The 72,089-nt window shown below is 34.4% G+C and overlaps 1 protein-coding gene and 1 long non-coding RNA gene across 2 annotated transcripts; both read right to left on the bottom strand.

Moving 5' to 3' along the window:
- Window positions 1-32,675: 32,675 nt before the first annotated feature.
- Window positions 32,676-37,026, bottom strand: LOC130649258 (uncharacterized). Its single transcript, XR_008983027.1, has 3 exons — window positions 35,920-37,026; window positions 33,719-33,779; window positions 32,676-33,640 (listed from the first exon to the last, which is right to left on the bottom strand). It is a non-coding gene; the product is annotated as an uncharacterized LOC130649258 (long non-coding RNA).
- Window positions 37,027-38,188: 1,162 nt separating this feature from the next.
- Window positions 38,189-42,024, bottom strand: LOC130629802 (uncharacterized). Its single transcript, XM_057443160.1, has 2 exons — window positions 41,352-42,024; window positions 38,189-41,298 (listed from the first exon to the last, which is right to left on the bottom strand). The coding sequence occupies exons 1-2, from the start codon at window positions 42,022-42,024 to the stop codon at window positions 38,189-38,191; spliced, it is 3,783 nt and encodes a 1,260-aa protein (XP_057299143.1).
- Window positions 42,025-72,089: the final 30,065 nt, after the last annotated feature.

The raw sequence follows: 72,089 nt of genomic DNA, 5'->3' as shown, positions 1-72,089 counted from the left end.
CGCCCAACCAGAGGATTTAACTATCAAATTATTGAAGATCTTTCTAAGAAAACAGCATTATTTTCAGCACCTGAGAGATTTGTCACCATACTATTTGACGAGATGAAGATACAGGAAGATTTGGTGTGGGATAAGTACACAGGTGAACTAATTGGTTTTGTGGACCTAGGTGATATTAATACAAACTTTGCAACACTCAAAAATGTAAAAGAATTAGCATCCCACGTCCTCGTTTTTCTTGTTAAAAGCATCGTAAACCCATTGTCATTCAGTTTTGCGACATTTGCTACCACCGGTATTACCTCATTTCAGCTCATGCCTATTTTTTGGAAAGCAGTTTCTTATTTAGAGCAAATAAATTTAAAAGTTATTGCTGCTACAGCTGATGGTGCTTCTCCAAACCGTCGTTTTTTTAGAATGCACAAGTTATTATGTGGAGAGTCAGAAAAAAATGTAGTGTATCGTTCCATCAACCTATATGCTACAGATAAACGTTTTATATATTTTTTTGCTGATGTACCCCATCTCATTAAAACAGCTCGCAATTGTCTGTCCAACTCTGGTTCTGGTAGAGCAACACGGTACATGTGGAACAGTGGGTTTTTTGTACTTTGGAGTCACATATCTCAGTTATATCATGAAGATCTTGAAAGTGGCTTAAAGTTAGTGCACAAGTTGACAAATGATCACATAAATTTGACACCTTATTCTAAAATGAGAGTCCGTTTGGCTGCACAAGTACTAAGTGAAACAGTTGGAAATGTAATTAATGAGTTTGGTCCACCTGAAGCAGCTGGCACTGCACAATTTTGCATCATGATGGATAAGTTTTTTGACTGCCTTAATGTTAAAAACACTGTTGACCATGAATTGAAGAGAAAACCATTTTTAAGACCATATGAATCTATCGATGATATCCGTTTCACCTGGCTGGACGATTTTCTCTCTTATTTCCAATTATGGAAGGAATCGATTAAAGAACGCAATGATAACTGTACATTCCTTTAAAGAAGTCTGTAAATTCTTACTTGAACATGGCGTACGTTCATTACACTGGCTATCAATATTTTTGGTCACATTCTTTAGTCCCCTTTATACTGGGGACTGGAGGGTTCTAGCAGAAAACAAAATTTTGTAGGTACACATGGTATTTACTTCACCTGGAACTTTTTTCAACTCTACAAATTGAAAAATATTTGGAAAAAAACTTGCAATCAGTGATTTATAAGTCACTGAGAATATTTGGCGTTATCGACAAAACCTGTGAATAACTGTCGTTCCTAATTTCTTAACAATAATAAAGTTTAAATAAACAATGTAAATAAATATATCAGGCACGTAGAATAAAACATATAAGTTAAAGCCAAAACATGTTTTTTGAAAATTTGTGGCTATAAAAATAGCCTTTTTGACAGTTTTTTTAGTCCATGTCTAGGACTTGGCAAACATTTAATGTCCCAGTTCTTTAGTAATATCTGTTTTCTTTAGTTCAACTCTCAAAGCACGTTTTTTTGAATTCTGTTTAGTAGCCTTGTGTTTTTCACGAATATCTTTAGCATATGAAAAGGTGCGAACTTTAGTAAACAATGTTAACATATGCTCCGACAAGTTTAAACTAACTTCTTCATCAATTTGTGGCTCCACTTCATAACAGGCACTCTTAAAATTAGATAAAATTGAAGGGTTTTCTAGCATCTTGTGGACTATGTTGTGACATACCAATTTGGTTTGGAAATTAATAGTTGACAACCGAAATATTTGTTCACATTTAACGAAAACTGCTTGCATTTTTTTGTTTACTCTCCACAAACCTCCACGATCACGAATATTAATATATGTCTGAGAATCATCGCTATCAACCTTACATGCTTGCAGCAGTGCAATAAATTGTGTGCGATTTGTTAAAGTAGCCTTTGAAAATCGAAACCTAGAATGTAGCTTGTGAAGAATATATCCACCAAGATAATCTAAACTTTTGAGCTCTTTTTCTGAAATTTCTGCCACCTGTAGGTCTTTGGGTGTATCTTTACCAATGCCTGATAAATGGGTCAACATATGATTTGCCACTTCTGCAAGTAAAATATTGCTAAATCGTGTTTCTTCAAATTTTGATGGTAGGATATTTTCCTTCAACATGCCATAAAAATACATGTAAAAATCTTCAGCATCCCCAGAATATTTTTCAATCATTGGTCTGAACTTGTTCCATAGTTCAATAGCATCATCAGTTGAAAATAAAAAATTTTCTTTCGAGAACAAGCATCTAATATTTTCAGGCAAACACAAATCTTTAAAGCATGAATCAGCACATTTATTTACAATTAATTTTAAAGTTAAGGGGTGAAATTTCTTCAAACATTGTTCTTCCTTTGACAGCTGTGGTATGGAAATACTAGAGTCACAAGAATTTGTTGTGATAGTTGCTGATGTATGTTTAACATTGCAATGCCTAGTAAGACCACGTTGTGATTTACAAATTATTTCACAATGTTGACAACGATAAACAGCTTTATTTTTTTCGTTATCCATTACTTCAGTAACTACAGCGTTCACATCTGCATTAAAAATTGCATCATCGTCAAGAAAACCACCATCAAGTAACTGAAACAAGTCATCAAGTTCGTCACCAGCTAAGTAATCTTCCTGTACTGAAGCCGCCATGTTTAACTTTCGTGCAATATCGGAGGGTCGTCCTACCTAAGTTAAGGATACATTGCGTAAACAATGTCGGTGGTCGTTGCCTCTAGACATCTTTTTTTCTTATGACTATGGTATATTGATGACTTAAAATCTGTCATCAATTCAAACTACCACCATCTATATGCAGATGATACAATAAATATTTCGTCCCATAAAAAACTTGGATACCTTTGTCTCCCAGGTCGAGTTAGAACTTTCGCAAGTCGACCTCTGGCTAAATAATAACAAAATGACTATTAATACGGACAAAACTGAAACACTCTTTTTCAGGAACCACAGCCTGTTAAAAGTTGAGAACAAAACTATCAACTATATGGGTATTCCTTTTGAAGAGGAGCGAAAAAGTTAAATATCTTGGGGTAACATTTGATCAAAAATGCAATGGGAAGAGCACATTAATGACATAAATAGAAAAATACTAATTAAATATTCTAAAATTAGAACCATTTCATCCTGTTTAACACCTCACACAAAAAAACTTTTAATTAATGCACTTGTCATGCCATATTTCAACTACTGCTCCTCCGCATGGGCTTGTGCGACCCAAGGTAGATTGACTTGAAAAACAAAATGAAATGTTTGAAAAAATGAAAAATGAAAAAATGAAAAAATGAAAAACAATTAAAATGTGTCCGTACCTTTATTGGGAAAGAGAGAGAATATTCAATGAATAATTTACCTATCAAAAACGATGCCATATTAGTTTTCAAAAAACGTCATTTTGATCGTTCAATTAAAGGTAGCATGTAACGTTCAAATGACATTCTAAGTGAACGTTCAAATAACGTTTCGTTTGCACATTCAATAACCACTTTTTTCAAGACGTTCAAATAACGTTTCAGTGATTCTAGAAACGTTTAAACAACGTCAATAAGTGAATTTCGCAGGAAAGGAAGTTAAAAAAACACAATAAAATAAAAATTTATTAAAATTAAAATCGGTGAAATACGAACGATTTTAATTATTATAGAACACATTATAAAAAATATATAGTTAACCTACATATATTTGTTATGTTGTTATAAATAAAATCTGTTAAAAAATCTTGATTATGCTGTCATCCACGTCGGAATCTTTGATTACATAAAGGGTTTTTTGAAGCCTCAAGTAAATTCATAGGGTAATTAATAAAAGCCTTTTTTAAGCATTTACCCATATAATCAACGAAAGAGAGGACTTTGATTGAGGCTTGGTGTTTCAGTATTAAGTGAAATTTAGAAGCAAACCCTTTTTTTGTAAGATCTAATTTTTTTATTTAGTTGCTAAGCGTAATATTCAAGGTTTTAAACAAAATAATGGCTGTAAAAAAACGTGTATATAAAACAATAACGAAAAGAAATCAGAACTGCAAAAAATATAAAAAGTTCTCCTTTGAGGTTTTTATCACGTGTTGCTCTTTCGCCCAACTCCGTCTGTTTGAGTGTAAAAGTTCTTGTTAAACAGATACCATGTTTTGCTTAGAGCAAGTTCGACCAAACGCAGAAAATCCGGCACCGGAATCTTCGTCTTTTCACCGAATGCAGCATCGTTTTCGAATCAGATATATTTTAGTTGAGAGAAAGATTGAATTTAACAAGCATTAAGGTTTCGCGAATAGCATGTTTATTTTGAGCTTAACCTTCAACAACTAGAAAGAAAGAGAGATTTTTGGTAGTTTCCAGGTTAAAAAACTTCCCCTTAATTTCATCTGCGCCATTAAATCGAAGCTCATCAATCTACAATAAAACAATTCCGTACTTTAAAAAATTTAATAACGTTTAACTACGTTACACTTGACAATATGAAATGTGCTGACCTTTTGCAAGTATTTTTAGCGCAAGCTTTTGTATTTTTGCCACCAATTTGACTTAGCTGTTTAAAACAAAAAAAGTTTTTTGAAGTATTTTTAAGTCAGATTTTCTCACTAATTGCCTTCTTTTTTCCTCTCCTCATCAATCTCTGAAATTCTGCTAGTCGTTCTGTAGGCTCTACGATTACGTTCTTGATTTCAACTAGTATTTGCGCCGTCCGTTAACATATGGATCACACAGTATTGAAATTCTTAAATCTAATTAATATAAGATAAAAGAAACATATAAGATAAAAAAAATTTGACAAGGAAAAATGTACTTACTGTTGTGAGTTGGTACATTGACATGCGAAAAGAAAGAGAAACAAGGAAAATTATTTCAGCATTTGGACAGTGGTAGTAATGTTAACCACGAGGATGATGCTGTTAAACAAATTTGTGCAGAAATTCGACGTGGTGACATTGATTTTTTCTATGGTCATCCAAAAGCGCGGTTATCCAGTGCAGGAAGAGCTTTATCAAAATCTCAAATTTATCAAGAGAATGTGATAGCCTGTGTAATTGACGAAGCACATTGCATTGAATTGTGGTAAGTGACACAGCAGCTTTATTTACTTAGCTGATATATATTTATAGTAAATTCCTAACAAATATAACTGAAAATCAAATTACATAGCTATAATATATATATCAACATATAGTTACAACCACTTTATAAATTTAGGTCCAGGATAACAAAAATGTAAATAACTGAATACCTACTGCTCTGGCAATGGACGTTGATGTCCCTGATATAAGAAAAATTGTACATATTGGACCACCATCAAGTTTAGAAAGTTACATTCAAGAAATCAGTAAAGCAGGTCGCAATGTTACACCGGCTTAAGCGGTATTGTATTACAACAAGTTTGATATCAATAGAAATAATACGTTTATTAATCAAGCAGTCAAAGACTACTGTGAAGAGTTGGGCTGTCTCAGAAAGTTTTTGTTAACATACTTTTGTTTAAAATGTGAAAAGCAAAGGGCTTACTACAAAAATTGTGATCCTGTGCAACAAATGCCTATTCACACACCTTCTTTGGGTTTACATGTCAGATGCTGATATTGAATCTGTAGGGAAAGAACTATCCTTAATTCAGGTTGGAAAAGTTGAAGATTCTGAATTGCTACCATTTGTGTTTGTATTTAAGCAGGATGTTATTAATAACCTTGCAAAAAGGTTTTACCTTATAACTAGGGAAAGGAATTGTTACACAATTTTGATGTGTGGGATGATGTTTACTCATCCAAAATCTTTGAAATAGTTAGAAAGTATTTAAATCAAGGTGTCTTCCAGAATTTAAAAAACTATGAAACCAGACTAAAAACCTTAAGTACCATTATCCTTTTGTGAAAAAGTCAGACATCCTGTGTATAAATTAGTCAGACATCTTGTATGTAAATATTTAAATACAAGTTTATATTACTTTTAATAGTTGTGTTGATTTATTTCTGTTAGAACTCTTTGTAGTATATATATATTAACACAATAAAAAACAAATCAAAATGTAACTTTCACTGATACAAACTTACTTCGTGTTTGTGTTCATCAAGCCACTTGTGAAATTCATTGATATTCAAATATCGTAAAGGATTACTTTTTATATCTGAAAAACTTGCATTTGATCTACCAGGAATACAACTAAATGGCTTAATTTTACATAGCTCTTTTATGATTTCCAAATCATCATCAGTGGATGATGTGACTGTGTGATGAACTGACCGTGCATGTTTTGAAAAATGTGTGTCAACATTCTCTATGATTTGTTTAATCCCACTTGTTGCTTTACATAATCTGCTGATGGAGTTGATGGTTTTATTTGGTCCCATTCTTCGAACAATATTTTTGCTGACTTTATTTGTAATTTCTTGTGCCAAGTCTTCTTCCATGTTGTTACCTTCTCCACCTTTCCAGTTGACAAAGTAACTCCGTTTGAACTGTCTTGGTGTACGCAGACTTTCTGATTGAGCAATTGCTACAAACATTTTAAGAGCATATTTGCTATATCGATTTAATGATTTAAATATTGAGAGGAGTTAATAAGATTGCAGTATCTTTCATCTGTAAAATTAAAACTGTTAGGAATATAAAGCACAATCCATAGTTCCTGACATTATCGTCAACACACTCTGGACCACCTCTTTGGGTCACATATCGGTTCACAAAGGAATCAAGAACATTATCTAAATACATCTTCTTTTTTTCTAGTCATTTATGGACTAAATTAACAGGAAATGGCTGTGTTTTTCGCTTTTCGTCCAACTTTTTATGCATTGCTGCTGTAATAACATATACCTTTCCTATACTCAAAAAAAATTCCTCGCATCCTTGATATGAATCTATTACCTTTTCTGGAGTGACGTTTTTACGATCAAGTTTCTCTCTGAAGTACTTTAGGGTACCGTTTTGAACAGCTGAATCTGCCTTGTATAAAAGTTGGTAACTATACTACAACAAAGACGCTTTCGTGTGCCACATTACCACCTTGAAAGGAGAGCAGTGTTCCAAACGATCAACAGGTGTATGTGACCCAGCAAGCAGATGTTTTGCTTCGGCAAAGCGTACCCTGGTCAACTGATCACCGGAAAAGGGAATCTTCATTTCTTTCATTAAGTCATCATGCGTAAAGTTGTTGTGAGAATATGGTTAACCGGGAGGTACAGGTTCATTTGGAATACATGGATCATCTTTATTTGGTTTGTTGGTCAGTAATCCAGCATGGTGGTATATGTCAATTATCCATGACTATAATTGTTTCATTGGCATCTATATGATCGGCATACAGATGATGTTAGATTTTTGTGACATTTCATTTGAAAACTTGTGTTGAATGTGATCTGGCAAGCACTTGTTTAAAAAAGAAAGTTTTGGAAAATATTCTGTTAATATTCTTCCAATTATGATCTTCGATGTTGTGATGTATTGTTTCCATGATTGAATAGTTAATGAGAAGGCAGTATTAGAAAGCAAGCTGATGTCACATTTAGGATTCTCATTTTCAAGGTGGTTGAAACATAACCGGTTTTTTATTAAATTTGAAGCAAAAAGGTGCATGTCTTCATTTTAATTATTGAAACGTATGTGACTTTTTAAGATTCGTATATCCCAATTGTCACTAGTACCTCGAAATGATTTTCCATTCGTTATTCGTGATACAGCTGTGTCAAGAAAGTGACCTGACATTAGCATTAAAATTCTGTTGCGATTATCAGGATGAAGACATATACCCAATTTGTTGATGCGGATTTGTAGCTGCAAGAGAAAATTTAATGAAATTAGATTTTTATGCTTCAGTGTCTAAAACAAAAATTACAAATGTAAGCAAATGTTTACAGCAAAAAGAAAAAGGAAAAATACATCATCATCCTTTCTTTAAGTTTATGCACAAAATAATTGTCAGCATTCGCATATATTCACTAATTAAAAACATACCTCTTTACTGCCTCCTCCTTCGATGAACATGACACTGTTAAGCTTCTGCATAAGAGTAAGTTTATGCCATATAGTATTCATAAGGATGGCATAAATAAAGTTGTACTTTAACTGTAAATGTTTTGGTGTTGTTTTTGGATCACAAGTCTGACCACAGGCTGTATTAAAAATGTCAACTAGAAATGTATGCTTCTCAACTAATTCAAGCCAGAGTTTTTCATGAGAAAATTCAGCCAGTCCAGGATATGTGTTGTCTAGTAATACTGATTGATTTGGTTTTTTTTACAGATGTTTTCAAATGAATTTTGTAATTCTTTTTTATCATTTTTTTTGAATTCACTGTTAACTAAGGTTTTTAAAGCCACTTCTGCAATTATGGATGGTTCTCTTGTGTTAGCAGCATTTATAATTTTAGAATGTTCATCTTTTGACAGAAATTTGTGTGTAAAATTATCCTTTTCATTATTCGACTGAATGTGAACTATAGGTTTGGGCATTTGGATATCGGACTGATAACAGCATAAACTGTCAAAAGGTAATCTTTTTCTTGAATCAGCTGTGAAATTTTGTGGACTAGCATTCTTTTGTGAAGATGGTGATAAATGCATTCTTTTTATAATTTTGACGTAACTTGATTTGGGATTCCTGACAAGCTCTCCTGTAAATCCACATTTTTTCAACAAAGTTTACACATGTGCGACTTTAGGCCAAGTATCTGAGTCGTTCACCTCAATTTCACATGTTGTGTTAACTTTTTTTGCTAAATTTTTCCCCTCTCCAGATTTATGAGAAATATGAGTTAGTCGACTCTTTGAAACTGAATTTGAGCACAGCCGACAAGAAGAATACAAGTCTGTTTTGTGGTAAATCTTTTTTGGTGTTGACAGCATGTCAGAAAAATTATTAGTATAAACATACACATATTTTATAAGAAAAAAATTTATAAGAAAATGAGCCTCAAAAAAAAAAATAAGAAAATTTGTTGGTTATTTCTTAAGAATGTGCATGATAGAGCTACTACTTTGATTGAACGTAAATAATATTACCTTGATACACATTCTTCTGTGCTTCTCTTAAATTGTTGTTTACTTTCATGTTCCATTGGAAATATATAATACACATAGCTAGCCTTTTTAGACTTTGAAATATTAACCAGCTTTTTAACTAATCATATTTGAAAATCAATCAGTTGCCGCCAGGGCTTCTTTCTTGAGCGCCGTCAGCCATAAAAAAGTGAAAAAAGAGCCCTGGGAACGAGGTTCTGTTACGAGCGAACATCGCGTTACAGTAGGGTTCATTGATTATTTAAAACTAACCAAATAATTAGATCGTCAGTTGATTTGTACCGTCATCAGAGTTTTTGGCCCCGTCCAAGCACGGACTAATCAATAACTCCGTGTCATAGTGGGCCATACCTTGGTTTATGTATTATCATCAGTTAGTAAAAACAATTTATTTTTTTATCTCACCTTTGTTACATTCGCTTAGCTTAAGCAAACCCTAAGGATCGTTTTGATTCATGATGAGATATGTGACTAGCTACAGTTTAGAACTTTCTACGACATCTATTCGAGTGAAACGAGGTCGGTTAGAAGTCATGTACTGTTGTATATATTGACTATTATTCGTAGTTTTCAAAAAGCACAATGAGAGTATATACAACGATATATGTTACAATCAATTTAGAAGGTTACTTGCAAATTTGTACTTAGGGTTCTTTTCATAAATAAATTGCAGTTACGCCCAATTTGAGAGTTGCACAACGTCAAAGGTACACATCCGTTACATTTTGTTAAAGAGCAGTGCCAAAGAGCGTTTGCAGTGTCTTATAGTCTGACATTTTTAGGTACAATGCAAGTGCACATTGTTGCTATGGTAATGTGAATTTTAATCGGTTTGAAAAGTAGGTTAAGGTGTCAAATGTCGAAGTTGACTTAGGCATACAATTACGTGCGTCTATGCTGTTGCGTTGCCGCGGGAGAAATCAAAATTGAAGGTAGCGAGCGAAAAAACAGCAACTAAAAAATGCCTTAAAAACCGTTAGAGAATCGTTGCTTTTAGCTTATGACGATAATATGATCACTGATGATGAAGTTGTGCTCATCAAAAAATCCAGAAATACCCTATTGGATGTATGATAGATATAATCTTGAACTACTATGTGATGATGAGTGTAGAATTGAATTTCGTTTTTTGAAGAATGGTATTTACAGGCTTAATGATGCTTTACAAATACCAGATAATATTTGCTGTTCTAATGGCACCGTATGCACATCGATAGAAATACTATGCATCCTACTAAAACGGTTTGCTTATCCCTGCAGATACCTTGACATGGTCCCTCGTTTTGGTAGATCTATACCTGAACTGTGCATCATTTTGCAACATATGAAAAATTTTACTTTATACTACTTTATACTATACTTTATACTAAATTCTTTCAACCAAGTTTGGCAAGGGTGCACCACTTGAAAGCTGTTGGGGCTTTAACACGCCCCTAAGTTTCAATCAGTAGTAACACGAAATGGGCATACAGCTAATATGTTTGGTCCTATAGCGGGAAAACGTCATGGCAGTGGCATGCTGGCAGATTCAGGGCTTAACCTCCTTCAACGACATAGCTATGACAGTAATGGAAATCCACTGTGCATCTATGGAGACCCTGCATATCCCCTCCGGGTTCACCTGCAATCTTGTTTTAAAGTGTTTTTGCACAGGTGTGATGTAAAATAAATTTTTACCACTTATACCTAAATATCTTATGGAAATAAAGTTTTAAAATTCTCGAATTACGTAAGGGCGCCAAGCGCCCGCAAAGTAATTCCGATTTTATAAATAAAATCGGAGAAAGATCTAATACTGCGTTTTCCAACCTTGCCTCGCTTAACAGAGTAGAGCCCAGTCCGACCGATGTGCTTTATTTTGGGATAATTTCGTTTTAAACAATGCCCAATAATATATTTTACCAAGGAAAATGTTAGATAAAACTACAATTTTTAAAGGAGAATGCTATATTATAAGCTTTAAAGTTCTTACAAATGAAATTAATAAAGGTCTATCAAAATAAATGAAATTCTATCTTCTTCCGCTGGCGTAGTACGAGCCTAAACGGAAGGAACATACATATACTAGATACATTGGACTAAACGAAAAAATACAAGGTAGTGGGAGGGTGGGCAGTATTAGATCTTTCTCCGATTTTATTTATAAAATCGGAATTACTTTGCGGGCGCTTCGCGCCCTTACGTAATTCCAGAATTTTATTTCATAAAATCTCCGGCGATCTAATACTGCGTTTCCCAACCTTGCCTCGCTTAACAGAGTAGAGCCCATTCCTCTCCTCCTCTTCTCACTTTGTTCGCTACACGAACGGTCAGAGCTTTTCGTGAATTAAAATAAAAACATTTTAATCCACGAATATCCTACCAAAAATCCAATAAATCTTTGTAATATGGAACAACAAGATAATATTGTCAATGAAGAGTCTAATGTCACCGAGAGTTTTGAATTAGAAGAACAAAATAATGAAACTGCTGGAGACTCTAATAAGCCAGCATGTGAGCCAGCCGGAGAAAACTCGTTTTACGAGCCAGCTATGAGAGAGGAGGAGGATGTAACTCCAAGGCGAAAGGTAAGGTCTTCCAAAAAGAAGTCCAAAAAAGGGAGGAAAAGAAAAAGATCTCCATCCTCCTCCTCGGCTTCTTCTTCAGATAGCTCTTCAGATGAATCAGGAGAGGAAAACAAAATGGTAAAACGATTTAAGATAGTTCCCAAAACAGAGGAACACAAGTGGAAACTCCCAACTGGGATGGCAGATTATGCCAACCAGCATTTTCAGAATTATATATAGTTGTCTATGCTAATTTGATAAACATTCACAGATGTACCTAGTATCACTTATCTGCATTATATTCTGCATAAATAATTAAGCAATAATATTCAGAATCCTGAAAGGAGCAGATTTAACTAATATTATATTTCATTATTTTGCAGGTTACGCATACAAATTGGACAATGTGTCCAATGGCTCCCGCACTGTGCTATTTTGTCGTTACGAATAAATGTATGTATATACATTCATTTTATTAATTATTTATTTATTCATTTTGCGTGACAGACAGACGTTTACAGGTATAATATAGATGGGTTATTGGCTTGAAACTTTTATGAGGTGTTTTTGGACTAGTCTTAAGAACAAAGAATATATTGCAAACTATTTTTTACAGGTCTGGTACCAAGCAAAACAACTTCCGACATGGAAATAAATGTATGTACCAATAATTTTATATATGATGGAGTTTTTCCACAACCAAAGTTGACAAAAGTGATTCATAACTTTTGCTGCTCAAAGCAAGACTACATAAACTTCTAACATGTGCTTTAACATCGTTGTAAAATCGACTTAGAACAGATAGTCACGACATTCGACATTCCTGTTAAATTTCTGTACTTTCTATTAGTTATTGTTTTTATGGCTTTTCTTTTGCAATATTTAGGAATGAGTGTTAAGCCGTTGTTACTCCTAATTTCAAAAACTTTCTCTTTATCATAAGTCTTTGCGACCTCACTTTCATCCTCTATTAAATCTATAGTCTCATCTTCTGTTTCTTCATTATTAGTATTAAATAATTTTTTTGAATTTTTATATGTTTTTTCAACTATGTTTAGTGAAATCTGAACCTAGTTAGTAAAATCAATCAAATCCCTCAATTCATTTAAATCCTTTAAATCATTTAAATTTGGCTTGGTATGGACCATTCCTGAATCATAGAAAACATGCATCTGTACAGTATGATGTTTGGCTCAACTAATTAAAAATATATACAAAACCATAACTTAGTACACTGTTCCTAAATAATATCAAACATATAAGAAGGAATTTTTGTTTGCGTAAAGAGTGCTAATAAACCTATTTAATTTGTCAGCCATAGTGAGCAATAAAGATTGTCTATTCTGGTACAGGCCATGGATTTGTTTTGTTTTTTCTACAGTAAAATTAGATGAAGGCCTATTTCATGGGGGCAAGAAGGTGCAACCGGAGAGCACCTTTTTTTATATCGCCAGTTGATCCTCGCCCCGCAGGCACAGTTTTAAATGGCCTAACCAATGTTGTATTTGGCTTGCCCATTAATGACCATATATTTATAAGTGGAGATTAATTTTTGAGAGACTTTTGCCAGTGTTCATCTTGTATTCCACCCATTTGGCATAACTCAGTCAGAGGGAGAAAAACGTATGACAACATACAGTGAAGCAGCAGGATCGTATCTCTTCTTTTTCAAAGATATTTGGTAAATATAGATCAATGTTTGTCATGGCACATTCGTGTGACCATTTGCCTTAATCAAAATGATAATATTTAAAATGGATTTTTATTTTTAATAATATAATATAATATAATAATGGTATATTTCGGGCATATCCATATATTACAATGGCTCTTCATCCCTAATTAAAAACAGCTATTTATAATAAAAATTAAAGAAAATTTTAAAAAGCGTAATATATTTTTCAGTATAAACATTAATCAACTAAAACTATTTTTAATGCATTTAGCATTGATGCCACTTTTGACAATCGCCTTGGCAAATATGTCAATGAATCTCCATATGAAAACTGTGTTATGCGTTCAGTTCAAATTGAAGGGCAATTACACCTATGCTTGTTTGCATTGACCAACCTCTCATCAGGGATTGAGCTAAGATATTCATATGGTGTACCTGGTTTACCTTGGAGAAAGGTAATTAGTTTACCTTACATCAAAATTAAAATACATGCTTATCTATTGACAAGAGTTTATTTTATTTATTTCAGGATCGTAAAAGAAAATTTGCCATGAATTTGAGCATGATTCAGTCAATAAGTTACAGCAAATGTGTATGGACAGTTGACCTTGTAAAATTTTGTTTTTATTTGACCTTGTTGGTTATTTAAAATACTTTTATTTTTTTAAGAATAAAGACGAGTCCATTTCTAATAAAGATACTATCCAAAAAGGTGAAGAGTGTTATTATTAAGTGTAGTGTAATTTGAAAGTGGAAAAGAGAATAAAATATTCATATTAACATTCTTTTTGTTTCCTCATGTGTAAAACACTGCACATTCCGTATATGAAGTATTGTAGTGATAAAATCCATACTTTAGATCAAATTGATTTTCAATTAAAAGAAAGAATGACGTGTCGTGATGGTGTAGTGCACGTCGATATTGAGCCTGGTGTTGATACTTCTGAAGTAAGAATAGACTGTGAGAATCTTTAAATTCTGAAAGTCTAAACTTTACATTTAAGGTAACTCTCCATATTCTTTGTATCTTTCTAGGAAAAAGACTGGTTGCAGAAAAATCCCAATCTTTTTTATGCAAACAAAACTGCATTGGTAAAAATCTGACCTACTTTTAATTTTTGCATGGTGACACATTTAAACAGACATTCAACAAGGTTTAATGAGACATTCAGAATTATTTAGTTGAGATTTTGATACTCAGTGACCTGCAGCTAGGTTGAGTATAAACAAAGCAAGACTTTAAATAATTCAATGTCCCACACCAGGTCAAATATGTTTTGCATCGTCTTAGAGTATTCAAATTTTTAATTAAAATTAGTTCATATTTTTGGAAAGAAACTTTACTTTCTTCTATAAAATTATTTGTAAAAAGAAAAGCATTCAAAGTATTATTATTTGCCTTTGTCTTCATATTGTTTTTTCAAAAGTAAAAAACAGCTTCTAAATTCAATAGTTAAGTATAATATATTCAAGGGGGGTTGTTGCATTTTGTTTCGTATGCTGTCTGGCTTATATTATTAATAATAACAACAAAACAATAAAATTTGCATGCAGCGTACAAGACCTACTACCAAATAACTATGGGAATTTAATATTTAAATACCGCAGATTATTTGATAAGCATTTTACGTTACAGATGTATGATAATCATAGTAATATCTCTCTACACCATTATTAGAATTACACTGAGTTGGAGATGAAAGATGAAAAGTTGTCTTGGGTGTCTTTCCAGTGAGTTTTTTTTTGGTTATTAAGCTTGTACTGTCATCTAATTGTTCTCTTAATTTTAATTTCATTATTTTTGTTTTGTTTCAGAAATTTAAAAGATGTTCCTGAAGATGTAGTAGTGAAAATGATACGCCATGTAGGAAAAAAAATTTTGGATATTTTTTCTGGAAAGGTAATTAAAAATAAATGATTTTCATTACAGAATTAACAATCTAGAAATTCGTTTTTCAAAATTACTTAAGATAAATTGTTATGTGTATAATATTGTTTCTGTAAATTATATAATCTCATAATTTATTGTGTTCGTAGTTTTTTAGGAAAACCCTAATTGTCTTTAAAATGTAAGCTTTTACAACAACTAAAATTTGTAAACAGTCTTTGTTTTACTTATGTACCTAGGTTTACTGTGAGAGACATGAAGCATATAATTTAAAGGGAAGAAAAAGAGGTGCACATTACTCCATGTTTATATTTTATTGAATAAGTATAGATGGATATTCATAATTTTTATTTTTTTTCAGCTTGCCTTGCAATGGAGGTATCCTTTGGTAATTTCACAGATTACTTATTACACAAATTTACACAGATTACACAAATTACTTTTGCACAGTGCATTCCAAAGTAAGTGCTTTTTTTTCAGCAAATTACACTCCTCATTGGATTTTTATTCCAATAATTACTTCACAGGACACGTGACTTTTTATGTAGCAGACCAATGTAGCAGCGTCTCAGTCATCTGTCGTTGCATCCAGCAATATTGCCCGACGAAAAATGTTTTCAGAAGAAGAAATCGAGGAAATTCGTCAGCGATGTGGCCACATAATCAAAAGTGGGCCAAAGACGGATGATCTCATTAAAATGTCCTTAGATGGCTCTATGCTTGTACAGTTAAGAACGAGGATTAATTACGAAGCGTCCAAAAGAAAAAGCATTTGCCAGATGTAACATTTCGAACGTTTATCGTGTTTATTTTCGTTACGAAATATTCGTGTGCCGTTACGCGGCACACTAGTTCCAGTTTTAGCGTTATAACACGTGCAACAACTGTCACCCTTCTCACAAGTCGATTAACCATTATAGCTGTAACAAGTTAAAGAGAAAGTTCACCCGAACACCCCCTAAAAAGTTGTAAAAGATGATAAGGTGATTGCCTTACTTTAAGCGTAGAAATATGCCGTTTCTATATGGTTTCTTTTCGGAAAATAGGTAAATGAAACCAACCTCATTTGGCTATGAGGTATCGGAGAGTTTTTATCCTGGAAAAATCTCTAAGTAAAGCTTGCACTTAAATCACTAGAAAAAAGGCGAATGCCTTCTGATTGCTTGTTGTTTATTTTATATTATGTACATACCGTATTTCCTCTAATAAGCGCCGCGGCGCTTATTTAATTTTTGTGATTTTAGGTGCGGCGCTTATTAGAGGGCGGCGCTTAATAGAGGGCGGCGCTTATTTCGAAATTTCAGATTTCAAGTTTCTGAAGTTTTTGCCTATTCTTCAAATTCAATCCGTTGGTTGAATGCTATCCTTAGTAAAAGTTTTTTTGATAGATTTGGGGTTCTATAGAGGGGTAAGTAACGTACGAGAAAGAAATAACGGGTGAATTATCGTGTCTTTTCCTGTTCTCTTTCTATCAAATATAACAAAGATAATTTCAAACATCAATTTCTTCGTCGCTTTCTTGATCAGAGTCAATCAAATGAAACGGCCCGCATGCATCCTCAACATCCGAATCTGTTATGTTCTCAAAAGGATTTATTTGACTCTCTTCCTCTTGCAAGATATTCAGGGATTCTCTTAGCCGTGATGCCCCATCAGGACAAGCTCCCTCCTTTTTAAAACAGTGGATCTTGTCATCTTCACTACCATCGACTGGAAGGCTTAAACCGCATGTTTTAAAAGATTTCACGATGAGCTCACTTGACAGCTTTTTCCAACCTTCTAAGATCCACTCGATTACTTTCCTTCGCGGAGGTGGCTTCATATTACCTGCTTTTGTATATTCGTGGATCCCTTCACTAAGCCATGTATCGTAAGCTTCGGTAACATGAGCTTTGAATGGCTTATTCCACGAAACATCGGGGGCTTGAATATACGGAGTACAACCACCGGGGACGATAACTGAATCAACATTGAAACTTTTCAAACGTTGCTTGATTGTTTGCATCATGTGGCATTCAAAGGAATCCCAAGCTAACAATCGCTTTTGAAAAGAAAATTTACCAATAACTGTTTTAATGTATTCTAATGTCAATTCCTCATTCATCCAAGCATTTGAAGATGAAGCGATAATACATTTAGATTTGTATTCTTCGTTTAGAGCATTACATTCCCGCTTTGCACCCCCAAAAGAGGTCAATAAAGAAGTTGTCGAAATAGATTCAGACGATCTGGGAGAAAAGGATGATGAGTTTTTAGTCGGACATTTACCCATTGAACTATCCAAACTAACGAAACAATTTTTGAAATCTGATAAAAACAACACGATGATCGCAAAAGTAACGGGAAAAAGGAAACGAGAGCTTGGCTTGGTCGTCCCTGCCAAGTTTCTTTGCTGTTCAACCAACAGTAAAATTGCAAACATTCTTTATGAGGAACTTAATAAGAAGAAATGTAAATTTAGCTATTTAGAACTTAATGTAAATGAATATTGCAATAAGAAGACTATAGAGTTCGAATAAAAGCATTGAAATCTCATTTTCTCTTGATTTTCTAATAAGCGCCGCATTTGAGGGTGCGGCGCTTATTAGAGGGCGGCGCTTATTTCGAAATTCGAATTTTAGGTGCGGCGCTTATTAGAGGGCGGCGCTTATTGGAGGAAATACGGTATGCTTTTTGATGACGTAAAAAAGTCTAGGAAAGACTGATATTACGGTGTAAGATTGATATTACTATCTTTAATTTCAAAAGCAGGATAAATTTAAACCAATTTTGTTTTTAATACCTCTCGATCGAAATATTTGAGAACAGAGAACTTTTGTATATGTTTCGTTTTTAATATCCCCAAAACTTCTTATAACGAAGACATAAAAGATGAGCGTTTAAAAAGTTGTGAAACAAAATCAAAAAAAATGTGTCACAAATTGCTACTTATTATCAAAGATTTCTAATTTCTAGGGTTAATTAAATAAGTAATGATTAGCAGGATCCTGAGGACTAGTAACTTAATTCAATTGAATGCAAAGTGGAAGCTGTTGGTTAAGATTGATCGATTTGACCAAATTCGTTTAATTGGAACTCCACCAAAGTTTTGCGCTCTTATCTTATTTTTTCTTCCAGATATAAATACTCTCAAGATACAAAAGTTTAACTTTATGGTTGAAGTTTCCTGGTGGTTAAATTTCCATCCAAGTCGAGTCTGCATAGGGATAACTCACAAATCAAGAAGTGTACTGTAAACGTCATTCCGACGTTAGGGAGGGAGGGGTCAATCCTTTGACGTTTAAATATTACATGCGGCGAGACATGACATTTTAAGAATAGAAAGTTTTAAACTCATTGGTTGTCTTCATGCCTCACAGGAGTGCATGTCAAATCGATTTTAATTTCAGAGATTACCGTTACTCAAATATGACATTTTTTGATTTTGAGGTTTGGGGCAGGAAGGAAGGGGTTAAAATCTAAATGTCAAAATAACGTTAAGCGTACCCTTTTCGATTTGTTATTCATTCCTTATAAGATGCTTATGAAATAATCGGTTCTTGACAATATAGTTTCGAGAATTTCTTTCTGAAAATTAGGCCTATAAAACTTCTTGGAAAAATCCTTTATATGATAAAATATCCACGGATTTTTAGTAACATTTTATATCTGTTGTATGACAAAAAACTTTAAATACAAACTATGTGAGATCAAGTGTGTTTTCAACTACTTTTGGTCGCCAATTCTTTCAATTAACTATCCCCTGACCGAAAGAAATTTTGTCGGAAATTTGATTTCGCGGATATGGAAAACTTTTCAACAGCAACGTAAGCCATAAACTCGGGTGGAGGTTGCTCGTAGTAATTTACTGACATAAATAGTATGAATAATCAAGTTTTTGAAAATTAAATTTGGTAGGCGGTGTAAAATCATAGTCATAAGAAAAAAAGATAGTCTGGACAGTAACAATAGGCCATTGTTCTATCGTTTTGTGGCCGTTTCTAAACTCGGGCCCATTCTCTCGAATGCATCAAAATCTAAAATGGCGGTTTTCTAGCATGTTCGTTAGGGAAATCGAAAGTTTTGTTTGCTAACATTGGTTTTATTTTGGAAATTTACTTCGAAATTGTTATTTGATATGTTGAAAGTTGTTATGCCGGGTGCTAATTGTTCTATTTACGGCTGTTCAGTCTCACGTCGACCAGAGTATAAGGGTTTATCGTTGTTCAAAGGGCCAGCTGGAAAAAGCGATTTCGACAAGAATTGGAGGGATAAACTAATCTCAATTATTACTAAAGATCGCGTGATCGATAATTCACTTCGTGGTCAAATTGAAAAGTGTAATTTACATATTTGTCAACGTCATTTCAAGGAGGATGAGTACTACAAACATTGGAAAGCTGTTGGTATTTTAGAGGACAATGTTGGTATGAAAGTTGTCGGAGTGACTAGTGATGGTGCCTCGCCAAACCGTACTATGTATCGAATGCATCAACACATGGAACGAGTTGAAGATTTTAATCCTGACATTGATGTTACATACCGTACACTGAACATAATGGCAGAAGAGAAACGTTTTATTTATTTTATATCTGACCCGCCGCACTTGATTAAGACATCCCGGAACTGTTTACTTAATTCGTTATTCGGCCGTGCTACTCGCAGTATGTGGAATGACGGTCATTATTTGACATGGAATCATATCTCAAAGCTTTTTCATGATGATTTAGATTGTGGGTTACACTTGGTACCAAAAATTACAAATGAACACATTTCTTTGACACCCTCTTCAGTCATGAATGTGCGACTTGCAGCTCAAGTGTTGAGCGAATCTGTATTTCAAGCTTTACAGACATACGGTCCACCGGATGCAATTAGTACGGCTACATATTGCAGGATGTTGGACAAATTTTTTGACTGTATGAATGTCAGAAATTCTGTGGAATGTGTCAGAAAACAAAAACCATTTCTAAAACCATATGAAAACCTTGATGATGAACGTTTCACGTGGTTGATTGATACCTTCTTAAAATACTTCACCGACTGGAAAATTTCTATCGCTGACCGAAATGATGCTCAGTATACCGATAATGCTAGAGCGAATATGTTTATTTCTTGGCAAACCTATGAGGGACTTTAATTGACCGTTTACTCCAGTATTGAGCTCATAAAATACTTGTTATCTCAAAATGTACCTTATGTATTTACCGAAAGATTTTGTCAAGATCCACTTGAAAATTATTTTGGCCAGCAACGGTCAATTGGACACCGTAAAGATAATCCTTCACTTAGGGATTTTGGTTACAACGACAATACAATTCGTACATCAAAATTATTTCGACCGATAGCTGGTAACTGCCGCAATGATGACCCTATACTCGCTACAATAGATGTTGAGACTGTTCCATGCCGTAAAAGAAACAAAAAGAACTAACTTGTACACAACGAACTAATTAAACGGCTATTTTTATAGCCACACATTTGAAAAAACATATTTTTGGTATTAATCTTGCTCATGAAGTTGCTGCAATGTGAACTATTTTTGCAAGGTACGTATTTTTTCAAAAAATTTTATTTGCCTTTATTTTAATTAGTTTGTATAAGAGGTTCAATGACCTTTGTCCAGTGATACAGATGATTTTTTTATCTCGGTTCGAAGTGATCTGGTCTTTTTTTTTTTCGAGGCAATTTTATGTAGTTCAATTTTATCTTTCACCAAAGAAAACGTTCGCACACGGATGTAAAGTGTTATCAAGTGATCCAACAAATTCAACGCTATTTCTTTTTCAACTTTTTCAGCAGAAATATTTCTCAATTTATTGAAATTACACAAAATGTATGAATTTTCCATAAGTTTTGATACCATTTTTTTGCTGTCTATTTGTCTACCAAAATTAGCTGTTGATTCGCGAAATGATGTTTCGACTTCGGTAAATATTGCATGAACTTCTGGGGTAACACTCGATAGACCGCCTCTATCCTTAGCTTTTATTAGGACATCACTTTCGCAACTTTCATCGGCCGATTGCCTGCCAACTATAAGTATGTTCAAACATTGAACACCCAACATACTGTGTAGCTTTTGAACGTCTCAATCGCCTGTACATTGTGGAAAAGACATAACCACTCAAATATTTTATGATATTGATTTCCTTGGCACTGTAACATGGTTTCGGAAATTCAACGGTGTTTTCGTTCACAATAGAACCTGTGATATGAGCCAAGACATGATTTGCTACCTCACAACCAAGTAGAACTGAACATTTCCGTGATAATTTCTGAAAGATGACTTCATCTGCTGATATACATTTGTATAATTTTGGATAAAATTTCTCAGCATTTCCCTTGAATTGACCAACTACATCACGAACATAAGCATATGATGCATTTGCCTCATCAAGTGTCACTGTGTAGCCATCAAATTCTTCACGTGTTTTCTCAGAGTAACATTCATCCTTTGCTAGCTTCAATGCACTAGCGTTTACATATTTCTTGAAGTATAGAGGATGTAGCAACTCTTTAGGGGTCTTTTTCACATTTTGTGATGTCGAAGCAATGGCAGAATCAGTATTTGTGGGTGCGTGTTTTACATTACGATGTCTGGTTAAACCACGTTGACTTTTGCATACTTTTTCGCACTCAGAACACTGAAATCCCGCGGCAGGAACCTCATCATTGATTTAATCAACTATTCCCTCGAACTCTCCAGTAAAATCTGTATTATTTTCGAGAATATTCTCCTCAACTATCAACAAAATAGCATCCAAATCTTCATCTCCAAAGTAATCTTCGGCTGCGGCAGCCATCTTGCTGATTTTAGTGTATTGGCGCCTTTGCTAATTCAAAATGGCTTTATCCTTATTTTTCTGCTTTGCTCTTTTTGTTAATATAGACCATAGATATTAAATAAATTTTGCTCGCTTTAAGAGGCTTGATGATAACACAAAATATGTCTTCTGCTTGCACCTGCCATATTGTTAACACTTATATGACTGCATTTTTTGTCTGTTGTCGGCAAATATATACTACTACCACTTGTCGCAATGAACACTTTTTAACCTTAAAGGTTCCACGTGTGTCAAATTACTTCTATAAACAATGATTAATCAAGTTTTCAACTTATTTTCAGGCTTTTTTTAAATACAGTTGTTTTGCATCAAAATGTCCCTATCGAAAATGTATGCATATGCACATTTGAGACATAAAGAAATTCAAATTACCTTTGCTATATAGCATTGCAAATCCTAAAAAATAGCCAAAAGCACAATTTTACCTCCCTCGTGGCGTTATAATGCAGTTCGGGCGTTAAAGGGCGTAAAAATGTCGAGAATTAAAATCAATAATATACAAAGATCATTTAGTGGTAAAGTCATCAAAATTGTAACCATTGTTACCAAAATTAGAAAGATATAGGTTTTTCACTGCCGTTGCTTTTGCAACAAAAAGCTTAGTTGACTGTTGGTGTCATTTATTGTCAACCTCATGTGAGTTAAAACTCTACGGCAAGTTTAAAGTCAATCGTGCTGGACAATAAAAAATTACGGACAAAAATCCAGGGGTGGGGATATGTTTTGAATCGTTGATCTTTTAAAGCATTATGGACAATCACGAAATAATGATGATGGAGATAAACACGATGATTTTCGACTTGTGTCTAGATATTTCGCTGGCTCTTGCCTGCCTCGTGCAAGGAAAAGACATCTTTGACAAAAAAACCATCCGTCTCTAAACGTCGGACTTCTGTTATTGATTATTATAACTTAAATCTGCTAAAAACATGTTTAGCATTCTTTTTTTTTTTGCAAATATCCGAAACTTGAGTGATATTAAGTGCAGCAAATCTGCCTCATTTGTAAAACTTTGTTAAAGTCCTACAAGTCTTTAAGCTATTTGGCAAAGTTAAAGTACACATGGGGAAAAAGGGTTCAACGGATAATATTTGCAAAAATTAACTTTTGTAGATTTTTTTAACATTTCCGATTTTTTTTGGAATTCGTGCATATAACAGAACGGGCAGATTTGCTGCAATGTTGCTTTTTTACAAGCTCTTGATTAAACTCTAAATTCTCAGTGTGCACTTGGATACACTAAAAGAGAATTTTCATATCGATTCTATAATGTCTGACGCATACCTATGCCAAAAATTAGAGTGAACAAATTATTTTTTCGGGCCATATAAACGCTCTAAATACGCATTGAAATCGGCCCACTTTTGATACACCTACCTGACATTAGTTAACAACATGTTCACTTGACATTTTTTTTAAATTAATGTTTTTATGGGATAGTGAGGCGATGATATTAAAAAATAATTTAACCATCAAAAATGATTGAAAAATATCTCTTTAACCGTGAAAAATAGAAAAATAACCCTGATTGTCAAAGTGCAACCCTTTTGTCGGGCAGAAATGCTGCCTCTAAGGTACATTAATGTTAAAATTACTCAAACGGCACCGGTGAATCCAGATTTCGAATATTAAATTTTAAAGTATGAAGTCTGAATTTTCATATTCAATCACTACTTTTTGTCCATGACGTAATTATGTGATTTCTGGCCAAGTTTTTATAAGTTGCAACATAACTGCCCTTCCATGCATATGCTAATAATAATAACAATAATAATAATAATAATTCAAATTTTCAAAAACACCCATTGGGGGCGTGCTGTAGCTATTTCGCCCTTTTACCACGGTAAATTCCATGAGTTAAAACCACATTTTACATTTGGGGCTGCTGATGGAGGCTTACATTATAGAAAAGAGCTTTACATTGAAATTATGGGATCAGGTAAAAGATTTAAATTTGGGAGAGCTAGAAAAAGACGCTATTACGAGAGAAAAAATGTTTCTGGGACAGATTCAAGTGCACAAACACATGAGGAATTGAATCACAATCCAGATAAGAATACACAACAGCCTGAAGATGCTAAAAATGCAGCAAACGCTTCAGCGTCTACAAATAAGATTAATTGGTCTTCTCTTATCATTAACCAAGAAGAAGGTACACATTCTAACTATGAATGCAACATACTGATCGACACAGACCTTCTGCTTGGGTTACTTTACTTTGTAGCTATATGCCCAAGCTGCATTCTGCGATCAACATTCAGCATGATGTACAAAAGAAGGAAGGACTTTCGCATGCTCTGTGTCTGAAATGTAATAAATGTGATTGGGAAATGAACTTTCAAACTTCTTGTGAAGTATTACAAGAAGATGGAGAGAGAGGTAGGAGGTCATATGAAATCAACTATCGAGCCATTGTGGTCATATTGCCTTGAAAACATTGTGCACGATAATGAATATGCCACAACCAATGAACTCAGATTCTTTTGAATCCATGAATGAAGAATTACATAGTTCTTATGTTGCCACAGCCAGGAACCTAATGGTTAAAGCTGAAAATGAAATCAGAAAAGACATACTGAAATACAATTGTCAATATAGAAGAAAGTACGGATGGATCTTGGCAGCGTCGAGGTTACGCATCCTTAAATGGAGTCGTGACAGAGATATCACACGTGTCGACGTTGACATTCTCTATGCAGTGTTTGGGAGAAGAGAAAGCAATCTGAGGGGTAAAACTTCTTTCTAGAAAGGGACTCTTGACTGATAAAGTCATAAATAAATTGCAAAATTATTACGGTATGGCAATACGCCAAATTACAGACAGCAGCTATAAGTCGACGCTATTGTGACGACAAAGTGTTTCAAAAAAGGAGACTTTTTACTCGAATATGCTGACCAATTGTTCACAGCAAAAGAGGAAAAAAAAGACATTCTGTGTAAACAACAAGGCTATGGATGTTGTTTGTTTTACTTTACCTATAATAGTAAACATTTATGATAGGCTTAATTTTACAGTTTTAATTAAGCTAAACAAAATAAGTAACAATCATGAAAATGAAATGCCACCTTGTCAAAAATGAACATATGAGCGCTCATTAAACCAACAGGAACTTTAAAATGCATCAATGAAAATAAATAGTTTCCAGTATCCTAAACTGTACTGTTAGCCAAGAAAGAATGGACCTATTATATTGTAATGATTTGCAACTGCTTTATTTGTGTTTTTTTAGCAAAATAAAGAAAAATGGAAAACACCATTGATTAAAAACTTGGTAAGTGTATTATTATTATATTCATCGCATTCATGAATAAACAAATAATCGCAAATTTTATCTTTTTAGTCGCGCTTCAAGCTGATCTTATTACTCACAGAATTGCGCATCCCGGTTCAACAAGTTACAGGTCTTTTTGGTCGTTGGATCAAACCGGGGGGAGTGGAATGGACGGGTTATGATCCAACGAAAACGTCACCTGATTCAAAATTGAGTAAGATATTACTTTTCCAAAATTTTAAATTTTCGTGTTTGGGTTTAAACTTCAGTATAATTTACTTTATGTAACTTATTGGATTAACCTTTCTATTATTTTTATTTTAGTGAACGTCTGGAATCAATTTTTGGAGTTTCGGCTCCGCCATAGTGGCCCAATTAACGAGGAGTCGTTAGGCAGTTGGGTGCACAACGGAGGAAAGAAGTTTCCCAGTAGTAGAGGTTCCAGTGGTCGTGGTAGCCAAAGGGTTAGTGGAGGTCGTGAAGGTCGCGTTAGACCTTATCAATGTGTTGTTGTTTTACGTTAAATAAAATAATTTTATTTATTACCTTCATCCCTTTACATTCTCTTAATTTGTCTACATGATGTGAAGGGGACAGTTTTGTGACCTTGCCTTGTGCCTATTCTTGCCGTGCCTTATCGCTCTCCTTGGCTTCCCAGTCCTCTCTGTTAAACTAGTACTAATAAACGGGAAATTACAAAAACAATTGAAAATTTCCTTGGCTGTTAATGTTAAGATTTGACCACATTGACACTCCTTTTAATTTACGGTTTGCCCTAGACAATCGTATGAGAAAACTGGATACCATTCTAGTTTAACTTACCATTTTGTAGTATTCTCTGATAAATTGTGTCGCAACCCGCATGGAATATTGCGTCGAGAACAAATTTCCAAGTAAACATTATCCGTATTTTGTGTAAAAAGAGTTGGACACATTTTGGTTATACATATACATACATATCGGAATAGATAAGTAGGAAAAACTACTAATTTTCCGTGGTGAGAATACTGACCGGGCTTTTTGATTGGTTAATGCCATTGTTTTTTGCTCACTTGGTCACTATCGAGATATCCTTTGTTTTGAGCGCAAATAGCCTCACTCACTTAAACAAACATAATTGATTCCTAAATTATTTTCATTCTTCTGCAGAAAAATATTTTAGCATATTTTTTTAGCATAATGTTTATAATTTTGATTCTAAATGCCTGTCAAAAATTTGTGACATCGAAAGTTGCTAATGATCGCTAAAAAGGTTTAAACTGTTTTAACTCCTTTGTGGATCTTAGCGAACAACTCATTTATGTTGCGCAATTTTAGGTAAACAACCTTATGCGCATGCTCACATCCCAATCGCTAAAGTCAGGGCGACCAAAAATCGCTCAAAGGAGATCAATCTTTAGGGATTTGCTCTGATATTTGTTGGCTGTTAGAGCTTACCTCCCACTTGTTCAGCATCTAGGAGATAGACGATGTCATAATTTTGCATAACCAGTCCAAAATCGTGATGGAAAACAAATACGGATTTTTTTTGAGAAAATGAAAAGATTCATATATAAATTGAAGTTGACACCCTTTAATAAAGCCTCATTGATTAGGCTAGAGTGCTCATAAAAACCAATTATAATAAATTTCCTGGCTGTTAAGGGTAAAATGTGACCACATTTGTTTGGGTTTGATCGGGACATTCATATTAGAAAACTGTATTTTGACGTTTTTGAAAAGCACAGTAAACTAGACTTTACTGTAAACTTCTACTTATAAGATTCAACTTTATGCAAAATTATGCATCAATTTATGCCAGCTTGGTCTAATGGCTATAACACTCTTACAAATGAGAGATTCAGGAATCAAATCCTGGACAGGGCTAGGAAAAACATGATTATCTTGCACCTACAACAACCAGGTAATCATGAGCATATGATATAGTCATATTGAGGGAAACAGGTAGGTCTCTGTCCTAAACATAAAGGAACTTCTCTTAGACAGTCTCATTCTTACAGGAAATTAGTATCAGTGACTGCAAAAGAAATTGATAGTGAAAAGGATACGAGCAGAGCTCTGCAACTGCAGATGCAAGGAAGTTGGACCAGATGGGACAACTATATTAAGAACGACCTCTCCTTGAAGTCTCTGCTTGCCATGGAACCAAACCTGTTGTCGTTCTGTTTAAGCTTAACCTACGATGTTCTTCCTTCTTCAAGTAATTAAAGGCGTTGGCGTATATGTATCGAATCCTTCTGTTTCTTGTGTGGAAAACAAGTGTGCACTACAGCTCACATTTTAGGGGCCTGTAAAACTGCTCTAACGCAGGGTAGATTCAGGATTCGTCACGACTCTGTCTTGCGCGAACTTTCACAGTCGATCACCACATTTTCCAAATCTATTTCCTCTCCCGTAAAGCACCTAAATAATATAAAATTTGTTAAAGCAGGCAGTCACCCCTCTAGCTAAAAATCAAAAGCGGTAAGCCTTTTGCATCTTGCCACTGACTGGTTATTTCTTTTATATTTAAATGGTGAACTTATTTTTCCTGGTCATGTTGCTATAACAGGAAACGTGTTATTTTAATTGAACTTACTTGCCCTTGTAAGGAAAACATGGAAACCTGGCACTCCAGAAGGCCCTATAAATACATCCCTTTGACAAATATTATCGAGCATAATGGATGGCAAGTAAATCTGCTCGCAATTAAAGTGAGTGCAAGTGGATGTTGCTCTCGGTCGGTTGCATTTTGTTTAAAAAGGTTTGGTATCACAAACAAAGAAGCTTTTCAAGCCATTCGCAAATTAGGCGACGTTTGTATGAAAGCATCCTTTGGCAATTGGCTAGCCAGGAACTTTTTTACGTAGAACCAAGGCAGCTGCAATCTTGCGTCAGGCTCCACATCTTTGCCCCCCTTCTATTGATAAGGGTTACAAGCCCGCAGCAACGACAACAGCATAACCAACAAAGGCCAACATCGGCTAAAGGTCAATTACACCCGGACCCAGAACCGCCTACCAACAGAACTCCAGAAAACCAACTCATGCTGACTTCATTAATATAGGGAATACATGCTATGCTAATTCTATCCTGCAAACATTATCTGTTACTCCTGCACTTTGTTCGCAAAGTGCACCAGAGTCCTTTTTTGTTCCCCCCTGGCCAAGTCCGTCTTGCAGACTATGTCTCTGTTGTCTAAATCCACCTCAGTTATAGACCCTTCCGCCTTTCTCCGTGCGTTACAACGTTAGATGTTCAACGCTAGGAACAAACTATTCAATATTAACACACATCAGGATGTTCCTGAGATTCTACCTTATGTATTGAATGAGTTGACAGGGTCATCAGTCATCGCGAACAATATTATTACCAACAAAGTAAGCAATGCAACTTGTCACTGAAGACAACATGGTGTCGGAAGTGGGATGAACGTAACTCATACAAATATGAAACACTCCACCTGCACATTAGACCTTTGATGGGAACTTGAGGGAACACTGGAAGAAATGGAAATAAGAACTGGAATTCTACCATGTCACTAGAGGAAAGGATAGCAAGTCAACAAAAGTTAAGTCAATTATTTTGTTAACATGCATAGGTCCACAAGAAAGAGAAATTTATAACACATTTTCATTTAATAATGATAAGGAGGCTATGGACTTTGACGTAATCATAAATAAATTTAATGGATACTGCTTAAAAAAAGGAATGTTACCTTATTAAGACAGAAGTTCTTCACGTACAACCATAACAGAGGACAATCGCTTGCTGAATTGTTTGTACAGTTATTGTGGAGCAAAGCGGAGCTCATTTCCTCATTAAATAAGGCAAATATAAGGGAAAAGTAAGGACAGTGGAGAGTATATAGCATTTCAATACGATTTCGTCCCTACACATCAAAAATATTAAACTTCGGTCGAAAACCAGTGCCATTCAGCAATTTAATATGGTCATTCTCTAGTACTGTTTTTAGTTAGCGAGATAACGTGTTGTTTTGGGGGGAACGTCTATGGAGTTTTAGTGTTTTTTAAAGATGATGCTAATCGTAGATAGCTACCTAGAAACAAAATTTTTCAAATAAGAAGTGGAGGTTATGTACCTACGTAATTACTTTTTTTAAAATGTTATGGACTCCTTCCTTTGCCTTACTTACAACGAAAAAAAATAATTTACAAAGAGGTGGCAAGTCACCGCAATGATGAACTCAACCTGTTTGGTCTTTGGAAATAAGCTAGAGGTTGTACTCCTCTAGAGAAAATGCCTCCAAAAGCACAATTCTCCCTTTTTACAAGGAATTAATTCAAAAAATATAAAAAAATAAAAAGGACACAACACATTTGAAAAGATGAACAGAACTTTAACCAAGGGCAGATAGGTTTCGACCCATGTTTCTGAACCTAAGTACCCTGGATGTCTAGCTGGGTCACTTCGAAGAGGTCCGCGGACGGTCATCAGCAGAAACTAGACATCCCTATCTTCCTAAAGTAAACTTTGACCACTTTCTGCTCAACTGTGCTATTCTTTGTTTTTAACTCAGGTAATAAGCGGAGTCGTTACTCTCCAAAGACAAGATCTTGTGTGATCAAACCCCCCTGCTAATATATATATATATTTTAACCAGGGTAATAAGTGGAGTCGTCACTCTCCAAAGACAAGACCAAGTATGATCAAACCCCCTTGGTAGCTTATTTTTTAATTGATTTTGTTTTATTTTTGACTGGGGTAATAATGAAGACTGGTACAGTCATCTGTTAAAAAATTTTGTTAACATAACTATCAAAATTATGGAATATGTGAAGAAGACATAAATAACTTATCCTAAGATTACTAAAATGAGCATTGTATCATAAACCACAAAGCATATCAAACCTTAACATTACACAAACCCTACCACACTTTGTGCACTTGTGTAGAGCACCACCTACTACACCAACAAATATTTGCGGAGCGCAACCAACCGCCACAGCAAAAATATCTGATAATGCAAAGACTAATCCCAAAATACAATGTTCGAAATGACATAACCATGTAGAAATATCCAGCAATGTATTGAGAGACATGAACCTAGCACAACTCTGCCACAGTTTATGCTCTAGTGTAGAGTGCCAAACTACACTTCCAACGAACTAACGGAGCGCTACCAACCGTCACAATCTTAACTATCAATACAACAACATACATTTCAAGCAACACAATTCAGAAAAAGAGAACATATATTAATTTTTTATTTTTACTATTTTTATTTTTTATTTTTTTAAAAACACTTTAATTATATCAACACCCCCAATCCTATCCAACCTAGTATATCAGCAGTTTCGAACCCTTTCACAGAACTAGCTGATATACTTAGAAGCTGAGCGGGTTCACCTTAACTAAGGTCCCTGTAAGGGTCATCTGCAGTGACTAAGCTCTCTTTCTTTCACTTAAACCAGGGTGTAATATTACGTTTTTATATATTCAGTGGACTTTCACTACCTGATTAAAGAAATCTCTAGAGTTAAGTGCAAATCTTTTAAGTATGTCATGACGACCATACATTTTGTTAAGCACTTTATGAACCTTATCCAACTTGGCACCTTGCTGAAATAACAATAGGGAGTGATCTATATAATAATACACCAGTTCCGTGTGTCTGTGACAGGCAAAGCTGATGTTGTTTTTTCTAAAGAAACAGTCGCAGTAACATCTCACTTTTGCTAAACTTTTATTTTAGTCTGTGTTTTGTGTGCTTTTTAAAATTGGTGTACCACACGTAGGTGTCTTGGGACCACTAATATTTCTGTTCCTCATCAATGATGTTGATAAAAAATATCAGACACAAAAACTTCAAATATTTTTCTGATAAACGGTAAAGTCGAGCTAGATTGACAGATGTACATATTTAACATGGCTAGCCTCACTAATATCCAGGGATATACTCTGTCTATTATTTCCAGGAGGGGCCATGGCTTAGATGGAGAGTCCTAGAGTATTTAATGCTCGTTTTGAGCTACGCAGACCTAATTAGGGCCCGCGCTCTACTAGACAACTCCCGGCAACATCCAACGGCCCACACATGCAGCCATCTACCCAATTACTCTCACATGGGTTACTCCAGGGCTATGGTAACCTTCATTTGCCCATGTTGAATTGCCGTGAATAGGAATCGAACCCGGGTCTCCCGCAGAGAGTACGAGAGCTATAACCACTAATCTACGGCGCCATAAAGCTGTTGCAGATGTCTCTAAACCATAAGGACGCCGTAACAGATTCTATCAATGGGCTGAATACTCCAACATGAAAATTAAAGAAAAGAAGAGTCCATATACTTACGATGAATGTAAACCCCCTTTGAGACGAATAGTATTATTGCTGGCGCTTCTGTTAGCTTCGTAAAATTGTTGGCAATAGACATAATCGTGTAGCAAAACGTTTGCAAAAGTATTGCGCCAATAATGTCTTGTTATGGTCTGGCTGAATTAAAAGCGGACCTAACAACCAGTATAGAAAGTGTTGCGGAGAGGTTGCCAAGGCAAAGGCATTAAGCACGGCAAGGAAAGGGCACGGCAAAGGCAGGCAAGGAAACAGGAAGAGGAATCAGCAAGGCAGGGGTAGGCAAGACAGGGGTAGCAAGGAAAGGGCACGGCAAAGGCAGGCAAGGAAACAGGAAGAGGAATCAGCAAGGCAGGGGTAGGCAAGGCATGGGAGGCACAGGCAAGGGTACAGTAGGCAGGCACCAGAAACGGCAAAGGAAGAGTAAGGGTGTATTATTAAGCAGGGCAAGGTAAGGGCACGGCAAAGAAACAGGAAACAGCAAAGCAGGGATAAATTAGGCATGGGAAGCGTAGGCAAAGGCATTAAGGACGGCAAGGAAAAGGCACGGTAAGTACCGGCAAGGCAAGAGAAATGTCTGCTTTATGTAGGTTCCCTTTATTTAAACCCCTTCTATTAAGCCCCCCGTCTAAAACCTCCCTAATTTATCCCCTCCCCCGCGGGGGCTAAAAAGAGGAATTACGGTATTAGTATTAGAGGTGTTAGAAAAAAAAAATCTGAGATAAGATGTATAATTTTAACCCTCTTTCCCCACCGGTCTAGCTATCCAAGCGAGACATAAAAATTATGCTTTGTAACAATTGTGGTTTCTAACAGCGGTATTTTATGAATAGCGATAACGTAATTGGGACTAAAGTTTTTCTACTCTTACCCTCACCCTATAAGAACAAAAAACGAAAGGACAATTGGGCAGTTAATTAATGAAGTGCGGAGCAATCATATACTTAAATCAACACCTTTTAATCTAATGTGGAAACAACTTAAAAAGAACTAGTCGGTGGCCCGTGGAAAAATCCACGGTTCGTCCGTCTTTTTTATACAGCACTGCGTGCGTCTCGCTACTTGCGCAGCTAAGCTACCATTTTGCGTTACAGACAGAAGGACAGACGTAAACGGGTATTATAATATAGATAAAAACGATTAAATGGAATAGAATTCTTTAATTCATACTAATAAAATAAAGTAATAAATAATTAGAAGGGTTAACCTTCAGTAGAACGAGAGGAGAGCAACTTCGAAGTCTGTGTCTCAGGCGGATGTTAACTGAAGCACTTGCTATAAAACGTAATTGACGAAGAAACAGGAATTATAGGATTTACGGGACCTTAAAAAATCAATGCTACAAATGATTGCACGATGAAACTTTGTAGACAACTCATAACAATTTTAACTATCTTTATTGTGTATATCACATCACAATCTCTCGTTTGTATTTTGTGGACCGGAAATGATGACCATTTTACCCAAATACCATTTGTAGTGTATATCCGCGTATATTTTACATATTAGACCGTTTAGTTACTCAAAAATTACTTTTGTCACTGACTTATGGAGTACGAAATTCTAAATCAAAAGGACTTGTTCTTGTTGAGATCTTACGTCATTCTACTAAAGGTTAACAGACGAAATTAAAAAAAAACAAAAAAACATTAGTAAGGTCTGATACGACCCCCCCCCCCCCCCCCCGACCCCCCCGACCACGTTGACCTCCACGACCGCGTCGGCCACCACGACTGCTTCCTTCACCCTTGCTTTTTCGGAATTCTCTTCCGCCATTATGGACCCAACGTCCAAACACCTCAGCCTCCATTGAACCACTGTGGGTCAATCTGTACCTTAGAAATCGAGTCCAGACATTCACTAAAGGAAAAATAAAGGAAAGGTTAATTCAATAAATTTCATAGATAAAACTGAAGTATATATACCATAGTTTAATTACGTAACACGAACTTTGAACATTTGAAAATTGATATCTTACTTAATGTTTCCGTGGCATCTTCCCCCTCCGTCCATTCCACACCACCTTGCTTGAGCCACCGGCCAAACGATCTGTACCCCGTTGACCCGGGATGTTTAATACGGTGCTCGATGAATTTACCATAAAGCGCGACTTAAAAGGACGAATATTTGCGATAAGTTTTTTATTCATGCATACGACTAATGATAACAATAACGATAATATACTTACCAAGTTGGCAATCAATTTGACCTTCAATTTGACCTTCCATTTTTTGTTATTTTTTGTTTTGCTAAAAAATACAAATGAAGCAGTTGCAAAAATCACAAAACAGGCCATTTTTTCTTCACTTTTATTTTGATTTCGGATACTTTTAGTTTGTATTTGTTTATGTAGCGCTCTTATGTTCGGTAACCACCAGTCTTTGGAGAGGAGGGTTAGTATTTTTGGTACATATAATATCAGAAAAGGGGGTCTAATTGGAAGTAATTAAGATTTACTGCTAGGGTGCTTTTAGGTACTTCATAATTTCCCGCAAACTACAGCATGCTCTATTTCGGTATTTATATTTTTTTACAGATATGTTATCATTCGGTCCCTTGATAATCTGGTTCAGACGATATAGTCAAATAATTCAAAAAGCCTTCTATATACTTGTATTTTTAATTTAATACAACTTTTCACAAAATTGATTTTTTCTCTCTTCTTTAACTGTTAACGTTAAAATTTATGATCTATTATATATAGTGCTAGGTAATTTAGGAAAATAATAATGAAAATCGTGACAAAATAGAGACATATCTAAGGCCTACTTTATACAGGTATAATAGCATCGCATCAAAATGATTTCAACAGACCAGTACGTATGCAGAAGATGTTATAATGTAAATAGGCAATCAGCTTCCTGTCACTGAAACATCGTACTAGATCTGAATTCCACACGACATTAATGCGACTGTATAAACTAGACATAACAAACTAACAAGCTAAATATATTAACTGCAATACTTCTAATGAATTTTTCCAATATGCAAAGTTCTCATGAGCAACAACTATACTAATATTTGATATACACAGGGGCTGATCCAGAAATTTATTTTGGCGTCGATAGCGCCGCAGATAGAAAAACCTTTAGGGCAACAAAAATGCATGGCTTTAGCATATCGTTTTCTTTTTTAGTATAGAACATAGTTTCTTTATGAACATATATATCTTCTCTGTGATTGAAGATATATATATAAATATAATATGAGATATAAAATATCCAGAAAATAAGAAATAATGCAATTCTCAAGCATTTTAAATTATGTGTTTCTAAGTTGGGCGCCCAAATTAGATGTCCCCAAAATCGGTATACCGATGTCCAAATTGGCTTGGATCAGCCCTTGATACACAAGTAAATGTAACAAGTCTACTTTATAACGCTCACAATATGCTAGATAAAGCAAAAAGGAAAATATGACCTTATTGATACTAATTTTTCGCGCACCGGAAAAAAAATTATTATTTTGCGTAATAATTTTCGCGCAATAGTAATAGTAATGAATTTCGCGCGGATTTATTTTTATGCACAAAATTCAATTCCCCCAAAAATTCCGAGCTAAAAGTGACGGCCAAACCCTTCATATAGCCGAGCTTTCTAAGAATAGCCTCGTTTTCAAAATAATTATTTTCTTTAAATCTAAATAAAATCCAACTAGAATATTATATTGCTCTAAAAACTTCATTTTTGTCATGATATTTTGATATTCTATCTGAATATCTTTATTAGAAGAGCATAAAACGTTTATAAAATTTTGGATGACGTCATAATTATTATAATTTATGAAATTCGGGAAAGGTATTATATTTTTGCGCTTTATAATTTTCGCGCAAAACCTAACTTTTTTGCACAAATACGCAAAATTAGTACGAATAAGGTATTGAAATTCGTTTTTCAAAAAGAAGTATTCTACAAGAATGAATTTTTGCAAAATCGACAAAAACGTGCTAAATTAATTCCCTTATGGTAGCTAAATTTTTACTGACTAAACTCAAAAATAATCTATGTAGCAACTTATCTAGCCTACTTTATACGGCCATCTCGATTTGAATTCTAGGTGACGTTAATGCTGCCGTAAAAGTAGACCTAAGACACAAGTTTAAACTGTCTATTAACTGCAATACTCGCAAGGTTCTAACAATTTTTCTCACTTTGAAACTTCGTTGTGACTAACAACCATGAAGGATCCTATAACGGTTAAATACTATACTAATAACTGATATAAGTAAGGGGGATTATTTGAGGATTATGATGATTGAAAAATTGTGTAAATGCTAAAAAATAAAGTTAAGACAATTACATTTCCTAACACAGGCTAGAACTAAGCATCTATCACTTCCCACCCTCATTGCTATGATTTTAGAAAAAAGCTTGTAGAGTATATGCTTACCAAATAAATCCTTCATGTATGTTTCATTGATACCATTGCCAGGGTGCGTCATGGATACCATTGTTAGTGTAGAGAATTTTCCTAAATGATTTACAAATTTACATTATGAATTGCGCAGTCCAAAAATTAAATGACATGACAAGTATCATTTGGCCGTCCTAACTCACTGTGAAAGAGTAGTAATAATGATATGAAAAATTAAAAAAAAACTCACTGGCGGTACAATCTCTTAATAATGTCACATTTTATACAGAAGTGAAATTGAAACGAGTGTGGTTCCAAAATTGTTAAATTAACTTAAAAATTACATTACATAGTGAAAATGGCAGTCCCACCTATGAAATATAAAATTAATTAATAAGAGCTACTTATCTGGTTGTTTTTCATTTAAAATAACTGCCACGTTATATCTTCGATTAGAATTTGAAAAAACTTGCTAACGTCTTCTACAAATTCCTTGGAATTTTTATTATAGTACCTGAAAACAGGAAAAAGACAAAAGCGAGCAACAAAGGAACAGGAAGTGTACAGTATCAGTGAAATTACAAAATACATTAATTTTCAAATATTTGGTGCTAATTTGATTCCTTTTTAACTGATTGTACCTTATGCGTATAACTTATTTTTGTGGATTTGGCTGAAAACCGCAAAACTAAGTTCTGTGAAAAATTTAAAATCTCTTATCCGTAAAAATGTTCTATTTGTTCGTACTTCAAACCTAAACCTCAGACATTGAGTTCTTTGTTCCACATTTGAAAATACTTTTTTCTGAATACCTTTACTAATCTTTTGGCATGTGCAAAAATTTATTTCTCATATTTCTGGAAAACGAAGTCATCTAAAAATATAGCATTTTGGGCCAGCAACACAAAAAATTTTGTATGCATAAGGTATTAATTGCCGGTCTCCTCCATCCCCTTACAACCGGACCTATCCTCACCGATATATCTCTTTAATGTCCTCACATAATTTTTAGGTTTTTTCCTTCATGGTTTGAAATCAAGACTGTGTGATATCTTAGGGGATCATAGTATCATTATGGTCAGTTAAAAATTATTTTCATTGTTATATAGTGAAAGTCTTTCCATAGTACTGATTTTGAGGAATATTAAAATGTCAAATTTGAAATTTCAGGATTTACTGACATTGGTTACAAAAGTCAATGATGATGATACTTAATTTGTAAAATAAAAATAAAAACACAAAAATTGTTTTAGTGAACTTAGTAAAACTTGAAACTTAGTAATATGAACTCCCTGGGATAATTGTAAGTATACATACTATACACGGAACTAAATGTTTAGAATGTCATACACATTAACACATAAAATTTAGTACAAAAAAAGGGGAGGAAACCAAGAAGTGACCCACTTTTAAATTGACTTAGCTTAATGTTAAAAACCTTTTGTTTTACATTCTTAGAAGGAAAAAACACAAGAAGGTAAATCAACTCAAAAGTCAGGTTACAAACTTGATTATATTAGGGCCTTCAGTAACTTAAGACTTGGTATGTGTTAATGAGCATGTATTTTAGACAAAAAGCCTTGTAAATAAAAGATTTTTCAGTGTTAAATAAGGACAATTTAAATTTGATGCACAAATTATCAAAATTTTAAGAAACTCTGAGTGCACACAAATGCTTAGGCTTCTTACAAAAAACGAGGATTAATTTGCCTTTAAATTGAGTTTGTTGATAATAATCACACATCTTGATGCCTGATTTTAGGCAGAGTATTTTTAGTTTATTTTAACCATGATTCTTGGATACAGCTTACTATACATTGATATTAAATCGAGTATCTGACTTCGGCTTATTACATCCAATAATTACGAATTCATGGGCAGACGGTTGTTTTGAGAAACAACTATTCTGTCTGTCGAACTAAAAATGTTTACCATGATTCTTGGATACAGCTTACTACACATTGATATTAGATCAAGTGTTTGACTTCGGCTTATTACATCCAATAATTACGAATTCATGGGCAGACGGTTGTTTTGAGAAACAACTATTCTGTCTGTTGAATTAAAAATGTTTACCATGATTCTTGGATACAGCTTACTATACATTGATATTATAATCAAGTATTTGACTTCGGCTTATTACATCCAATAATTACGAATTCATGGGCAGACGGTTTTTATTTTGTTTATTTTCTAAATCAAAATTTTACTTCGCATATTGATTTCACAACAAATATATGAACATATACAATGTTTTTTAATGTATATTATCTGCAACATAGGTTAATTTCAGTTGTGATTATCATTATGATTGAGAAGTGCATATAATACATGAGCAATCTGCAGATGGTGAAGGACAAACTGCATCTTCAATATCATCATCGCAAAACTCGTCAAGGTCTTTCAGCAAGTTAATATACTTTACTATAGTGATATCAAATTTTTTGATGGTTTCATTTGATAATGCTTTCAGCCGTTGCTCTTCCTCTTGTCTGGCTTTCATACGAGGATGTGTATTAACGTACAAGAGACGTTCTTGAGTAATTGGCTCGACAAGTGCCCAATTCCTTTCTTTTTCGCATCTTGAAAATGCAGTGTAAGCTGTACCAAGGTTATTTTTTTCCATCTGAATTGATTGTTGTAACTTGATACGCATGTGGGCGGCAGTTTTACCATCTCCAATCGACATACCCTGACTTTTAGCAATTGTTATCGCATATCCTGGCATCAATGGCAGGCCATTTCTGCTGCAACAATTAGATTCACATCGACCTTCAACAGTAGTAATTGGTATCCATGTTGGATGTTCTGGAATCCATATTGGGCCTTTATAATTTGGGAAATCGACAATGACAGCTATAGGAAATTCAGGTGGTGACATATTTGGCGAATAAAGGATTGCAATTACTTTTCCCATCGCACCATTATTAAGACCGAGGCCCGTAAGACCTTTTTGGTTCTTAGTGAGTATTACAGTTGCACCAACTGCCATTAAAGATCTCAGCGGTATTTGACCCAGTTGCTTATTAGTCAAAGAGTGGTGTTTACCACGGCCTCTTGATGGAATTACAGCAACAGGCACACCAAGGCTAGCTAATTTATTGTGATTTTCCTCATTAACTTCATTCCATGTTTCCATCAATGTAAGGACGCGACCATGCGAAAAGTTACATTTTTCGGTTTGTGGCAAAGCATCTTCGTAACGACTATTTATATCTTGCCAGTCTTGTTGAGTGATCGATCCATTACGTATTCTAAGTAGTCGCTGCAAAAGAGCTAACTGATCTGGGCCTTGACGCATTGTTTCTGTAAGAACAATAACATCTTGAAACGAGCGATAGATTGCATAGCCAGCAAAGTTGATTGTCGAATCATCGTGTTTTGGTGGCTGATGTAGATCCAAAGCACGAATTGGTCCAAGCTGACCAAGGTCACCAAAGAAATTGACAGCTGGTACACCACCATAATAATTATCAAAGTCTCCCGTAGCCTCGCATAATCTTTGGCTGCACCAGGCCACAAGAAGCTTCGACTGCATGCTACGTTCATCAATATTAAGTTGAAATAATTTCAGTTCATTGTTTTCATGCATACCTGTATACTTTCTCAGCTTTCTTAGAGATACATCACCCAACGGATAGTCAGAAAGCTGGACAGAATTTAAATTCTTATCTTTTTTCAGTTTGTGTGGTGGTGGAGTCATTGAATGTATAGTGCGACCATTAGGTATGAGGACTGATGCTGCACCAGTTGGGGCCAAGTTCATAACAGCAGAATTTCGCTTAAAAATACGCCGAACGATTCTGGTGAGCGCAGTAATGATGAATGTTTTCCCAACACCAGCTGTTCCTTGTATTAATAAACGTAATGGCTGGGTACCTGTTGGCAAAGTTCCTTTTGCAACTTGCAATAAATGCTGAAGATTTATACCAATGACTGTTCTCTGTAATTCATTAGCATTTAAGATGTTTATTTGGGGTAAGGTACAATCATCAGCCAGCTGCAATTCATTTCTTTCTGCTTCTTCAGATATAGATTGTAACCATGTGTCAGCATTAATTGGCCATTGACTACCAAAACTTTGAATTGCATAATTATTCCAATCAAATGTAGGCCCTCCATTGGGAAGAACTTGTTGTACATCCGGCTCATTGATATCAGCAACGTGATGCCTTGCAATATCTCTCATTATCGCTCTGCCTATGTTCATTTGTGCAATGACTGAATTTTGGGAACTTTGAGAACTTGCATCTGTATATTGTGATGATTGACATGAAGACTGATTATCGGTTTCATTATTGATTACACGAGTGTGACTTTGTTTTCTCTCACTCTTTTTATCGAATGATTGTTTAGCCTCCTTCAATGCATCTATTAATATAGGGGGACAGTTTTCAGTTTGAACAAAGGAAGCCAAAGCAGCAGCAAATGACTCATGTTGTCCCTTCAATTCTTCAGTATTATGCCACGTTCCAACAGAAAATATAACGAGCATAGCTTTTGCATAGTCCTCAGTAACAGGCCAAACAGGTTTTGTAGATATTCCTGTAAAAACTGGCACGTGATCTACTTTGCAGGTACAATTACATTTCTTGCTCCAGTTCCATAATGATATTTCTGGCTCAGTTTCTCTACGCTTATCGCTCAAATATTTATCCAATGTGCTATTCTTTGTAACGGTTCCATCTTCACCAGACGTATCCAATGCTCGGAAGCCACTGATACCAATGTATCGAAAATTCCTGGTACATCTAGTCAAACGGCCACCACTATTAATAAAATCTGCCGCAGCACCTGGTACATCTACTAGGCCAGCAATTTTTTGAAGTAGTCGTTGAGCCAAATTTTTAACAGTGCTTCCATCAGCAGTGTTTTCAATGAGATGCCGATAAACATGTACCAAATCTTCAGTTGAGGCTGCCCCCTTGCAAGCATAACCAGCAATGTATTTTTGAAGAGCCAGAAGATCCTGATCGATAATGACTTGACTGTCACAATTTGCTAGCCAACTAAGCAGACGTGTTTTAACATGCATCATTAGGCGAGGATGATCGCGTGGTCCCTCATATCTAGGATGTTCCCCTTTTGTTATGACAGCATGAAAAGGATGAATCTCTTTGCCACTTGTTTTTTTGGTTTGTGGATCAAGATCACCAAAATGAAAACGACAGTACTTTTTTGGAGCGGTATCCTTTTCCTTATTATTCTTACGACGATAACGCAAACAACTGGAATTACAATTATGAAGACCTATTCTATTAACAAGATAAGTATGTTGCTCTCTTATACCACCTTCATGGTTAGCGACATCTGCAAGTTCTTGCGCCAATGGGTTATGGTCTGGAGGAGCTTGACTCCCTTCTGGTGTTGGCCATTGATTTTTGTTTGGAACCCAAGTTCTAATTCCAGAGGTATCTATAATTTCATTCCCCCCAGCAGGATGCAGTGAAGTGAAAAAATGTCATCACTGTCTTCATTTGTGGTTTGCAACCAATTTTGAAGTTCTTGTGCAGCAGTTTGGGATGCTTGTGAGTCAGGTACATCATTCGACAATCCATCCATGATTGTTTTGACCTTTTGAGCGTGTTTAGAGGACGATATAATTGCGTGACCATGTATCTCACCTCGACCTTTAGCGAATTCATATCGCCACCAACTATCATTATATTGAAACACTTTCTTGTTGACTGTGGCAAAGTAATTTATAGTCCTTGCATCAAAATACTGTGTGACGATATGAAGATTTTGTAGAATCATTTCCCGCTTGAATTTGCTGTCGTTTTCCATTTGTTGCCGCACAGTATCTTCTTTTAAATTGTTTATTAAGGCATGATACTTAATAAGTAATTCATGTAATGGTTTCCAATGGAATTCTGCACAACTGTTGGTATCAAAATAGCCCGGTAAATCGCCAAACTCCTTTCGTCTGAAAAACAATAGAGCATCCACTTTTTTTTTTTGGTTTCTCCAGTATTGATCAGTATTCACCAGGTTTTTTCCAATACTAATAATTTTTCGTGGAACTGAATCATCGTCATTTTGTAAATTATCTCTCAGTTCAGCAATTGTGAGATGTGCATCATTTAATTGTTGGGAAACAAGAAAGCTACCCTGCTGTAGTGCTTGCATTCGTAAGCGCATATTCAATAAGAAAAATTTTAAGTATGGATGACGCGCTACACGATTATCAGAACAATAATATATATGTTCGATGTATTCTTCAAAGTTAATTTTACTCAACCTTGGAACCGTTAAGTCACAATTTCCATTAATAAAAACAGTTGGGTATGCCATAGTAAAAAAAACCAGGAGTTTTTAATTCTCGAATAGGCTGCTTCCGTGTATATTCCAAATTTGCATTCGCAATTGTGCCATGTTCAAGAGCTTGATTAACTGCATCCTCAGAGCCCAAGAGCTTCTGCAGTATTGTTCGCAACTCTTTGTCAGCATCTTTAGATTCAAGTGGACAAACTAAACCAGAACGGGTTATACTTTCATCATCTTGAGGTAAGTTTTCCAGAAATTGATTTTCAGCAGGACCCTTGTCTTCCTCTGGTATAATATGTGGCATTTCAACAACAGGCAAGCCAGGTAATTCAGAACGCATCTCTGGTAAATTTTGAATGCGGTCATATTTTATCGAAACATCATTATAGTACTCATTCGGTAGGAACTGAAAGTAGCGTCCTTTTAAAGGTTTGTCAATGTGATCAGAGCCATTGTATAGATGTTCACTATTAGTATCTGGATATTCAGTGCCACCTTCTGGGTATCCAAAACACAGCCCTCATAATGCATTTTCAACTTTACCCCTTTGCACAGTATACTGTTGAACTGAATTTCGAGTTCCTTTTTTTTTAATAACCACTATTCCAACCTGAGATGGTAACGATGGCAATTATTTAGCAATTTGCATTCTCTGAGGAAAACTGATACAATGTCCTTTTGATGCAAGCATGCCATATCGCAGGAGGTGTATATTCATGATAACAGTGATACGACGAATCAATGCTACTTCCAGTATGGTCAAATTTTGAAGATATGGTGGTACCGGTAAAAAATGCATATCGTTATGGCGGATGTTATCGTGTAATGGGCCCAAATCATCATCATCAACTGACAGTATACCGGAAAATCTAGCAGGTGTTGTTACATTCTTTTTAAAACGACTAAGGCTCTCCCGATGACACCTGTCACACCTTTCATCGCTGAAAATTTTCCAAGGCTTTACCGTAATTGGTTTTGTTTCATTTTCTGCAGTAGGACTGATAGGGGGAGTAGCATGAAATACTGGCCGGGTTTCACGACAAGTTTTACAGGTTGCCAAGCTATGTAACTTCTCACCTTCCTCAAACTGTATTACAGCTGCCACAACATCAGGATTTTGATGAATGGTGGAGGTTTCATTTCCATAAATTTGATCTTGGTCAGTGGTCTGGTTGTCTGTGACAATTGTAGGCACTGACTGTGTGGTTGGTAAATTATTCACCTGGTTGTGTGTAATAATTGGAAGTGTATTAGGTGGCGGGGCACATGTACGTTTACAGGCAGGTGGTTTTTTCAAATTAGCATTTTTCTGCTTATCCATGGCTGTTTTAGAAACGGTTTTTTTGCAGCTATAACTTATTCGCCTGTGTCTGTTTATTGTTTCGATACTTGTTTCATTAACTTTAGGTTCTTCGTATTTAATATTTAACTGAAGACACTTTAGCTTTAAAGCAGGTTCTTTATTATAATTTGGCTTGGGTTTAGGCTTGGGTTTAGGCTTGGATTTAGGCTTAACTCTTGTTGGTATTATAGCAGTAGACATATAAGATTTCATTATTTTCTCTACTAGGAGGTCTTGATTTTGATTCAAAGTAGTAACTTTCTTTTCACCAGGTTTTTGATTGGTTATATTTTCAGGATATTTCGATGATAAACGAGGAATTTTTTTAGATGGACTAAGTGGCGTGGATGATGGAACAGAAGGATTGCTCACATTGTCATCAAAGACCAAGGATTGGTAGTGATTTTCATTAACCCTTCCAAGCAAAATAAAAGCACCAGCAGTGGTACCATCAGTCAATAGATGTGCCATTTGTTGTTCACCAGCAATATTATGTGTTTCATCATGAGTAGGACTAATAAGGGTATATGGGTGTATTGCAGTACTGGTATCAGATGTTATTAAAATGTTGACACCCAGCATTATTGAAGCAGCTCGTATAAAAATTTCTACAACATCAACAGTAGACCTTGACTGAATTTGTAAGTCGCGTTCCCACTCTTCAGGACTTATTGATAAAAAGTCTCTGTTATTTTGAAAAATGCTTAAGTTACTATTTTTGCGAACAAATTTGACCACGGCTGCTCGTAGTTGGAGGTGATTTTGAAAGTGTAGTTCAGGGGAGACAATTTGTCTGATCTCAGGACGATTAAGTTGTTGTACTACTGCTCTATAAAAGCAGTTGCCATCCCCTATTGTCAATTCTCGATATGTTATATTTGACAGACCAATACTTCTAGCATAAGCAACTATATGATCAGCAGAATTTGGCTGATTTAGAAGATGGGTGGCATAAGATTCCTGTAGCGATATTTGGAAGTCAATATCGTTGTTATTAAAGGGTCCAGGATTGCTTTCAACGTCACCAGATAACAATAACATTAATTTCAAAGATGCAAGATTGATATTACAGCTGAGACAACACATGAAAATTACTGAAATAAAAAGTTTCAAAAAACTATTGAAGTTGTTATTATCCACCTTGTCAAAAAGCATTTCTGCATGGTTGTGCAAATTCATTGTTTCATTTTTAATATTTTTGGAGTGGCTAGCAGCTACATTATAAAAGGAACCGATAGTGGCACGATATGCTTGGACAGATATCATGATTAATTTGTCTTGATTGCTCTACGATGGTACAATTGACTACAATGTGCACAATTTCTATGATGCTACGGTTGCTTCCTAGCTGCAGTTAGAACCTAAATCAGATATAAACAGAAGTATATCTTTTTCCTTGCCGACTGTGGCAATGTAGTTATAGTCCTTGAATCAAAATACAGGACAGAGCAGGGGACAAAAAATAAGATATAAACAGTAAGCTACAACTACTACGATATAGCTATCTAGCTAGCTATATAATAGTACGCCAAAATGCAGGGACACAGCTGGGGACAAAAAATCAGATATAAAGATGCACCTAGCTGCAGTTTACACCTAGCTGAATGTGTTTTGTTTACTAACACAAAAGAGACGGACAAAATTATCAAATAATACTTATCCAATAATCCAGAAAGTATCAATTTCGTTCCAGCAAACAAACACAACACACTCCGGTAAACTTCCAGAGGGTTTAAAAAAAGTGGCGCCAGAAAAGTATATTTCCGTCGCCTAAACCACGTGTTCTATTTTATCCAATTAAAGCGAAGAATTTTTGTGTTTGGAAAAATCTACGTGATCCATTTTTTCCAATCAATCGATGGAAAAAATGTTTGTTTTTGTAAAAACTATTTATAGTAGCAAATAGCAAATTTGCAGTTTGTTCAGGCGCAATATTTTACGGGCTAATGACATTACTTTTTGTTTATAATCTGACCAATCAGAAACTGCTGAGATGTAAATAAACATGATATCCGGCGTCCGTGTGCCTACAGTTTTAATCCTATAGCTAGGCATTCCTAATCAGGGCAAAATTTGTTGACTCAGTATAATATGTGTAGCCAAAAGATATGAGCCTGTCAAGAACAATTCTTTTTTTTCAGCTACTTTTATACTAGCCAGCTAATTTAGTTTTATGCTCACTAACTTTAGTTAGGAAGCTAATGGTCTTTTTACATGTCTTTGCATTAGTTAGGACACGTAAGTGCTGGCAAGGCAAAGGAACAGCAGGGTAGGGGCAGCCACCCTAATAGAAACTCTTCTCCCATACAACTCAAAGATTACGTATACTCAATATGTCTAAGCTAAGTATCATATTAGTCTAGGAGTAGAGAACATATTGAGGTACAAATAGTTCAAGTTCAATACCTAAAAAATGGCATTAAATTTGTTACAAGATCAATATAGAGTGAATCATCTTAGCAGAATTATGTGCCAATATAAGAATTTAAACAATTGGTCATAATGACAAAAAAATCATGTATATATTGATAAATTTGAGATTAAAAGTCAACTTGGTTCAAATGAATTTGAGAATATGGATTTTTACTAACTCTAACAACATTAAAAAGTCAAGGTAGAGAAATGATTAGAGAAGTCAACTAGAAAAGCATTATTTTTTTAGTAAAAAAGTCTTTTTTGGTTTCTTGTGCCTACCAGGTTCATCAACACAAAACTTTTTAACAAAAAGTGACAGATCTATTACAAAAACAAAGCATTTGTGGGCTCTATAAATTAAAGTGATGAATGTATGTAACTCCTCTACAACTCAAAGATTACCTATTATACTCAATATATAGCTAATATCATATATGAATACCTGGTTGTTGTAGGTGCAAGATAATTATGTTTTTCCTAGCCCTGTCCAGGATTTGAACCTGAATCTCTCATTTGCATGAGTGTCATAGCCAATAGACCAGGAGGGCATAAATATATATATATACGAAACTTTACAGGTGAATATTATATACACTTAGGAATTTACAGCACACAGCCTAGTTAATTAACCTTTTGAGAAATGCTGGTCAAGTAACTGTGTTAAACGCTTGGTGGACCAATTAATATAAATTGTAAACTGCGCCTTAGTACAAGTTTTCATGACATTAGAATAAAAAGCTCTTATTCCAAACTGAACAGAAACTTCAAAAGTATAGCAATAAATTAGGCTAGCTTGGTACCTAGCTAGAGCTGGACTTAAACATGATATCCAGCATTGGTGTAAAGTTCAGGTCAAGTTACAGAAAAAGAAATTATATATCAAGACATTATTTGTATATATACATATAAGGAAATTAAATAAGAAATATATATATAATGAATATACTTGAAGATTTTCAAAACATGTTGACGATTGCACGAGAACCGCTTTTCAGAATTTAAAAAGCCTCAGTAATATATTGAAATAATTTTCGTTTCTGTAACTTGAGCCGCATGATGTATGCTCACCGGCAGGGTTAAAAAAGTTTATTTCCAGATGTGTGTACAACATATATAGCTAGCTACAATCGTCCACGAAAAGATGGCTCTCCCATTTCCCCTCAATGTTAAAAACTGCCCTTTAATGGCTAAGCAACGTAAACAATTACATGTGACATACCTTTATATAAACATTGATCATGAGTGAGAACATAACACACTATCTGCAAAATATCTAGCTAGCTATGTTCTTTTGCTGACTTTGCTAAACTTTTTGGTTCTTGATCTTTGGTATAAAATTGCCAAAGACAACAAATTGTATGGACGATTGTAGCTAGAACCAGCTATGTGATGGGGCATTCCTACGCTACAGTGTAGAATTATCTCACTCACTGTGTAGTATATGTAAAGCTAGCTAGCTATAGCTAGAAAATCTGTCTGAAAGAATATTTCTATTAGCAAGCTATTTTGCTGATTTAATGCCAGCTAAAATAGCTAATTTTATGCTAGATACATTGGTAGTTTTACCCCAACTAAGTAGTTAATTTTATGCTAGCCTTGTAGCTAGTTTTGTGCTAACCATAGGTACTGTTTGCTCTTTTTAATACTATCTAGCTAGCTATATGCTATCTAAGTTCTATTATTATTCTATCTAAATCTGTAGTTTTAAGCTAGCTAGCTTTAGGTGTGAGTGAGAATAAGAATGGGTCCATTACATGTAAAAAATAGTGATATACTAGCGAGCTAAACATACCCTTTCTTCGTTTTCTTGAAAATAACCTTCCAGAAGTTTCGATATAGCTTAGATTAACGAAAGTTTGAGTTTGAGGCGCTATGTTATCCGAGAAAAAGTCACGTGATATTAGTCAAAGTGACTTATGAATCACGTGGTTAGAACTAACTTAGTCTCAACTGGAAGTTCCCGCTAGGAGATCTTTAAATAAACAAAAGCACTCCATCGCCGTATATACTCGCTCAATCTGAAATTTACGAAAAAATAACCAGAAAAATTACGGGACAACCCAGTCGAAAAACGTCCTACGAAAATTTAAATTTTGATGTATACGTGCGGAAATCCTATACACTCTCCTCCGTCCCTTATATTTGGCTTATTTAATGAGGAAATGGGCTCCGCTTCTCTCCGCAAAAATATCTTTCTACATGAGGTTGTTATATATAATTGGTTTTATAGCTCCTAAACATATAATCTTACCTACTCAATAATAATAAAACGGTTTTTTAGACAGATTTTCGCATGGTTCACAAAAAAGTTGGAAAGCGCCTTGTGGGCCACATGTCAAGGTTGTGAAGTTTCAAAGTGCCTTGTGGGGACAAATATTGTTTCCCATGATTATAGCTTTCTTATATCTGTCGCGATGCATCAAGTTTGTTCTGGGGACCATGGATTGAATCCCGTTCACTGACAGACAGTATGTTAGCAATACACGAAGTAGCTTTACTTCAATTACATTACACCAATAATACTCGGCCGTCATGATGGATGGTTCGATCGTAGTGAACAATTCTCATGAATGCTTGTCTTGGCTGGAATTTCCATGACAAGCATTCATGAGAAACGCCAACGTGGGTGTTGTTAACATATTGACACACGCAGTGTAATTAGTTTGTCTGCGGCTCTGAGTTCTGGGACGGCTGACCCAATTCCGCTTACTGCCAGTCATTGTGTTGACAATTCTAAAAGTGGCTCTACTTTAATTACGTTAAAGTTTTTAATTAAACAATGGAACAAACGGGAACAATAAAAGTTAATCAACCATTATTTTTTTCTCCGGGACTCGGGAAGTTGAGGAGTATCCAATTGTTTTGCCAGGACTTTTGAGCGCTGTCCTTGATACTTTAAGGGAAGAAAGTGTTTGCAGAAGAAACTTTTGCGGTTTTCACGATTTTTGGAAACTTCGCACAAGTTTATTAGAGCAAAATGTTCCAATTAGATATGAACTCTAAGAATAATACTGCTATAAGAAAAAATTAACAAAAACTAGTTTGAATACACGTGCGATCTTTAACTTCATATAAAACGTTAGTATCGTGAGGGTTGAAGCAATTAGCTTTTCCAAAAAATGAAATATAAAATAACACATTAATACACCATTTACAGTTTTCATTTGGTATTTAATCTTAAAAGAATTTTTTCATTTACAACTATGTTTTTAAAAATAAAAAATAACTTAATACAGTACAGTTTGATCTGGTAATAATATATTTAGTAAAACACCCGTTTTAGTTCCCTCTCGAACAACTATTTAATTTAACTTTTTGGGAACAAACGTCCTTTTAATATAACTAGTGAGATGCAAATGTTCTGTGCGTTTAATAAACTTAAACTATCTAAACTTTCAAAATAACTACCGGTCAACACTATAAAATTTATATCAGAAAACAAAGCCTAAAATTAATAGACATTTCCTGAAGCTTTTTAGTCACTGGGAGAATGTGATACTTGAATTTCTAAAAACTTGATAGAGAAATTTTTTAAGTTCACAAAGCAAACATATATATATATAAATAACCTGCTAAAACGATGAGCATAAATCATGATTATAAGAACCAACCTAGAAAGTCTTTTGGTGCTGATTTTCCAATGAGCTACTTTAACGACATTGAAAATGATAAAACGGGTGCAAGTACAGTTTTCATTAAAAGTGACGAACCTCATAATTTATCTTCTACAAAATAAACGTTTATACAGGTTAGAAGTTCTTGGCTCAACCACTATACATTAGACTCTTTATTCATTTGAATTCAGGGCCAACACACAGCTATTGAAATCAAGAGGGTTACATTAACAAGACGGTGCAAACTCAAAGTCGAACCGAGGCGCAAAGAAAATCTGCCTTTAAACGCCCTCTTTAAAATTTAAATCAAATTTTTAAGCGCTCAGTAAAGTAGATTTTACAACTTCGTGAATTCGATAACGGAATGTTCCAAATAAATTAAATTCGAATTATAAGAAGTCAGCCCAAAAAGAATTTCTGCCATAAAAGTCTACGAAAAGTCCTTTACATAAAAGGACTTTTCGTAAAAGACTTGTTTTTTATTTTCCCTTCGTTTCTCTGGACCACGCTCCCGACTCAACCCTCCCTATTTTTTACTTATAAAGTAATCAATCTCATTATAGTGTGTGACAATGATAATAATAATAATATTGTACAATATAGTTTTAAAAGTTGCCGATGTTTTAGTAAGTAGACATAACACCTTTCAAGATGTTTGTAAATTGGCTGCGAAAACTGTGAAACTTTGGCCAAGAAAGGGAGAAAATTTCTGTCAGACGGGTAGGAGTATGAAACTATAAAACTATACAGCCTGTTTTAAATTTTTGTTTGCTTTAAGACATTTTGCGTTTCAGGTGCTTCGAACGTCAAAACAAGCATATGCGATGAAGTCTAATAATGGCAAATTTATAGTCTTGTCATTTGACAGCCATGTTTTTGTTTCTACACTTCCCAGACCTCACACAATACTTTACTACTGTGAAAATCATCACACCAACCCTTTTATTACACAACAAAAAACAATAGAGAACGTACAACAATTGAAAAATTAGAAAAAGAAGTACGCAATATTTTAATTTTATTTATAAACTTGTTTTGTTTGTTTAAAAAAATCTTCCCTTGACTGTTGCAGATGTAAGTGTACACAAGAAGCACTTCTTTGAAGTAAAAAGAAAGTAAAATTTTCATAGTTTCGGACATTAATGATAATTGTGAAAGAAACACTTTTAGAACGCACTTACTTACTACATGTAACATGGGCGTATTGTCATGACTTTTTTTACGGGGTAAAGAACATACAGGACAAGACTAAAGCATTTTAACTTACCGTAGAGACTTTTGGTGCAATCGTAATAGGCATCTTGGTGTTTTTATTCTAAGATGAATTTCATAAGAATATTACAAAAATGTTATAATTTGTTGTTTCTTTCTTTATAACTAATTAACTAACTAACTGTTCTCCAAGGAAGATTGCTGTCACCATAGGAATATCTTAATTCGGTTCCGGCCACTATTTCGTTAACAAGAACGAACAGACAGAAATGGACTCTGCCGTTAACTTCTATAGGGCGCATTTTAGAATTACAAAACGCCACTGCGCTATCGTTGACGTATTTACCTAACCGCTCTGAGAAGGTTCCGTCAATACTATAATCAAAAAAAATGTGAGAGTAGAAACGAGAGAATGATGTACATCTATTGTTCTCGCATGAAAATTTTTCCAAATTCTAGTTTAACGAAAAAAAAGTCGGCAAAAAGTGACTAAATTTTGTGCAAGTAAACAACATTTTTGCCGACCGAAAAATTCTTACTGACTTTTTTTACCGATAAGGTATATCTGGCTAATACTTACCAACATTTGTTGAAAAAAAACAAGAATGAACCAAATTTAGCGTTATAGCGTTGCTGCCTTTTTTCTCCTTCCTCGGCGCTAATAAGTTCTCCAGGATACTCCAATAAGAACTCCCCCTTCGTAAAATTCTTTTCTGCGTAAACTCCGAAACCTAAAAAATTATTTTAACTTAATTAGCTACTTTGTACATTGCGAACTTGCTGCCTGGTAGTAAAGCAAAACTACATTTGCTAAACAGAGTGCAATTTGCGATTAATTTTTAATTAGTAGTTTATAAAAGCGAACGAAATAAAAGAAAACAGGGTAATAAATGTCCTCTATGCCACGTTAAATCCAGTGTCGCAGGGGCATTTTTTAAAACACGTTTTTTTATAAAGGAACATAAAAAATAACTATATTATTTCATAATATCTTTAAAACACACCAATTTTATCTAATTTTAAGGCATTTTCCGGCAATTAAGAGGTGATGATTTTCAAAATTTCCCTCGGTCAAAACTATAGGTGGCCCTCGCGCAGACACTGAACTGCTAATAGAATGATTCAAAAGATATGTCTCCACTGGGTGATATTTGCGACGATTTTTGCGACAAAAAGTAGAAACCAATTCAACTTTTTGTCATGACGACAAACGCGACCAAACCAATCAAATTCCAGTATTTATGACGATCGTCATAAAAATCATCTAGTGAAGATTTCACATTATAATGAAGGAAAAAATTCGCGATTATGATTTGCAAGCAGCACAATAGCTGAAAAAATAAATCAAGTAACCATAGAAAATATGTCTTAACAATAAAAAAAGTAAATTTTCACGATTGAAAACATACTAACTCTTTACTGCTTTAGCGCTTCATAAGAAGCTCAATTTCATAAATTGCACTCTAAAGGATTAATTTGCACTTATAAAGGGCGTCGTTTCAATAGTATCTCACAATCATTCTATTAAGGACAAAATTTGTATAAACAGTTACAACTGTGCGCAAACTGCAGTGTTCATGAGGTTAAAGGATATGTTATTAAGCATTTGAATTGACTTAGAATTATATTTTTCAAATTACGTAATTTTTATTGAACTTGTCAAATTAAGCACAGCGAAAACACGTGTTCATCATCCACGAAATTAAATGCCCCGAAAACTTTAAAAACCACCCAAATTCTGAAATTTTATTGTACTTTTGTTGTTGCCCCATTTAGGTTTATTTCACTTTGCAATTAAGGACAAAGAGGTCACGTGTTCTAAAAAGGGGAAAAATAATGGGGAGAATATTTTGCAAAATTTCTTAAAATTGCTGGATAATTTTTCTTCCCTAAATTTTTCGTCCGCCGAGATATTGTATTCCATTGTATTTTGCTTCTGCTAACTTTAAAATACATCTTTTACTAATTGCTTGAAAATTCTATCTCCCAAAAATAAAGGTTATATTATTAATACAAATATGGTTCGCAAAAATTTATTCCTCAACTAATTTGTACGCATAAGATAATTGTTTTTGGCATTTAAGAATGTGTGGTTTTTTGTAATACTCAGCATACCTATTTCTTTATTTATGTAATATTTTCTCAGCCCGTCCTGATCTACACCTTTCGTTACATGAGTCACTGCCACTTCATTATGATCGATTTTGGCTCTCTTTCTGCGACCCTACAATATTAAAATACTCATATTAAGACTATGCCCAAAAAGTTTAATCTTATTAAATTTTATTTCATTGGAGATAGAGTGCACAAGACAATCTTAAAGAAGAACGAACAATGTGTTTTTTAGTTGTTTTAAAAGCAGTAAATTGTGCTTTTTGCTTTATTTTTACATTATTTTTTGTAGTTATCGAGTTATTAGGAGACAAAAAATATAGATTGAGTTAAACTGTATTCGGGTTATCCGGCGTAATTACAAAGAGTTTGATAAGCAAAACCCTTAGGAAATCAAAAAAAGTTTAAATAGCCCAAAATCGAGTTAAGCGGCAGCTACTGTAAAAAGAAAATTTTTCTTAGTAGTAAATGTAAATTTGCTTGATTTTGTTCTTATAATCTTTAAAAAAAATTCTTGGCAAAATTTCAGATTCAACATTCCTATAAACTGGATTCTGATAAAAAAATGTATATACCGTGGAGATTTCACTCTGATTTTACCAAAAACAGCAGTAGTTTAAAATTATGTAAAATGTTTCTCAATAATCAGTGTCTCAAGAGAAGGCTATAGGCCGCATAAAGGAAAGCAGTAAAAATCTTTTTCAATAAAATATCCCCTAATTTACGATCTTTCAGGCGATATATCAATCGGAATAAAAATATTAGTAATAGCAATATCATGAATTTGAGAGTGATTTGTGAATAATAGTTGGGATTATTTTCGAATTAAGATTTTCACGGTTCTGATAACTTCCTAAAAATCTATTTTTTTTCAATAAATCAAAAAAAAATTTTCCTTTTATCGATATTGATAAAATACGTTGTACAATAACACTTCCGCCAATCAAACGGTATTCACATTTTACATTTTTATAAAACCGGGTAGTGGTATCAAAAAATTAAAATCAGTCATATATATAATTACAGCATGTAGAGCATTTCATCACTGATCTAAGCCTAACCTGTCTACAAGCCATTAAGATTGATAATTGAAAACTGGGATTCTATGAGAAAAAAAAGAAATAAATTAGGTGTCGTAAACTGAACACATATTTTATACTGTAGCAAGCGTAATTTGGTGTCGGAGTTCAATATTATTTCAGATATTTGAATTTTAATATACATATTAGTAATTTAGACAATAACTTTATAACTTTGTTGTCATTTCATTGGTTTCCATACTTTGTTTTGCTAAAAAATAAACTGTCTACCACATTTTTTTCAGCAAATAATTTGTACCTCACTAATTATTCGTGGAAGAAAATGTGGTTATCTGCAAGAATTTCTTCCACGATAAATTTGTATCCTTAAGATGTTCTCTATATATAGAGTTTAGCTTAAAAAATAGCATTTTTGAAAAAAGTAAAATAAATAAAAAACTGGGACTTTGTGAAGAACAATAAATCGTTTTACATACATCTTTCACAATTCTTTGAAAAGCTTTACATTATATTTATACCATTATATAGGTGTTTAAAAATGCTTTTTAGTAATGTATGAATAAAAAAACCTCCATTTACTATTGCCAAAAATATCACGATTTATAAAACCAAGCTCAAAAGGTATACCTTAAGGTATACTTTAGTTGTTTCAGGATTGGTAAAAAACCTGTTTTATACACATTTTATTCACATTCTCATACAATATTAACAAAAAGCTGAACATAACGCCTATTCAGTACTTTCACAGGCAACAATTTTTCTTCCTAAATATATATTGTCTTTGTTAAAACACTATGGAGCTCATTAATCAACCGAATATATACAGAGCTTCAGCTACAGAAATTTACAAATCCTAATCCATAACAATTCTCTGCAATTATTGATGGTGTACAAAGCAGGTATAGGCAAATTAAATTTTAGGTCAACAGATTTTTACTGAATTAACGTGAGAAAAATGAATTAGAAAGACTGTGGTAGCTGCTTCTGGGACATATATTTTAAAAATATAATACAACAGTCAGGGAAAACTTTCAAATATGCCGTTACTATATGCTGTTAAGTATCAATTAAGCAACTGGTACATCCTATAGGAAGCAAATCACTTATATATTTAAACCATTAAAAACAAAATACTTCAAAATTCACGCACTAAGTCTCGTCTTTCTTTTGGTGTGCGGAAGTAAGTATGTGTGCCCACCTCCAATTATTTTAAAGCAATAAAAAAATTTGATGTAGGGAACACATGCTTAAATAGGTGGCAATATCCATCTTGCTTTCATTTAACCAAAACCGCATATACAGGCAATGGTGACAAACTGCAGTGTGGTATTAAAATTTTCAACAAAAGCCTAAAGTACTTGTGACTTATATATATAAGAACCTTAAAATTATGGCGTCGACAATTTATATTAAATTTTTGCCGTTGTTGTGATGTTATATAACGGCACTACAACAGCAAAAAAACAAAAAGTCGAACAGCATTATTTTAAATCAGTGGTAACCTTTTATGTTACTTCTTCTGATAGTCACGACTTCCATTTCAAAAATATCTCGTTTTCGCAAGAAACAACTTTGAATCAATTATTCCTTTACCTTGGCTGAAAGCATGCTATCTTATTAATCGTTTGTTAAATAAACATGGTTTTGCGTACAATGCTAAATTTTAAGATACTCCTTCTATTAAAAAAACAAACCAGCCCCTAGGGAATAAAAGCAATATATTAGCATTCAAAGTTTAACCCAGCATATTTACACTGTAATTTCCTTAAGCTGTACTGGGTGTTCAATTTAAAGGTATATATACTATTTATACTGCAACAGTATATTTAAAAGTTTTCCCTGACTGTACAAGGCAAGATCAAACTGCCGCTATTTTTTTATTGTGTAAAAAATATGGAGCAACTTTGAAATTAGTACAGAAAAATCTTGGTTATATATCATATAAAAGCTGCAACTCAAATAGACAAATACACAATATAATCATGTCCACTCTAAAAAATAAAATTTCTATATGCACTTGCTTTTGAAGCTAGCTGGCAACATGCCTCGAAAATTAACATAAACTTGAAGATGGATAAATAAGAAATTCTTGTCCTTGTATTATAATTGCATAGTAACTCAAGAGTAACTTAACTGCCATGACTTAAATAAAATACTTAGCTTGCCAGTTAGCTTGTAGTTAGTTATAGCTAGCTATATATTAAAGGGAAAAAATTCATCTTAAAGTCAATTTTCAGCAGAAAAAAGGAAGCGTAAAAAAGGCTGCCTAGAGAACCAGTTGGAAAGTAAAAATATCATACCTTGAGTTCCTCAATCTTTTAGTTTTCCGACTGTCAGAGATGAAAGTGAAGTCGCGAATATGTACTGCAACATGGTGTTCGATTCCTCGTAATTCGAACGGTCCCCACAAGGCATGTGTGTAAATTTACACATCAATCCCAACCATGCTACCTATGGTCCCCACAAGACCGTGTGTTAAATTTCACAATGGTCACAATCGAAGTTGTGCAAATAACACGGGATATGTGCATATGTTTTCATGACTTTTAAAGGCTCTGCTTTTTTTCTTCGTTTTTCTTGAACTTCGCCATACTTGTTGTCATTTTGAAAATTTGTTTACGGCAAAAGTGCTGACTAAGCGCAATCTGCTGCTTTCGTATTTACAGAACGTTCGGTTTACGACGGACCCAATCCAAATCCCTGGCCCTTTCTTATTTAATTTTTTGACTTGATAATATGCCCTAAAGGACCACTAAATATTACTCGTATTAATTTCCGCTATAAATCATAAAAATTGTGAATGGAGCATATTTCTGCGCGTTATTAATTTTAGAAATTTTTATCTTATTTTATTATCTTAAAGGGGACAAATTTTGGCGTAAAAAAACTTGGCGGAATTGGCAGATTTAACAAAAAATCCGCTAAATTAAATTCCTCCCAAATTAAACTTTATTACAGTCTGTCAATTTAAATCCCTGCCGAAATGATATTTTTTTCGCTATCCGTCGATTTCTTCGTGTTTCTGCAAGAAATTCTCGTCCCCAAAGCTCTTGCATGAGAAGATTATAATTGACGACGGTATTGGCGACGAGCGACTTTCTTTTTCATCTAAGTTATTAATGTAAAAAGTTCCTTCAAAATTAGTTATTTTCGTTATCTGCCAAATGTGATATTTTTTGGTATCCGCCAAATTAAATTTCGCTAATTCCGCCAAATTTTCCTTCGACCAAATTTTCTTCCCGCCAAAATTTGCTCCTTGAGAATAAATTTAGCCACGGAGCAAATATGATTTCTAGGAATTCGTGGCACTTTTCTGCTAACGATGAGTTCAGCTGTGATTAAGTAGGTACTTTTACGTTCACACTATGGGCTGAAGTCTTAGCGGTCTCACTATGCTTAACTCATCGTTATCCCATAGTGACAACCAAACTCTACTGCCTATTGTTATATATCTCACAAAAACATTTAACATGCACGCTTAGGGCCCATTTATGAAAACATCACCTTTAACATACACGCCTTCTGGGGAACATTTATGAAAATCTTACTTTTAACACACAATCCTAAGGCCCATTCATAATAACGACACACACGCCTAATGGGGACCATTTATGAAAACGTTATTTTTGACACACACACCTTTTGGGGACCATTTATGAAAACGTTATTTTTGACACACACGCCTTGTGTGGACCATTTATGAGAATGTTATCTTATTACTATTATTATTATTATTATTATTATTACTATTATTTACCCAGGATAGCCTCTTCCGTTCCTATTGGTACTGCTATCAACGAGGGTCCTGCGAAGGGGGTCCTAGCGCATTTAAAGCTCCCATTTGAGCTACGAAAGTCGTGGAAGCACAGCAATCGCTCAACTAGACAACCGCCTAAGATATCAATCCTATTCTCATGCTGAGCGCTAAGCAGAAATAATAGATTCACACTTTTATAATCTCTGGCATGACTCGGCCGGGGTTTGAACCCAAGACCTCCCGCACTGAAAGCGAACGCTCTACCACAAGGCTATCAGTCGGTAAATGATACATTGATACACACTCCTTATAGGACCATTTATGTAAAGGTCGCATTTGAATGAGACACGCCTTCTCGGGACCATTTTAAAAATGCCACATTTCATACATACGCCTTGTGGGGACCATTTTGAAAATGTCACATTTGATACACACGCCTTGTGGGGACCAATTTGAATATGTCACATTTCGCACACACGCCTACTCGGGATCATTTTGAAAATGTAACATTTGATACATAAATATGCCTTGTGGGGATCATTTTGAAAATGTCACATTTGACACACACGCCTTGTGGGGACCATTTTGAATATGTCACATTTCGCACACACGCCTTCTGGGGATCATTTTGAAAATGTCACATTTGATACATCAGCCTTGTGGGGATCATTTTGAAAATGTCACATTTGATACACACGCCTTGTGGGGACCATTTTGAATATGTCACATTTCAAACACACGCCTTCTGGGAACCATCTATTAAATGGTCACCATTGATACACACGCCTTGTGGGGACCATTGCGAAAATGTCACATTTGATACATAAGCCTTGTGGGGATCATTTTGAAAATGTCACATTTGATACACACGCCTTGTGGGGACCATTTTGAATATGTCACATTTCAAACACACGCCTTCTGGGAACCATCTATTAAATGGTCACCATTGATACACACGCCTTGTGGGGACCATTGTGAAAATGTCACATTTCATTTAGTATTCTACTACGTGATAGCTTAGTAGTGATAGCTTTGACTGGCTGGAGAGACGGATGTACGGTAAAGATATACCTTAGGTTGATTAGCTAATTTTCGCGAAGGGTTTTTGATCAGACAAGAATCCTGGGATTACGCCTATAGTTGTCAGGTAAAAAAAGATACACATTTTGTGATATTTTTTAACCAATATAGATTTTATTTTTGCGAATCTAACAGTATTTTTACAGTATTTTTATTGAAATAAGGTACTTTTTCAGGGCTGTAGCTGACACCTAAATCTTCATTTATTTTTAGGAGAGGACATGGAAAAAATTTTGAGATTTTAAACTTGATGTTGGGTAAAAACGCTTCCTCTCTGCACAGGTTTCTTTCATATGAACTGACGAAAAATATTGCTACCGCCTTCCTCTTTAAATACTGATAGAATATGTTAAAATTTTAAAATTCAATTTTTTAGATTATTATGGTAATATCAAATCAAAAACAAAAATTTAACTCAACGCATTTTTCACAGAATCAATTGCAAAGTTGTAAAATCCTACTGAAGAAGTAAAAAAATAAGAGCAGTTCAGCCAGAAGCTCCTGGCTTTTATAGAAAATTGTACTTAACAGCTGAATTTATATGGAATATTTAAGCTACAGATTTTACATATAGTATATTTTTTTAAAAAAATGTTAAAATTTTCACTCGATATTTTTAAAATTAATCTGGGAACTTCTGGAAGCCTGAAACAAAACTTGTTATGTATAATATATATATACTAGTCGTTAGCCCGTGGAAAAATCCACGGGTTCGCCCGTCGCAGCTACCATTTTGCGTGACAGACAGACAGACGGACGGACATTATAATATAGATAATATATAAAATTGAAGATTCCAATATTTTTGTATAAAAACAACTTTATAAAAACACCAGCCTCAAACTTTGCTAAAAAACAAACAGCCCAAGGCTCAAATCATCGGTTTCAAAAAAAAAGGAGAAAAAAATAGTAAATAAAATAAATAAAATAAAATAAATACAAAAAAATCAATGTATGTACCTCTCCTGCAATTCTCTCTTAAGCAATTGTTTTTGCTTGGGCTCGTTTGTGATAGTTTATAAACATAATTATAAAAGTTGAATTAGCAACAAAAAAACCCAATTTTTTTATATAAAAACATAAATTCCAGAGAACTTTTAAAAAAGTATATAAATAAAAAACAAAATAATAATATTAATGAATTCTGCAGAACAAGAACAAATCAGGTTCGAAAAGACTCGAAAAAGTAGAACAGCTAGCTTCAAGACGGATTTTTTTGGTTCTTTAGAAACAACTCATAGTACTAAGATATGTACGAAATTAAATGAGTGAGTAGTATAACGTGCCAAACGCCCTAAAATGTTTTAACATGCTATTTTTTGATATCTCTAAATCGTGTCGCGGTTTAATTTATTATATTTATTAATAAATAAAACTTGACGGCAAAATTCCAGTGCACTGGACGTGGATATTGTTTTTCCGATATTCATTACTTCATTAAAGAAAATTAACATGCAAAAATTAGTCCACGCAAAGAAATCTTCCACAATCACTTACAGAGAAAATATACTACTAACTACTGAAAATAAACTTGATGGTAAAAAATTATACGAAATCGGTCGAATAAATACAAAAGTAGGACTGCTTCCTAAAACATCGACAGGAAGGAAGGTATTCTATTAGTTTGAAAGGAAGAATGATAAAATGTACACTTTTCGATTTGAGTCTTTTGAATACGTGTTTTTCTACGTATAAGATAGTCACAAGCCACAGGAATAATCATAAATATAGGTAAGAAATAAAGTGCTGAATGTGTGGACTTCTCTCTTCGTTTTCATTTGGTTCTTCCAAGTAGTTTGGCTACTAGAAAGTGTAGTAACCCGAGTGGACACGAGCCTCCAGACTGTTTTTTTCTTGGGTAACATAACTAATTTCTGCTGCTGCTACTTAACAAATCATTTCCTGCAAATCGTTTAAAATTTGAAACAGTAAAATCTGACCTGAGCCTGGAACTTCTTATTTTTTAAGCCTTTTTTAGCCTGATTTGTTCGCTTCAGAATAAAGCTCCATTTTGTTCTTATTTATGAATTTTTTGTGTTTATAAGAAAAACACAAGAGCTCTTTGCTTTGAGATAAACCTCTGGCCCCATCTGATCACGTGATGCTTCTCATTGGTCTACTTGATTTAACATAAACAAATGGCAGCTTATCTTATATTTTTAAGCATAAATTTGGCGATTTAAATCTAGCAAGAATATAAATTGGCTATACTAGGTAGCGCTAAAGCACACTTGGACGACCACCCTTGTGTAAAATGTTTAATCATATGGTCATATCTTGCGTTATCTCGAACATTTTCCCGAACAAATTTAATTCAAAAATAGGAAAGGAAAAAAGGTCAGGAGGCTATAAGAATTGCAATGAAAGACAACAAAAGTTTATGTCTTTAAGAAAATGTACGCCCAGAATTTATTTAGAAAATTAAAACAAATTGAAGCGTAAAGTATTCCAAAATACCTCCTTCTTAGGGCATTTTGCCCTTTTAGTGCCCAAAGGACCCTGGGGATGCCAAATAAGCATTACTACGTAGTGAGCTTTAAAACACTATTGTAAGAAGAGCAATTTAATTTTTAATTTCTTTCCCCACTTTACACTCGCTAGCGAATTTCCAAGTAATAGAAATATATGCCTTTATAACAAAATTGTTTTGGTTAAATTCATCAATTAAATTTCTTTCTATAGCAACTTGAAGACGGTGTAACCCGTGATGATGTATAACCGCTACAAAATCACTAACATACTCGTTCACACAAAAACGTTAAAAAGTACTAAACGGTGTGGATAATGTACTGTGAAATACAAAGCCCGAGATTAAAAGTACAGACCGAGCTTGCGAGATTTGTACTCTTAACTAAAGGCATTTTATTTTACAGTGTAACATCAAAACTGCTCAGTTATTTTGAAATAATTCATGCGATTTTTGGCCAACCAGAGCGCGCGAATTGTACAATCCGTCGTTTATATCTTTCAAAGTATTTCTTACATATCGACATCGAAAAGATAAGCGTCGGGTCTCCTGGCTAATGGAACCAGGAATATTTCTCTCATTAGCCGAATTTCTCAGCGAATCTTACGCATTTTTTTGCAATTCACCCATCAGCATCACTCTAAAATGCAGTAAAATTTCAAAACCTTGGTCAAGAGCACGGTTTTGATTTTTGTGTGCAAAATAATAAATTATGATTCCGTTTTGCAGGAACAGGGAACGGCACAATCTCAAATAATTTTAGAAATAAGAACACAATTAGCGGAGAGAAAAGTAAATCTTTTTTGTAAGAACCATTTTATAAGAACACGAGCCCAATATTTTGCTAAAAAATAAGAACAGAATAAGGTTCAGGTTCAAATCATTGCTCGCAAAGTTAAAAACAACACGCTTCAGTTTATATTTTCAAGAACTTTCTTTTTACCAAAATTATGATTTCTTTTTCCTTCTTACATAAATTGTGAAAATTAGTTGAATAAAATTAAGCAACCATTAAGCAACTTTAGATCTACATATTGACTAAAAAATCTTAAGTTGCCTATTAAAAACAAAACAAAACGTGCAGGAATCAATGCGTTATCAGAAGAATCAATTAACACAAAATTTTAAATGTAAACAAACTTAGTGGTAATAAGCATGTATACACATATCTATCCACACACACACACACACACACACACACACATACGCACTTCAACCGACTTCTGGGGACACATGTAGAGAACCGACTTTCGGGGACAGGGCACATTCAAAAAATAGAACTTGATTATCACGGGCGCAACACTTTTTTTCCTTTTCCGTCATGCTGCAGGGACTTTGTGGTATTGTGTTACAGATTTACAGACCTATACCCATGTTCGTCTCAACAATGGAGTAATGTGTCTATTCCGAACTTGTGGGACACAATGTGGGGACAATTAGTTGAGAGATTTTTTGTTGACGTTTGAGTCTATTTCTAACTTTTGTTATCGTAAAAGCGTCTGTTCAAAGAGATTCTTCGGAGCATAGTGTTCATAATATCACTTCTGACGGCAAAGGTATGTTATATTGGCCTCAAAGTGTAACAATTTCCATTTAAACTACCTTAATGGTACTAACTTCCGCGGGTATTAATTTTTCGCTTTTCCGCTTTTCCCGCGGATTATGGCAAAATTCGCGAAATTATGTACACGCGAAACATTCCTGAAAATATTATTCGTGAAAAATAATACCCACGAAAAAATTAGGAAATTACTGCGAAATTTAGTACCAGCGAAAATTAGTACCATTTAGGTACAGAATGTTTTATAAAACTGCGTAAAAGGAACGTTTTTGCTTTAGATAGTCATGCCTGGGATTAAAAACGTTTTATATACGAAAATAAGAATTGTAATACTCATTTTTTTGGCTTAGAGGAGGATTGAGACGGGAAATTTGTCGCAGTATCATATATTAAATGAATTTATTTACGATTATGTAAATTATGCACTTGATAATTTGCATAACAAATTATCACGTGGTTAGTAAATTAAAGGCGTTCAATCAAGTTTTCAAGTCACACGTCGATAGAAATCTTGTGAGAAGGATCATGTCTGATTATTCTGTAAATTTACAAAGAGTACATCGTCCAGAGATTATGAATGCTTTTGATCCAGAAGTTGCAATGGATATCGAGCGAGTAAGTCGCAGTAGCCGTGCTGACAATGAAGCTGATGACAACCAGATGATGTCTGTGAACGACACGTTTTCTTTGTGTAAGACGTATTTCGATAAAAGGTTTGAACACTTGAAGCGTCAAATCACCGTTCCTTCGCCGCCACCTTCAAAAACAAGAAAATTAAACACTGATTTAAAATTCAAGGCAAACCAGAAACAGCTGGAAGTATATTCAGAAGTATATTCATCAAAGATGGATATACTTCTGAACCACTGAAAAGCCTTAAGGAATGTAGAGGTTTAATTAAACGTCGTAACAAACTGATTCTAGATCTACGTTACGTTAATAAACATCTATAGCTAAAGACTACATTAAATTTCACGATTGGACATCTTTGAGATCTTTTGCGTCAAAAAACAGTCACCCATATAAGTTTGATTTGAAACAAGATTACCATCATATTGAAATGTTTGAAGAACACCAAACTTATATAGGTTTTTCGTGGGTTATAGACGGAATAAAGAAGTATTTTGTGTTCGCAGTATTGCCTTTTGGATTAAGTACTGCCCCATTCGTTTTCACAAAAGTGGTTCGCCCTCTGGTAGCTTTTTGGCACGAAAATGGAATTAAGATTAGTGTTTATTTAGATGACAGCGCAGGAATTGAAAATAGTTTTAACATAGCAAAAAATCATCCGAATTTTGTTAAGGATTCATTAGAAAAACGGGATTCGTATCAAATTGCGAGAAATCGGTTTGGACTCCTTCGCAAAATCTTACTTGGTTAGGACTTACCTTAGATTGCAAAACAAACATCATTAAAGTGTCAGAAAACCGCATGAGCTCTACAAAGATTTATTTACGATCTCTTTTTTCGCATCCTTATACTACAGCTAGAAAGCTTGCAAAATTAACTGGGAAATTAGTTTCTAAAAAATTCGTCATGAGAGATGTCGTAAATTTAAAAACGCGAGAACTTTATAAGTTAATTGAAAAGAGATCGTCATGGGACGCGACAATTAATATTGTGAATTTCTCAGGTGTTCATCAAGAATTACTCTTTTGGGATAGGAACCTTGATCGACTTAATTACAGATGTTTAGACGAAAGTTTACATAATTAACTGTTTTCTCTGATGCAAGCAAATACGCTTTAGGAGCATGGGTTAATAACACGGAAAACGTTTCACATAGAACTTTTACGGTAAATGAAATGGAAAACAGTTCCACTTGGAGAGAATTAAAAGCGGTTCATTTTTCAGTACAATGTTTTAGTCAAATATTAAAAGATAAAAGTGTTGTTTGGCATACAGATAATTATGCTGTGTCAAAAATTCTTAAAGCAGGAAGTAATAAGGAAGATTTACAACAGATGGCTGTTAAAATTTATAATATTTGTTGCGAAAATAAAATTGTGTTCAAACCTTTGAATACTAAGGCCGATACTATCTCCTGTTTTGTTGATAGGGATGATTGGGAAACAAGCTATAGATTGTTTAATTATTTAAATTCCTTATGGGGTCCTTTGACAGTTGATAGGTTCGCTGACTTGCGTAACCATAAAGTAAATAGATTTAACTCAAAGTTTTATTGTTTAGGAAGTGAAGGTGTTAACGCTTTTTTGCAACCTTGGACTAATGAGAACAATTATTTAGTTCCCCCTACGGATGATATAGTTTTGGTCTTAAAGAGAATATGTAATAGTGCAGTTGTAGGTGTACTGGCAGTTCCTTTATAGCTTTCTGCCACTTATTGGCCCCTTTTAAAAGAAGTGGAACATTTTTAAAAATTTATAAAAGATTTCAGAATTTTTAACAATGTGTCTCAGACGTATTTAAATGAAGGTCCTAGTGGCTTTCATATTCTCGGAAAAGAAACATATAAACGCGAAATTATAGCTTTTAAAATTGAATTACTCAAATGTACTAGGTACCAAGTTTAAAGTAGCACTGGGTGCTACTACGGAGGATGATTTAGTACGGTATACCAAGTTCAACATAGTACTGGATACTATTGTAAAGAAAAAAATTGTACTGGGTACAAGTTTTAAAGAGTACCGTGTAGTATGTTAAGAACAGATATTGTACTCGATACTGAGTTCAAAATAGTATTGGATGCTATTTTAAAGAAAGATATTGTACTAGGTTACAATTTTTAAAGATTACCGCGTACTATTTTAGAAAAAAATAGGGTACCGGGTAACTAGTTTTGATACTAATTGCTAAACTTGTGTTAATTTCAAATATCACAGAGAAAAAGTCTTTCGAGAATAAAACAAAAAAGTGGAATTAAGAGTAATTTACTTTTCTTACAAAGAAAATGATTGTTATATCTTTATTTACTTTTAGATAATGTCCGTGATGAATTGTGTTTTCAAGTGAAGGACAACCGTTTAAAATTGTTAGCTCGTAGAGTTCCCGATTTGTTAACAAACGCTAGGAGTAAAAACACGAATAAAAAATATGCTTGTTATTTTCAGAAATTTGAAACTTGGTGTAGTCGATTTCCCGAAGCCAAGTCTTATCCCACTGAAGATAAGTTCGTTGCTCTTTATCTAGTCAACCTGATACAGTCCGGCGAGTCTTTCTCTACAATAGAAAGTTCGTTTTACGCAATAAAGCACAATCACAAATTTTGCAATATAAATCCATGCAATGCTAAAATATGCAAAATGCTTTTGGAAGCGGCAAAGAATTTGCAGAAAGGATTTGAAGAAAAAACTCCCCATCACCGTTTCAATTTTAAACAAAATATACGACAGTTTAAATGGCGATAAATGTTTACTACTTCAACTCAGAACCATTTCAATGTTAATTTTGGGGTTTGCAGGTTTTATGCGATATAGTGAAATATCTTGATCCACAAAACTTTGGATTACACAGTTTACGTTCTGGAGGAGCGACGGCTGCGGCCAACTTTGGAGTTACAGATCGATTGTTTAAAAAACACGGCAGATGGAAATCTGACAGTGTAAAATCATTGTTGTCCGTGTCTTCCAACCTTGGTCTCTAATTATCTTTCCCTTGCGACAGATACAACTTTCTATACTTACTATTACTTGAAATAAAAGCAAATAAATAAAGTTATTTTCGTTTGAATACGTGAATTAGAAAATAAACAGAATTTTAGCCACACCACGTGTTTTCCCTGAATGGTTAATTTGACTTTCGTAATAATGTTCTTAATACACAACTGTCCCCATAGCTCAGATTTAACCCAACCCATAGGATAGATTTAGTAAAAACACTAAGGAATTGATCCCGCAGAGTAGCTTTTTCCGACGCATCATCGGATTGTCCTCATGACTCTGCATTATTTATTTAAGTCCGAAAATATGTTTCCGGGCGAGAAACTGCCTAAAACGAACGTTTTTGCTTTAGATGGGCATGCCCGATTATAAAAGATTCTTATATGTCATAATAAGAAAGAAATACAGTGTATGACCCCGGAAATTACAAATTTTTAATAAACAGCATATATTTGCCCTACAATGTAGCGATTTCTATTTAAATCCGAAATTAAATGTTTCAGGGCGAAAAAATGCCTAAAAAGAACGTTTTTGCTTTAGATGGGCATGCCCGATTATAAAAGATTCTTATATGTCATAATAAGAAAGAAATACAGTGTATGACCCCGTAAATAGAAATTTTTAATAAACAGCATATATTTGCCCTACAATGTAGCGATTTCTATTTAAATCCGAAATTAAATGTTTCAGGGCGAAAAAATGCCTAAAAAGAACGTTTTTGCTTTAGATGGGCATGCCCGGCTCAAAAAAAGCTTTATATACCAAAATAAGCATTGAAATAGTTATTTTTAACTATAGGAGGATTGAGACGGGAAATTTGTCGCAGTATCATGTATTAAACAGAAATTTAGCCATATCATGTGGTTTCCCCAAACTGACTCCACATTGTCCCCATAACTCAAATTTAATGAAACTAACATCGCATTGTCCCCATAACTCAAATTTAATGAAAATAACATGACATTGTCCCCATAACTCAAAATTTAATTAAACTAACATCGAATTGTCCCCATAACACAAATTTAATGAAAATAACATCGCATTGTCCCCATAACTCAAATTTAATGAAAATAACATGACATTGTCCCCATAACACAAATTTAATTAAACTAACATCGAATTGTCCCCATAACACAAATTTAATTGAACTAACATCGAAATGTCCCAATAACTTAAATTTATTAATCAAACATTAAAATTAACATCGCATTGTTTTGGTAAGAATTTTTTGCTTGAAGTTGCAAATGATTTCAAAATGGTGTAACTAATAATACATATTTTTAGATTTCGTCGTTGGGAGAAAATGGATTTGATCAATTAACTACAGCACTATATTTGTAATAATATCCTAATGCTCCAATTCATGCTCTAATACAGATGACCATGCCTCTTTGATAACGATGTGAAAAACAAAAACAAAAGAAGTAACGTACAACTTTCACAGACTAAAAGTAGAAGATCTGGTCTGTATATTGCACATATTCTGGTGTGCAGAATAGACTTATCAAGATTCATGACAGAATGACGGAATCCTCCCCGCAGGATAATTCATAATGTTGATAGCCGAACCCGTTGGTAGTCAACGAATAGCCGTTTTATGTTTAAAAGGGTAGCTGACTTGGTACTTTGTACTAAGGATGCGCCAAATAGCTATGTCCGAGATATGTACGACTGGCGAAATCTGTAAAATACAATATGTACGACGGACGAACCCGTGGTGGATTTTGCCATGGGCTAACAACTAGAAAATAATAAATAATAAATTTTTAACAAATACATTGTAAAAAGTGAAGATTTCAGTTAAAAATATTAACAAAAAAATCTCATTATTTTATAGATAATACCTCCAGTCAACGAAATGGCTATCCCAGGAACATTTTGAAATTCTTTGGAAACTTTTTTTTACCGTGAAGAGTCGTATACATTTTTGGGACAGAAAAAAGTTTCAATGACGTCGTGGAATTTTATTAAAAAAAAACTGGAGATGGAGTCATCCCCGTCGCCTTTACGTCGTTTGACCCTTCCCTCTAGTTATTTATTTATTTCCTGTCCCATTTATCAACATTTGCCACCCATTTTTATTTTTTTGAAATTTTTTACCTCCAATTTATCAAAACTCCGTTTATTTAGCACTAGACAAGACTAGACAAGTACAAATATTTGAATTCAGCCAAGGAAGATGAATGAACAAGGCAAATACTAGTATTTTCTATGTCATAATTTGAAAGCATTTTCTGCGCGCAAAATAATCTTTTTATTTTATGATTCGTTATCAACTGTTTCTTCCAGGTCGCAAATATTTGTTTAATTCCATCCAATTCGATAAAGTTAAAGTTAAGTTCGTAAAGACTTCGTACATCAATATAAGGGTTGCAGTCCTATATATGTCCCAATAACGTTCACAAAGTTTGCACGTCTTTTTTTGTTTGAAAGGATAGTTAAGATAAGGAGGAATATAAGTAAACATTGGCAAACCAGGCAATAGATCTCCACCACGAAATTATTGTCGTATCGTACTTAATTTTAATTTAACTTCTGTTACCATTATAGTGTTCTTTCTCATGCAGCCAAGCAATAAATTAAGTTCTTGTCCAGCTACGCAATGTGTTATAAATAATGGTTGGTACTGTGACAGCTGTATTGGGAATCATGCCTGTGTAGAGAGCGACAAAGAGGTACCTTTTAGACATTGAAATTGCTGAGATAGAAAAGTGAAGATTTCAGTTAAAAATATTAACAAAAAAATCTCATTATTTTATAGATAATACCTTCAGTCAACGAAATGGCTATCCCAGGAACATTTTGAAATTCTTTGGAAACTTTTTTTTACCGTGAAGAGTCGTATACATTTTTGGGACAGAAAAAAGTTTCAATGACGTCGTGGAATTTTATTAAAAAAAAAATGGAGATGGAGTCATCCCCGTCGCCTTTACCTCGTTTGACCCTTCCCTCTAGTTATTTATTTATTTCCTGTCCCATTTATCAACATTTGCCACCCATTTTTATTTTTTTGAAATTTTTTACCTCCAATTTATCAAAACTCCGTTTATTTAGCACTAGACAAGACTAGACAAGTACAAATATTTGAATTCAGCCAAGGAAGATGAATGAACAAGGCAAATACTAGTATTTTCTATGTCATAATTTGAAAGCATTTTCTGCGCGCAGAATAATCTTTTTATTTTATGATTCGTTATCAACTGTTTCTTCCAGGTCGCAAATATTTGTTTAATTCCATCCAATTCGATAAAGTTAAAGTTAAGTTCGTAAAGACTTCGTACATCAATATAAGGGTTGCAGTCCTATATATGTCCCAATAACGTTCACAAAGTTTGCACGTCTTTTTTTGTTTGAAAGGATAGTTAAGATAAGGAGGAATATAAGAACATTGGCAAACCAGGCAATAGATCTCCACCACGAAATTATTGTCGTATCGTACTTAATTTTAATTTAACTTCTGTTACCATTATAGTGTTCTTTCTCATGCAGCCAAGCAATAAATTAAGTTCTTGTCCAGCTACGCAATGTGTTATAAATAATGGTTGGTACTGTGACAGCTGTATTGGGAATCATGCCTGTGTAGAGAGCGACAAAGAGGTACCTTTTAGACATTGAAATTGCTGAGATAGAAAAGTGTTACTTTGTCACAGTTCAGTGAGACTATGTTTGATATTTTTGTTCTTTTAGTCAACAGACAATCGTGTATCAAATAAAGAACACGAACCTGTTAATATAGAGAGCGTTAAAGAGGTACTATTTTCTCTACATTAAGCATTGAAACTGCTGAGGTGGAAAAGTGTTACTTTGTCACAGTTTAGTAAGACTATGTTTGATGTTTTTGTTCTTTTAGTCAACAGACAATCGTGTATCAAATAAAGAACAACAACCTGTTGAAACAGAGAGCGTTAAAGAGGTACTATTTTCTCTACATTTAGGCATTAAAACTGCTGAGGTGGAAAAGTGTTACTTTGTCACAGTTTCGTTGGACTATGTTTGATATTTTTGTTCTTTTAGTCAACAGACAATGGTGTATCAAGTGAGCATGAACCTGAGTCAAATATTAGTCCTGCAACAAAAAAGAAATTGCACAAACTAATTGACAAGGAAGATATTAAGTCTGCGAGAAAGGTAATTTCTATTATCTTGATGTTGTTGCTGTTGGTGATCTTTTGCACTCGTCGTCGTTTGAGTATACAATTATTTAAATTTGATGACATTCGTTGTATTTATATATTTATAGTTACTTATGGAGATATAAAAAAGTCAAGTCAAGCCAACGAATCAGCCAGAGCAAAAACGACGGCAAGTAGTTTGCCCTGTGTGTGGCAGGTAACAAATTAGTACTTTTAAAAATATGTTAAGAAAGTAAATTTTGTTACAAATTGGAGCAGCAGAAAGGCATAAAATTCTTGATTGTATCATTAATTGTGTTGTTTTTTGTACTTTCTAGTTCGCGCACAATGTTAAAAAACATTTAATAAAAGTTCACAATTGGCCGGAACATAAAGCCGCTGGAGCAAGGTTGGAATTCGGTTTAAACCGAAAAAGAAAGGGAGTGGAAGAGTCAGGGAGAAAGCGACCTAAAAGAATTTATTTGCCACGTCGCTGTTCATTTGTTCAGTGTCAAAAAGTGGTTCTCATAATGGACAATCATTTAAGAGAATTCCATCATTTAGTCGGTGACATGTTTAAAACAAAATTACAGGAATCGGTATTAGTAAATGTGGATGAACCGGGACAGGAGACAGGAGTAAACAATGAGAAGGAAAATGCGCCTGTTTGTCGAGAAGAAGAAGAAACACCTTGTCAGACGGAAGAGAAGGAAAATGCACCTATTTTTCAAGAAGAAATGCCTTGTCAGACTGAAAAGGATCTTGATCAAGCGGACGAACCTCCTCAGAGGGAAGACAATTCCCGCGGAGAGAAAATTTTAGCAGAAATAGAAAATTTGGAGGAAACAATCGAATTACAGTAAGTGTTTATCACTTAGCGCGGTAGTAGATTACTAAGATTTTTTATTTTGAATTTCGTAGTCCAAATTTCAATTGTTTAACTGCCTCCAATCTTTACTCGATACAGTTTTTTGCTAAACTGAGGTTATATTTCTACTATATTACTATTATAGTGACCAGTCATTGTCTGACGACATTGACGATGAAATTGACGTCGACTACGAGGATTATGACGAGAAAGTTATCATGATATCTAAGGAAGAGCAGGACCACATGAACGAATTCTATGAGTGGTTAAAAGCATGGATGGTGGATTAAGACCAGTGCGATCAGCCCTGCAGCATCGAGATGTAGTTATGAACATTTTACATTTTTGGATCCATCTGGAAAACATTATGAAAAGTTGTTTTGTCGAAAAGAACTAAACACTTGGGTCAGCTATTTCGAAGCGAAAGGAAGAAAACCTGGCACCATAAAAACAAATTTGGGCTCTGTGAAGATATTTTACGACTATGTAATGATAACTCAGCCTGAATTTGTTAAGGTGTCCACGAGCATAGTTACTTCCATGAGAAGTGTGATTAATCAGTGGTGTCGCAACTATCACAAAAAAATCATGATTGAAAAACATGGCAAACAGCTTGAAGACCTTACGAAGTTGCCCACTCTCCAGGAAATTGTCAGAGTGGACAATTCAGACCACAAGAAAGAATCAATTAAGATCTTATCGAGTGCGGCTTGTAGCACGTTACCTCCAAGTCGCAGGT

Source organism: Hydractinia symbiolongicarpus, chromosome 1 (assembly GCF_029227915.1).
Source record: "Hydractinia symbiolongicarpus strain clone_291-10 chromosome 1, HSymV2.1, whole genome shotgun sequence".
Classification (NCBI taxonomy): domain Eukaryota; kingdom Metazoa; phylum Cnidaria; class Hydrozoa; order Anthoathecata; family Hydractiniidae; genus Hydractinia; species Hydractinia symbiolongicarpus.
The sequence above is the reverse complement of the archived record's forward strand: the minus strand, read 5'-3'. Positions and strand labels throughout refer to the sequence as shown.

Bases quoted from the DNA above. Each gene is read 5' to 3' on its own strand.
- LOC130629802 (XM_057443160.1), bottom strand. From the start codon at position 42,024: ATGCGCTTACGAATGCAAGCACTACAGCAGGGTAGCTTTCTTGTTTCC. The intron at 41,299-41,351 runs GTGATGACATTT...ATGAAATTATAG, and splicing joins GCAAACCACAAATGAAGACA to ATACCTCTGGAATTAGAACT.